This window comes from Citrus sinensis, chromosome 2, assembly GCF_022201045.2.
Source record: "Citrus sinensis cultivar Valencia sweet orange chromosome 2, DVS_A1.0, whole genome shotgun sequence".
NCBI lineage: Eukaryota > Viridiplantae > Streptophyta > Magnoliopsida > Sapindales > Rutaceae > Citrus > Citrus sinensis.
In genome coordinates, this window is record NC_068557.1 from 6,517,499 (window position 1) to 6,588,736 (window position 71,238).

The window sequence follows — 71,238 nt, forward strand, 5'->3', positions numbered from 1 at the left end:
GCTCATTGGAATGACTGCCAGAAAAACTATTCTACTATCAAAAAAGAAATCCTTTCCATTGTTTTATGCATTACAAAATTTCAAAGTGATTTATTAAATCAAAAATTTTTACTTAGAATTGACTGCAAAGCTGCAAAACATGTTTTAGAAAAAGATGTTCAAAACATTGCATCAAAACAGATTTTTGCACGATGGCAAGCTATTTTAAGTGTTTTTGATTTTGATATTGAGTTTATTAAAGGTGATAAAAATTCTGTTCCTGATTTTCTAACCAGAGAATTTCTTCAAAACAGATAATGCCGCCAAAGAAGAATAAAGGTAAAGCAGTTCTCAAAGACACTGGTTCCCAAGAACCTTCCAAAGAACCCCTTTCAACCCCTTCCAAAGAAAAATTACTTTCTTCAGCCTTACCCATTAAATCTTGGATTGAAATGGTTGAAGAACATGGAGCCCAATACAAATCGGTCTCTTCTGACGACCAAGTAAAGCAATGGATGAGTTCCATTACAAAATCTCCTGAGCTCATGCTCGCCCTCCAAAACCTTTCTCAAAGCCAAATTTCTCCTAAAAAAGAAATTGAAATTACAAAACCCTCTTCCCAAAATGTTGTTGTCTCTGCTGAAAGCTCATCTTCTCAAATTGTGCTTTCTCAGCCAACACCTTCAAAGAAAACCTCCGATTGGTTTGATAAAACCCATTTTCAAAACATTCTTTCTCTAGAAGATGGATTTTACCATTCTGATCCTTTTCAAAGCATTTCAAAGTTTTTTCCCAAAGGCTGGTTTTTCAAACCATGGGATTTGACAAAACCCCAGTCTTATTATCAAAGCATTTTGGAAATAACTGAATCTGTTAAATTCAAACATTTCTTTCTTGACAAAGCCCATCCAGAACCGGCTTATTCAACGGCCACAATCCTCAAAGTATTGAGCCCAAATCAGTGGGGTGACCTACTCCACAATTGTAAAACCTTCCCTCTAAATTTTGAAACCCGTTTACCACATTGTCGGACTTTTTCCTACTGGGATTACCAACAAGCATGGTATAACACCTTCTTTATCCAAAACCCTAAAAAATCCCACTCTTGGTTATTTTTCTTCAACACAAAGATAACCGTTCAAAGCCTTCCAAATTGGTTTCAACATTGGTGGAATCATTTTGGCCCAATTCCACAAATCTTATCACCAAACGCTACAAATTGCCTAAACCTCTTCAAAGCCCATTATTTACCCTCTGTCTCAGAAAAAAAGATTTCCCCCCTTTCTTTGCTTTTGTGCAAATTTCTTTCTTCCTTGGGTTTGTTCGTGGAACCTACGTTTCCACAACCAAGATTCCCAAGTCATCCTTCAAAGAACCTTTAAAGTCAAATGGTGGTCAAAATTTGATGAACAGTCCAAATTGACTGTCAACATGATCAAAGATTGGCTCTCCTCTAAAAACCTCCTACAACCAACCTTGGAAGCCTCTAAAGCCCAACAGACCTTCCTAACCCAAAAATCCAAAGCCCAGTCTCTTTTGGCAAGCGCCAAAACGGAAGATGAGTATTTCAAAGCCATGGAACAGCTCCTCGCCTCTCGATCAAAGTCCTCAGCTGCAGATTCCTCTGAAGATGAAGATGAAGATGTTGATGATGATGAAGAGCCTTTCATTTCTCTCGGAGACGATAATGAAGATGACTGTTTCGGCATTTTCTCTCCAATAAAGCATTGTAAATAATTATTTGATTATTTACTTAAAAAAAAAAAAAAAAAAAAAAAAAAGAAAAAAAAAGAAAAGAGATGTATTTTCGGGTGGTCCCCTGGACACAAGTGAGAGCGCACATGTCTCTTCACCCGTATTGTATTTTTCTACAAAGAGTCTACTATTCAAAGCTACGATCCAATTGTTACTGTGCACTTAAAATCCCGCTACAGTGAACAGTGCAACTTTCCAGAGTTTACTGTGCACTTAAAATCCCGCTACAGTGAACAGTTTAAAGATTTTGTATATAAACCGAGAGGAAGACTTAGACTCCTCAGGTTTTTCATTTTCTCTTCTTCTCTTCCTTCTCTCTAAACACTCTCTCTCTCTCTCTCTCTAAAGTCCGAAGAGTTCAAAGAAATTTTCTGCTTACACAATAGTTCTATCACAGAGCTTTGGGTGATCAGACTAGTTCTTTATCTTCAATCTTCCCGTCTTTCAATCTTCCCTTCTGGAAAGATTTGAAAATTTGTAAAGCCAGAAAGCAAAGATGTATGTTTAAATTCAGTCCTTTAAATTTTTAAAGTTTAATGTAATTTAAATTTTCGCAATTTACTTTAAAGCATTTACTTTTCTGCAATTTAATTTTATGCACATTTAAATTCCAGCAATTTATTTTCAAAGCACTTTTCTTTTCAAAGCATGCTTGCAGACTGATCTGTATCAGATCTGCCATATAAATTCTACATTCCTCTGAGGCAAAGAGACCGGATCTCGATCCTCAGTTGTAAATCTTCTCTTCTCCCTCCATTCCTTCAGAGCACCATTTCCGGGATCCGGATCTGGTACTGTGTATGTACCCAAACCTTTAAAAGAACCTAATCTAAATCTGATAATAGCCAAATAAAAAGAATCGACCACGTTTAAAGCAACTTAACTCTATTTGGTAAACTAAAACTGATTTGGTATATCGGCTGGAAACCCGAACGTGCGGGCTATTGATCTGTTCTAAGTCAGATCTGGGTCCAAAGGCTTCACTCTGTGTAGCATCGATCTGGTCTAACAACGCCACGTATCAATTAGTTATTAAAATTGACTAACCGCGTTCAAATTTGTTTGAACATTGTATGATCCAAAGCAAATCTACTTAATTTCAAAGCTGGTAACTTATTTTAAAATTTGGAAAAACCGATCCATTAATTGTTTAATTTAAAGTCTTAATACTGAGATCCAACGAAAGCACATCCATCCTTCGATCCTATTTCCTTCTGGTATCAGAGCCAAGGGGAGGATAGTGTAAAGCAGTTTATAGTTCTGTGTTTAAAGACTTGTGTTTTATTTTGAAGTTTTGTTGTGTGGTGAATCCTTACTGGTAGTAAGTCCCGCCATAGGATAAAGACATCCGTTTAGGGCTGTAAAACCATACCTGTAGCCATTCTGACAAGACCATAGATAGACCATAGGTTTCTATTCATGGATCCTATACACTGTAGAACATCATCCTTTTCTAGCTCTTCTTCCGGGAAGACTAGTGAGTCAAAGCATGTTGTGAGTTCAGAAGAATTCTTTATTGAGAACTTTGATAAAGCAATTGATTGTTGGGAACTTCCAAAAATTTCTAAAGAAAAGATTTACAAAACAAAAAAGCTTGATTTTTTAAAGAGTGATTATATTATAAAGACTGAAGAACGTGACATAACCCTTTCAAATCCTTTTGAAACAATTCAATTGTTTTCTGAGCATTCTTTAAAGAAATTAAAAGAAAAGAATTTCAATTATGTTCACATCGGTCTTATTCAGGTCGGAATAAAACCCTTAACCAAAGAAGGCTTAGACACTTCTATCCTTGCTGTCCTAAGAGATGGGCGATTCATCTCTTTTGATGATTCCTTGCTAAGTAGCATCGAATCCAGTCTGTGTAAAGGTCCAATTTCATTTGATTGTTATCCAAACATAACAATTTCACTTAAAGACAAAAATATTTTGAAAAGCATGATTTTACAAATCAAAACCCACAATTATAATATGATTGAGGGTTCCATCCCAGTTGCCTTAATTTTTAAAATCTCGTATAAGACAATGATCACTGCATTCAGTACACAACATAAATTCCAGTCAAAGAGAGATGAGACTCTTCTCTTGCAGACTGATTTGTCTAGAGCCAACACTGTAATTCCAAAACCTATTCAATGGAAAGATGTCCATCTTCCAGAAGAATGGATTCTTGAAGGAGCCGCTCCACCAGCGATTCCAAAACAACTTGAGCCTAATACAGAGTTGCAAAATGTGACTCAATATTCCGATGGCAAAGTCAAACTGTCTTTCAGAAGATCTACCTCATCCAGATTTTCTGACAAAGCTTCGTGCTCAAGCATTCCTTCATTAGAAAGGAAATTTACAAAAGTACCCTCTGTTATAAATCTTCCTTTTCAAAGTCAACCTAGGTTTTCAACTTCTGATATACCTAGCACTTCTATACGATCAGTCGATTACACCACTAGTGTTCCACATCCAATCTACACTAGTAGTCAACATATTCAAAGTCAGGAAGAGAAGGAACCTTCTCCTCCAACATCCCCTACATTTTCTGCAGTCACAGAAAATGTCATTAATGTCATCGAAAAAGAATTTGAATTGGATAAAACTCTTTTACATAATGATTTTTATTCTGATTTAAACAAAGAAAAAAGACTTTGGTTTTTCAAACACTTTTTAAACCAAAGAAAAGAAATCCAACAATTTTATTATGAATTTGTGAATCTTCATAAAGTTCATATATTGTTTTTTGATTGGTTCGAAATATATTCTTCTGATAACAACATCGCTTACCCCTTCAAAGAGTCAAACCCTATTACTATTAGGAAAAAGACCACTGAATGGAAACTCTCCGATAGTAATAGAACTGTCGATTCTGAGCATCCACCCCTCCGGAGTGTAACCGTTGACCACGGCGAACCTCCTATAGAAATTAGAGCTTCACCTTACAAAATCCCCAAACCAAATGATACTGATAGTAATTTAAGTAGTATTATCCAGCAGAATAATTTCTGCAGTACTAACTTAAATACTATAGGAAAACAGTTGACTAGAATAGAAAACCAATTTCAACAGTCAACCATATCTGTTTCTCCTAGTCAAAAGCCTATCCCTTCAAAATCAGATTCTGATAAAAAGCTTAAGGAACCTATTTTCAAACCTTTCCAGGTTTCGAAAACTAGCCAAAAGCTTGTCCATGAATCAAAATCGGATTTTGCAAAAGCCATCAGAGAACAACTAGATAGGATAGAAGCTGCTTCTTCCTCATCTAGCAAAGTTCAGATTGCCCTTGATACTCCTCAATCTAGCAAGATTGGAGTATTAGAAAAAGATGACCAAACTTCTATTGCCTCTTCTGACTTAGAAGCCTTTATTGATGAACCAATTTCTAAAGCCAATAAAATCCATTGGGAACTTGCTATCCCTACTTCTAAATCTCCACCTGATTTAACTATAGACAACAGGCCTAGTGCATTAAATCAAGCTCGTTATAATGCATCCTCTGTCTATGAGTGGAATATAGATGGAATGTCTGAATACAACATTCTAGGTGTATTGCAGCAAATGACCATGGCAGCCAATGCCTATAAAACCCAATCAGGAACTTCTGACAAAGCCATTGCAGAAATCCTAATTGCCGGTTTTACTGGTCAACTCAAAGGATGGTGGGATCATCTTCTCACTAAATTGCAGCAATTAGACATCTTTAATGCCATCCAAACTGATGAGAATGGTGCTCCCATTCTTGATGAGTTTAATAACCCTATTCAGGATGCAGTTGCTACCCTGATTTTAACCATTTCCCTTCACTTCATAGGTGACCCTTCTCACCTTAGAGACAAAAACGCCGAGTTACTACACAACTTAAGATGTAGGAAACTCAGTGATTTCCAAGAATACAAAACCACTTTCTTTACTAGACTCTTCCTTAGGGATGATGCAAATCATGTAACTTGGAAGGAAAAATTCCTTGCAGGTTTACCTACCCTATTGGGAGAAAAGGTTAGAAATTCCATCAAAGCTCTCTATGACAATCGTATTCCTTATGACGAGCTCACTTATGGTGAACTAGTCAGTTTTGTCAATAAAGAAGGTTTAAAGATCTGTCAAGATTTGAAATTACAGAAACGTCTGAAGCAGGAGCTTAGGAGATCTAAGCAAGAATTAGGCGGTTTTTGTAAACAATTCAATTATGACCCCTTTAAAGCTTCTACTTCCAAAGATTGTAATGGTAAGTGTTCTACAAAACCTTACAAGAAATATTACAAATCTAAAAGCCATAGGAAACCCTTTCACGAGTTTAGAAAACTTCCTTATAAGAAACCCTCGAGGCCTTATAAGAAACATAGTTTCTCTAAAAAGAAAGAGTTTAAAGCCAAACCTAAAACCTCATTCAACTTCAAAGATGCCACTTGTTTCAAATGTGGTATGAAAGGTCATACTGCAAAGTTTTGCAGAATGAACAAGAGACTCCAAGAGCTTGACCTCAATGAGGACATCCTTTCCAAAATAGCCCCCCTCCTTATAGAGTCCTCAGACTCTGAGTCTTCCATGTCGGGAGATAATGACCCCCTCCAAGTTGATGAGTTATTTGATTCAGACACCTCTGCATCTAGCAGCAGCAATTCTGATTCGGATTCCTATTTAAAGAAAATCAATGTTTTGACTAAAGACCAAGAAATTTTTCTTGAACTTGTAAAGCATATTTCAGATCCAAATCTTCAAAAAGAATATCTTGATAAACTTTTGAAAACCATGGATTCTGACAAAGCCGGAACCTCAACTGAGATTTCTAAGGTTCCAATTATTAAGAAGAATTCTTATGATCTTACTCAAATTTTGGATAAAAAGAAAACAAAAAAGGCAGTTCCTAATATCCAAGATCTTCAGAAAGAGATAAAAGAAATCAAATGTGAAATCAGAGATTTAAAAGAAAAACAAAAAAGTGATTCTGAGACTATCCAACTTCTTTTACAAAAACAATTGCAAGATAATTCAGACAATGAATCCAATCCTGATGATGGTGAGGATATTAAAGTAGAAAACATAGAGTCTGTGCCCAATGATTTTCTATTTGTTTTAAAGCAAATCACCACAAGAAAGTATTTGATTAAAGTCACTCTCATCTTTTCTGATGATTTTGCTATGGACGCCATTGCCCTTTTTGACACTGGCGCTGATTTAAATTGCATCAGGGAAGATATCGTCCCCAAAAGATTTCATGAAAAAACAAAAGAAAGACTTTCTGCCGCTAATAATTCAAAATTGAATGTTAGTTCCAAAGTTGAAGCCTCGATTTATAATAATAAAATTGAATTTAAAACTTCTTTTGTTCTTACAAATGATATACACCATGCTATCATTTTAGGAACCCCTTTTATAAATCTTATAACCCCGTATGCTGTCAATTATGATGGTATATATTTCAAAGCAAAATCCAAAGACCTTGTTTTCTCGTTTATTGAAAAACCCAAAACAAGGAATTTGAATATTGTCAAAGCTTGTTCTGTTTACCAAAACAAGATTAATGCCATTCTTAAGTCCAAACAGGATGATTTATTTTGCTTACAAAAAGATTTAAATTTCCAAAGAATTGAGAATCAACTTCAAAATGATTCTATACAAAGAAAAATTCTTGATTTCAAAAGCCTCATTGAAAAAGAAATATGTGCTGATTTACCATCTGCTTTTTGGAAAAGGAAACAACATTTGGTAGATCTGCCTTATGAAAATTCTTTTGATGAAAAACAAATACCCACCAAAGCACGTCCAATCCAAATGAACATGGAATTGGAACAACATTGTAAAGATGAGATTAATGATCTTGAAAATAAAGGACTTATTGTAAAATCAAGATCACCTTGGTCTTGTGCCGCTTTTTATGTCAACAAAAATTCTGAAATTGAAAGAGGCGTTCCTAGACTTGTGATAAATTATAAGCCCTTAAATAAAGCCTTAAAATGGATTAGGTACCCCATACCTAATAAAAAGGATTTGCTCCAAAAATTGTGTTCTGCTCTTATTTTTTCAAAATTTGACATGAAGTCTGGTTTTTGGCAAATTCAAATTCATCCAAAAGACCGTTATAAAACTGCTTTTACTGTTCCATTTGGACAGTACGAATGGACTGTTATGCCCTTTGGTTTGAAGAATGCACCCTCGGAATTTCAAAGAATCATGAATGACATTTATAACCCCTACTCCGAGTTTTGTATTGTTTATATTGATGATGTGTTGATTTTTTCTCAAAGTATTGATCAACACTTCAAACATTTAAAGACTTTTCATCTTGTTACAAAAAAGGCTGGCCTGGCTCTTTCAAGTACAAAGATTTCATTATTTCAAACAAAAGTCAGGTTCCTTGGTCACCATATTTCCAAAGGCACTATTACCCCTATTGAGAGATCACTTTTGTTTGCGGATAAATTCCCAGACAAAATTCTTGACAAAACCCAATTACAAAGATTTCTTGGTAGTTTAAATTATGTTCTTGATTTCTGCCCTAATATCAATAGGATGTCTAAACCTTTGCATGATAGGTTAAAAAAGAATCCTGTTGCATGGACAGAAGAGCATACCAAAGTGGTTAGATTAATAAAGCAATCTGTAAAAAACATTCCTTGTTTATTTCTTGCAAATCCTGCATTACCTAAAATTGTTGAAACCGATGCATCTGACATAGGTTATGGAGGAATTTTGAAACAAAGGGATAATGATAAAGAACAGATAGTTCAATATGTTTCTGCTCATTGGAATGACTGCCAGAAAAACTATTCTACTATCAAAAAAGAAATCCTTTCCATTGTTTTATGCATTACAAAATTTCAAAGTGATTTATTAAATCAAAAATTTTTACTTAGAATTGACTGCAAAGCTGCAAAACATGTTTTAGAAAAAGATGTTCAAAACATTGCATCAAAACAGATTTTTGCACGATGGCAAGCTATTTTAAGTGTTTTTGATTTTGATATTGAGTTTATTAAAGGTGATAAAAATTCTGTTCCTGATTTTCTAACCAGAGAATTTCTTCAAAACAGATAATGCCGCCAAAGAAGAATAAAGGTAAAGCAGTTCTCAAAGACACTGGTTCCCAAGAACCTTCCAAAGAACCCCTTTCAACCCCTTCCAAAGAAAAATTATTTTCTTCAGCCTTACCCATTAAATCTTGGATTGAAATGGTTGAAGAACATGGAGCCCAATACAAATCGGTCTCTTCTGACGACCAAGTAAAGCAATGGATGAGTTCCATTACAAAATCTCCTGAGCTCATGCTCGCCCTCCAAAACCTTTCTCAAAGCCAAATTTCTCCTAAAAAAGAAATTGAAATTACAAAACCCTCTTCCCAAAATGTTGTTGTCTCTGCTGAAAGCTCATCTTCTCAAATTGTGCTTTCTCAGCCAACACCTTCAAAGAAAACCTCCGATTGGTTTGATAAAACCCATTTTCAAAACATTCTTTCTCTAGAAGATGGATTTTACCATTCTGATCCTTTTCAAAGCATTTCAAAGTTTTTTCCCAAAGGCTGGTTTTTCAAACCATGGGATTTGACAAAACCCCAGTCTTATTATCAAAGCATTTTGGAAATAACTGAATCTGTTAAATTCAAACATTTCTTTCTTGACAAAGCCCATCCAGAACCGGCTTATTCAACGGCCACAATCCTCAAAGTATTGAGCCCAAATCAGTGGGGTGACCTACTCCACAATTGTAAAACCTTCCCTCTAAATTTTGAAACCCGTTTACCACATTGTCGGACTTTTTCCTACTGGGATTACCAACAAGCATGGTATAACACCTTCTTTATCCAAAACCCTAAAAAATCCCACTCTTGGTTATTTTTCTTCAACACAAAGATAACCGTTCAAAGCCTTCCAAATTGGTTTCAACATTGGTGGAATCATTTTGGCCCAATTCCACAAATCTTATCACCAAACGCTACAAATTGCCTAAACCTCTTCAAAGCCCATTATTTACCCTCTGTCTCAGAAAAAAAGATTTCCCCCCTTTCTTTGCTTTTGTGCAAATTTCTTTCTTCCTTGGGTTTGTTCGTGGAACCTACGTTTCCACAACCAAGATTCCCAAGTCATCCTTCAAAGAACCTTTAAAGTCAAATGGTGGTCAAAATTTGATGAACAGTCCAAATTGACTGTCAACATGATCAAAGATTGGCTCTCCTCTAAAAACCTCCTACAACCAACCTTGGAAGCCTCTAAAGCCCAACAGACCTTCCTAACCCAAAAATCCAAAGCCCAGTCTCTTTTGGCAAGCGCCAAAACGGAAGATGAGTATTTCAAAGCCATGGAACAGCTCCTCGCCTCTCGATCAAAGTCCTCAGCTGCAGATTCCTCTGAAGATGAAGATGAAGATGTTGATGATGATGAAGAGCCTTTCATTTCTCTCGGAGACGATAATGAAGATGACTGTTTCGGCATTTTCTCTCCAATAAAGCATTGTAAATAATTATTTGATTATTTACTTAAAAAAAAAAAAAAAAAAAAAAAAAAAAAGAAAAGAAAAGAGATGTATTTTCGGGTGGTCCCCTGGACACAAGTGAGAGCGCACATGTCTCTTCACCCGTATTGTATTTTTCTACAAAGAGTCTACTATTCAAAGCTACGATCCAATTGTTACTGTGCACTTAAAATCCCGCTACAGTGAACAGTGCAACTTTCCAGAGTTTACTGTGCACTTAAAATCCCGCTACAGTGAACAGTTTAAAGATTTTGTATATAAACCGAGAGGAAGACTTAGACTCCTCAGGTTTTTCATTTTCTCTTCTTCTCTTCCTTCTCTCTAAACACTCTCTCTCTCTCTCTCTCTAAAGTCCGAAGAGTTCAAAGAAATTTTCTGCTTACACAATAGTTCTATCACAGAGCTTTGGGTGATCAGACTAGTTCTTTATCTTCAATCTTCCCGTCTTTCAATCTTCCCTTCTGGAAAGATTTGAAAATTTGTAAAGCCAGAAAGCAAAGATGTATGTTTAAATTCAGTCCTTTAAATTTTTAAAGTTTAATGTAATTTAAATTTTCGCAATTTACTTTAAAGCATTTACTTTTCTGCAATTTAATTTTATGCACATTTAAATTCCAGCAATTTATTTTCAAAGCACTTTTCTTTTCAAAGCATGCTTGCAGACTGATCTGTATCAGATCTGCCATATAAATTCTACATTCCTCTGAGGCAAAGAGACCGGATCTCGATCCTCAGTTGTAAATCTTCTCTTCTCCCTCCATTCCTTCAGAGCACCATTTCCGGGATCCGGATCTGGTACTGTGTATGTACCCAAACCTTTAAAAGAACCTAATCTAAATCTGATAATAGCCAAATAAAAAGAATCGACCACGTTTAAAGCAACTTAACTCTATTTGGTAAACTAAAACTGATTTGGTATATCGGCTGGAAACCCGAACGTGCGGGCTATTGATCTGTTCTAAGTCAGATCTGGGTCCAAAGGCTTCACTCTGTGTAGCATCGATCTGGTCTAACAACGCCACGTATCAATTAGTTATTAAAATTGACTAACCGCGTTCAAATTTGTTTGAACATTGTATGATCCAAAGCAAATCTACTTAATTTCAAAGCTGGTAACTTATTTTAAAATTTGGAAAAACCGATCCATTAATTGTTTAATTTAAAGTCTTAATACTGAGATCCAACGAAAGCACATCCATCCTTCGATCCTATTTCCTTCTGGTATATATATATATATATATATATAAAAGTATATAATGATAAGATACATGCATGTAACTTAGAGAATCCTATATATATATATACACTATTCTTGTTAACTAAGAGGAAATGCTTTTGGGAGAGCAGCAAAAGTACTATATGAGGCCTTTTATTAAAAGCAAAAGTATAGTCATTGATTTGAATATTACTCAAAAGTCACAAATTGGATCAAATAGATATATTTTGAACAGAAATAAAACATGAACTTGTTAAGAGATTGTTAGCAAAATTTAATTTTTGTTGGAAACACGCGGGTGCTTGGGCTAAAGCAAAAATTTATATTAAGAAATACAAGTACTCTACGAAGTCTCTTGTAACAAGAAAATAAAAATAAATAAAGTGAGTATATTAGTCGTTGGATTTGAATGTTATTCATAAGTCAGACATTAGATGAAATGGTTCATTTGAATAGAAATGAAAAAAAAAATGTTCAATTTTATTAAGAAAATTTAACTTTGTTGGAAATAAGCGTGTGTTTAGGTTGAAGCAAAACTTCTCATGTTTTACACGTGCACATTACAGCATAAAATATTAGAATAAAACACAAAGGAAAACAAGATTAATCATTGAGTCAAATTTCTCCTGTTAATTATCACCGTCGGATATACACTCCTCAGTTATTAATCCTACGGCTGGTACCATTCTATTAGTCTCGCTCACCTCATCCTAACCGTCTGATTCGTTGTCCACTGAACGGTGATTGTTCTTCGCTTCCAAATCCGCCGTTTGAACCCGGACTCTTTTCTCTCCTTTGCTATAAAAGCCCCTAAAATAAATTAAGCGAAACAAGCACTTCATCATTTTTCTGCTTCGCAGATCGCTAATCGCGAATTTAATAACTAGTAGAGGTAACTTTAATGCCCAAATATCGTTCTTAATTTTTTTTTCCCGAATTTAACTCTTTTTTTTTTGCGGTTCCTTTATTCCTTGGATCTTTCTCCATTTTTCTGCTTTAAATTTTAATATCGCATTTTAATCAGGACTAATTCTAGGGTTTCTGTTCTGGTTTTTCTAGGGATTCAGATTCTAACTCTTTAGTTTTTCAATTTTAGGGCATCGATTTATTTTATGGCATTTGAATGCCAACGCGTCACTCGAGTTTCGAAGGATTTGACTAACTCTGTTGAAGATAGTTTACTTTCACAAATTGAATCTGAGTTAAACAATTTGAATTTTGAGATTGAAGCTACAAAATCCACTTTGGAATCTAAACAATTGCCGTGTAATGATGTTTTATCGAATCTTCATCGGTCAACAATAACTGACCTTCCCCCGGCGTTGATAAGTGAGATCCTCAATTGCCTTGATCCTAAAGAGCTAGGTATAGTTTCGTGTGTATCCCCAATTCTCCATAGGTTAGCATCTGACCACCATGCTTGGAAGGAATTTTATTGTGAGAGATGGGGGCTTCCGATAGCGTCTGCCCCGTTGGGTGCTGGGTTTTCGGATGACAAGTCTTGGAAGGAACTGTTTGTGGAGAGAGAGTTTAGGAGTAAGACTTTCCTTGGTCGGTATAGCATTGATGTTCTGTATGGCCACACAGAAGCTGTTCTCACAGTTTTCGTTTTGGCTTCAGCAAAGCTTTTGTTTACCTCTGGGTACGACTCAATTGTTCGAATGTGGCATTTGGAGGATGGGTTTTCGATTGCATCTTCAAAGCCACTTGGTTGCACTATTAGAGCGGTTGCTGCGGATAAGAAGCTCTTGGTTGCTGGGGGTACCGATGGATTTATTCATTGTTGGAGAGCAGTTGAGGTCCTCCCACATTTGTTTGACATTAGTGGTTCGGAGAAACAGAACACTCAGTTTCGGCTTTGGGAGCATGAAGGACCAATAACATCCCTTGCATTGGATCTAACTAGAATTTATAGTGGTTCATGGGACATGACTGTGCGTGTATGGGATCGTGCTTTACTCAAGTGCCTAAAGGTCTTGCGACATAGTGACTGGGTTTATGGTCTTGCACCGCATGACACTACAGTTGCTAGTACGTCAGGTTCTGATGTGTATATTTGGGATACTATCGGTGGTTGTCTACTGACTGTTGTTAATGGTGCCCATGTTGGTAACACTAAGTCATTGGCAAGAAGCCATACTGGAGATTTTCTTTTCACAGGTGGGGAGGATGGAGCCATACACATGTATGAGATCATTAATGATTGTACTGAAGCTAATGTTTTGCTAGTTGCTACATGGATTCCTCATACAGGACCTGTTAATTCTCTTGCATTTGAGTTTCCTTGGCTTGTCTCAGCTGCTGGTGACGGAAAGCTTTCGCTGATTGATGTGAGAAAGTTGTTAAGGAGCGGCAGGCATACATCAGGGAAGAGGGTTTCAAGGGTTATTGAAGTGGAGCCACCTCAGAGAATGTTGCATGGGTTTGAGTGCAATTTATTATCAGTGGACATTGGTGCTGATCGTATAGTATGTGGTGGTGAGGAAGGCATTGTTAGGATTTGGAATTTTTCACAAGCATTTGAAATTGAGAGGAGGGCCCGTGCTCTTAGAGGAATACGATTGGAGAATAGGATGAGGAGGCGTAAACTTCAGACAGAGATGAGTAGTAAGGGTGGTCGGACTGATCAATGTTCAGTTGCAGCCAAGAAGAACCCAATGAATGGCAATAGGAGAAGTGTTTGGCACAATAAGCGTGGGATGAGTGGCAAGCTGAAGGCTTAGTAAGCTGATCGTAATAGCCACATGCTTCTAGCCATCACTAGGCTATTCGTCTTGGGTAATTTGTGTAGCAGATTATACATTGTATGTTTCAATATGCTTCTGGACACCACTAATGTGGTATTCTTTTACTTAGATGTTTGAATATTAGACGTAGTTTATTTCATAGTAGTTAACAGACAAGCTGATCATGATGCTCCTTGCTATGCCATTCAAAATGCTCTTCATTTCCCTTCGTATGCAAGAGGTTATATGTTTTTTTTTTCCCATGTTGTGGAGGTGCTTCTTAAAATAAATATATCTTTTTTTTTGGGGAAATCGTTTGATATTTGTAATTGGCATTCACTAATGTCTGCAATCATTTTATCAAGAGAATGTGCCATAGATAAATCATTGGCGAAGAAATGCATTCTAGTCATTCTGTGGTTTAACATTTATCTCATTTAATGATAATTTAGCTACACAGTTAATTTAGTCCCAACTAAGAGGTAAAGCTTCTGAGTTAATATTGGACATAAAACTTTTGATGGAGTTCGAGCGATTTGATTTTATTAGATACTGAACTTATATGTGTGTGATATAAGGTATAGACACAATTGGCTAATTCCAAGCCTATTTCTGAAGGACTAGAAAATTTAAGAATAGAGGCCGCAGATTGAATGCCATTTGTGGTCGTACTTCTTTGTTATCATCTTTGTTTTTTTTTTTTTTTTTTTTTTTCTCTTTGGGATCACCATCATCTTGATGCTTATTCGGTTATTTCTTATCTGTACTAGTACCTTGATTCTTGACTTGTCCCTTTCCCTCTCATTATGCCCTTGTGGGAAACTAGGGTTATTATTTATGTTGGTGAGCATAGAATTTCATGTTTTAGCACCAGCACCTCAAAGCTGAATGAAGACGTGGGAAAAATTACTTCCTTTACAGCTGATAAGGTGATCTAATTGCGGCTAAATTGAGTCTCTGGATATTGGATTTCTGGTATAGATGATTGGTGTTGATTTGTTGGACTATGCATATATAGTGTGCAATTTTCGCGCTCACAAATTGAGATTTTTTATTGGCTTTTGAACAGCTTTAGCTTACAATTTCTGAAAAGTCTGGAGGCATAACGAAATAAGTTTTCGTTTACATATTTTTTCAGTTCACCCTAGACCCTTTTCGGTGTTTTTGTCAATTAGATTGTAAACAGAGAAAACAAGAAAAGGGGAAAATAGTGGCTATTGACCCATGTATGTGATCCATCAGACATTGTTGAGCAAATTATTTGAAAAAAAATGTAACTAATTAAGATTTGAGAGCTTTCAATTCCATGAAGTCCAATTCTCTTAGAAGGTGGGTAGTGAATCGCCAATTTGGTGTTATTGTTCGTTAGAAGCGATAACAGAAAAGAGTTTGCAGCAAAAGACGTGAGAAAAAATAATGTTAATGCCCCAAGGGGCCCGTCGAAGTGAATTTGTGGCCAATTAGTTCGTTTTAAGTTGAGAGTTAAAAAATTGATTTGTGTTTTTTTGTTTTCATCTGTTATTTTTTAAAAGATAATATAAAATATAAGAAAAAGAAGAAAAGTGTTCATGAATTTGAGGAATCTATCATGGGTATGAACTCCTTAATTTACCTAAAAAAACATAGAAGTTAAAAGGAATAAATTAATAAAACCTAGTTCATGGTTTTGGTGAACAATTTTAATAAAAAATTTACAATGTAATAATTTTATTTGAGGACTTGTTACAAGGGAATTGCACTAGCGTGGTCAAGGCACATTTTCTTTTTATTTTTACTCATCATTTTTCATCCCAACCCGATCCGATTACAACCTCCGAATCCGAAAGCGCTTTGTCAAACAAACTTGTTCCCTTCCCTGACCGCTCCCGCTAACAAAAATAATCAAAACGCTGCACAGCAGGCACAGCTAATTTGTTAGTTCACTAAAATGAAAGCAAAAGAAACGTGGTAAGAGATTTTTCTGAAAAGCTGGAGAAAGATACAGGAAGAATGAAGAGAGAGACATCACTTGTTCTCGTTGCAAGTTTTTTGATGGTGAGTATGACTGCCAGCACTAGTGTAGCAGGAAACAATGTGACGTCGTTTAACGTGCTGGGTGATTCTTCAGTTGATTGTGGAGAAAACACGCTCTTTTACCCAATTCTTCATCACAATCTTTCTTTGATTCCCTGTTATAATGGGTCCGATTCCACTCTCCTTCCCCATCTTCTCGGTAACTTCTCTTTCTCTCTCTCTAGTGTTTACTCCGTTTCTTGATTCTTGTTTTTTTTTAAATGATTTTATTTTCTTCAATTTGTATGTATTAGTGGCGTCTTTGGTTTGTAATGGGTTATTGGCTTTCTTGAAAATCACTTTTTGATAAATAATAGTAGTAGTTCAATTGATTTCTAAAGCAGCCGTGCTTTCTGGGAAGCACATTTGTGAAATGCTGAGAAAAATTGGACTAAAAAATTCTCTTTGCATTTTCTTGTCTTGACTGGGGTTATTGGCTGTAATTTCGCTCTTTAAACGCGCCTACTATGAACTCGTTCTTCTAATAGGAAGCTAATTCAGGTTAGCTTCTTTGAACCCATATTTTTCATAGAGAAATCATAAACAGTCCAATTGAAGGGAATTGATTTTAGGTAAATCATCGGTGTGGTTGCAAACAACATTTAGATTTTAGACCCAAAAAAAAATTTGCTGCTTACATAGGCTCAGATCAGAAGACTAATGAACAATTACAGTCACATTTTTTATGGAGAGATTGTCTGAATTTTCGGGAAAGAAGCCTTTCACGAGAGGAGGAAAGCTGTTAAAGTGTTTTCATTTCATATTTGCTTAATTTGGTTGGTATAAGATTTATTGTGGCGCTCACTTGTTCCACTTAATGTGCATGGTTCATCACGAATGCTATTGTAGCTTTAAGATCAGGCCTTGACTGAAATACGGATACATTACCTGTTTCTTCTCCAATTATACTTCCAGCTTTATATGCTTTAGCTACTTTTAGAAGTATTATTGCTTAGTTCTACCTAATAAAATTGAAGCTGCTTAATTTTTTCTTATTTTCTTTATATTATGACAATAAGAGTCGGGGTAGTCTTAGTCTAAATGATTTAATTTTCTGTGAAGTGTGAACCTTAGTAATTTTGGAACAGTGGGAATTCATGATCTCATATTTCCCTCTTAACATTTTAATTTTGCTTGTCTTCATTACTATGAACTCTAGCTCAACCTGTTTTGTTTGTTGTTGTGCTAATTACTGTAATTGTATTATCAATGCAGCTAAAAAAAAGGGCTTACCATATCCTCCACCATTCTACAGCCAGAATGGATCAATAAACGGACTATTAAGTGGTTTGAATTATGGTTCAGCCCAAGCAACAATCATGAATCCTAGCAGCCAGAGCCATCAGTCTCTTAATCAACAGCTACGCCAAGTGTTTGAGACCTTTCAGCTTTTGCAGCTGGAACTCGGCGAGGGGAGTGCTAAAGATATCATTGAATCCTCCGTATTTTACCTTTCATTTGGCAAAGATGACTACCTTGACCTCTTTCTCCAAAGCTCCTCAGGTGTAATGGGCAAGTACAGTGGCCTAGAATTTGCTAGTATTTTGGTGGACCAGATGGTAAATGTTATGAGAGACCTGTACGATGCGAATGTGCATAGGATCATATGCATGGGAATACTGCCTTTGGGATGCACACCACGTATTGTTTGGGAGTGGCGTAATTCTACTGCTGGAGATGATGAGGGAAAGGGCTGTGTGGCCGAAGTCAATGAGCTGATTTTGCAATACAATACAATGCTAGAAGAGCGCATTATCAACCTGAACTCAGAGTTACCTAATGCTCATATAATCTTCTGTGATATATACCAAGGAATTATGCAGATGATGAACAATCCCCAATATTATGGTATGAACTCCTTTCTACACTTGTTTATTGAAGGAATTTAATTTAAAGGTGCTACAAGTCATATGGAAGCCCTAACACAAATAATGCCTGTCTGACTTACCTTCTGTCTTCTAAATTTTGATTGACTCAGAGAAATTCTGCTGCTAAATAAAATCTGGTTAGCTTAAATTAGGTTGATGAATTCATAATTCCACAACTGCTTCCTTCCATGTTTGTCCCTCAAGTTGTGCTTAAAATAAATAATTCTAGTCTAAGAATGTTAGCAAGTAAACTGTACAATATTAACTTCAGTGAGCAGACTGTGTGGATGACAGACTTGTCTGATAGCTGGCAGTTAGAAAGAACCATGGAGGTGGTACAATCTCACAGGTTCTAGTTAGTATTTGAAAAGTGAACCTAATGCTTTCGTGGTAATCATGGATCACTTTGTTCCAAGGATCACGGCATTATGTTTGATAAATTTTGCAAAAAAAATACAGACACATGATTTTATATACCCTTGGAATTTTCAGATACAGTCCTCTAACTGTCAAGAATAGAGCTTCGAGACTCATTACCTGGATATAGCCACACACGCTTGGTTCCATCTCGCTTAGTTTTCTGCATTAATTTGGAATCTGGATACATAAGCTGATTGCCACTCTTTGGCAAATAGTCCATATCAAATGACCATCAGAACAGATGAGTTAACAGCATGGTACTCTGTTTGTTTAGATTTTATGTGCTAAAATTCAAGTTTCTTTTATTCTTGATACATGAGATCGGTGTATAGGAGGAAATCAGGAACTCATCTGATGAGAAGTAAGCAGAGGAGTCGAGGAATGCTATCCCTAACTTTCTGAAATGAGTAATTGTTGATAATATAATTTTGTTGGTCATGAATGCAGGATTTGAGGATCCAAAGACTGCCTGCTGTGGTCTTGGTTTGTATGGTGCAATGATCGGATGCCTTTCTGTAGAGATGGCTTGCGAGCGAGATTCTGATTATATCTGGTGGGATCTCTACAACCCTACAAAAGCTGTCAACGCCTTGCTTGCCGATTCAGCCTGGTCAGGCCGACCTCTGTTTGATATTTGTCGCCCCATCTCCGTCCGGGCCCTTGTCTTCACAACACCGTCACATTCCGACTGAGAGCAGGCACGTTGCAGATGTATGCTTTAACAGCAAAATCTAAAATAGCTTTTAATTGGTGCAGCAACAATTTTACTACATGTTGTCTGTCATACTGTAAATTGAAAATGCTCAAATGTAAATTTGCATAGACATGCATCAATGTTAATGCAGTTGTCTTTTGACAAATTGTTGGGACAAAAAACAAAAAAAAAGGTTCTTGAAAGAGTCTTGATAGGAAAAAACAAATCAAAAGTGCCCATCAGATTAAAATAATAATATCACTTTTCATCAGATTAAAATATTAATTTCACTTTGCTCCACTCACTCTCTTTACTCTGTAGTCTATACTAAGGTAGTGTTTACTTTTTAAAGTGGGAGTATGGAGTGTGAATTTCTTCCACTCCAGTGTTTACTTACCTTAAAAAAGGGAGGAGTGGGAGTGGGAATCCGTGGGTCCCACCTAATTTTGGAGTGGGGAGTGGGATTCCCACTCCCATGGAGAGAGGTGGGAGTGAGAATCCACTCCCCCCTCTTCCTATTTTATCCTTATAATTAAAATAAATAAATAATATTTAATAAAATAAATAAATAAATAATATCATATTTAATAAAATAAATAATATCATATTTATTAAAAATAATAATTATATCATATTTATTTTATTAAATTTAATAAAATAAAAATAAATAAATATTATATTTAAATTAATAATATTAAACATTAATTTTAATAAATATTATTTATTTATTTAATTAATAATAATAAATATTTTATTCTAAAAAATATTAATTTTGTACTATATTATCAATAATAATATTTTATTTGTGTTGCTATTATTAATAATTTTTATTCACATAATTTAAATTAAAATAATAAAAAATTATGATTTACATAATTAAGAATATTAGTAATTATTATTAATTTATAAATATAATAAAATATTTATTTTATTTTCCAAATATATTTTTTATTAATTTTTTAATTACAAATTATAATTCTGTACATAAGGATAAAATTATAATTTAAAATAATTTACTCTCAATCTAAGATAAAGTAAACAAATAATTAGAATTCTGATTGACAATTCATACTTTTATTTAGTCTAAATAAACACCCTACTCTCACTCTCACTCCACACTCCTAATCCAAAGATTTCAACTCCTCAAAATTCCCACTCCAGTAAAAAAAGTAAGGCGAGCAACTGCAACAAATACAAATACACTAATACAGTCTCAAGGCTCAACTCACTTGTTCTTTGCATTTCAATGGCGCATTCACTACCTCACTCCCACGCCGCCACCTTCTTCTCTCCTCTCTTGACCAGAAAATCACACAAGCCTCGTCGTGCCTGTCTCGCCATCACAGCCAACGCGCCTCTCCCAGGCCGCAAGCTGCGCGCCGCCGTGATAGGCGGAGGCCCAGCTGGATCCTCCGCGGCGGAGGCTCTGGCGGCGGGCGGAGTTGAGACTTTCCTCTTCGAGCGCAGCCCTTCGACCGCCAAGCCATGCGGCGGGGCCATCCCTCTGTGCATGCTAGAAGAGTTCTCGATCCCCCTCCACCTCATCGACCGCCACGTCACCAGGATGAAGATCATCTCCCCCTCTAACCTCACCGTCGATTTCGGTGCAAAGACTCTCAAACCCGACGAGTACATCCCCATGCTCCGCCGCGAAGTGCTGGATTCCTTCCTCCGCTCGCGCGCCCAGTCACGCGGCGCCCACCTCCTCCACGCTCTCGTCACGGCCGTCGACCTCCCGTCTTCTTCCTCCCCCACCGCTCCCTACGTCGTACACCACACGATCGACAACTCCAAGCGCACTCTGGCCGTCGACGTCATCGTCGGCGCCGACGGGGCGCACAGCCGCGTGGCCAAATCCATAAAAGCCGGAGGTTACACGTGCGCCATCGCTTTCCAGGAGAGAATCAAACTGCCGGACGATAAAATGGAATACTACAAAGACCTCGCTGAGATGTACGTGGGGAACGACGTGTCGCCCGACTTTTACGCGTGGGTGTTCCCCAAATGCGACCACGTGGCAGTGGGCACGGGCACGGTGCGCGCGAAGCAGGATATCAAACTCTATCAAAGAGGGATCAGGGAAAGAGTCAGGCAAAAGATCAAGGGTGGGAGGGTGATGAAAGTGGAGGCCCACCCGATACCGGAACACCCACGTGGCGTGCGGGTGTCGGGACGCGTGGCGCTCGTAGGAGACGCGGCTGGCTACGTGACAAAATGTTCGGGCGAAGGAATCTATTTTGCTGCAAAATCAGGGAGGATTTGTGGGGAGGCAATAGTGAAGGCTTCGGAAGGAGGAGATACAATGATAAGCGAGAGTGATTTGAAGAGGGAATATTTGAGAAAATGGGATGACGAGTATTTGATGACGTACAGGTTTCTGGATCTGTTGCAGAGAGTATTTTATGGAAGCAATGTGGGGAGGGAAGCATTGGTGGAGTTGTGCGGGGATGAATACGTGCAGAGAATGACGTTTGATAGTTATTTGTATAAGAAGTTGGCTGAAGGCAGTAGATTTCAAGATGTCAAAATGGTTATGAAAACTATTGGGAGTTTTATGAGGTGCAATATTGTTGGAAGGGAAATGGAGGCCTTCAAATTTAAGGTGTAACGTGGGGCAATTGGCTTATGCCAAGTCACAATGGCCCATGGTTGATTTTCTTTTTCCTTTCGGCTTTTGAATCCAGTATTTTGCGGTGGTTGTTGATTTGTATTTGCATTTTGCAATGGAAGTCAAGTAACTTAACAGAGGTTTTCATTTGTAATAAAAATAATCCATTTTAAAGGTAGATCTTGGGGACGTAAGTTGCCCCCTTTGGATGCACTGCCCATCATCATTGAAATTCCAGTTCTCCGATAAGACCATTAGTTTCGAGACGGCTGGAAAATAGTGAACAAATTCGTCGCACATGGGGTCAAAGTTTCGGATATTGCCGGACGAACTCTTGAGACCGCGATTTACTCAAATCTAGCATCACATTTCAGCCATGAGCGGCCAATCATGCTACACGCGCAACGTGTGATGAAGGTTGTAGCTATCACCTCCGTGCACCCGAAGCATATTTGCTCCGTTGGATGGATCATTGGATTGCGATTTTTTCGATGCTGGCATTGTTTCATAAGCTTGAATCTCGTTGGTGGCGGAAAGTGGCTCTCCACCGGAGATGGTTTGGTTTAAGTCTTATTTTTCTTTATTTAATAAAATTCCAATAAATATTTCGTAATTAATAAATTAATTAAAGTTAAAATATTGACACAAGTTTATTTTGGGGTAAAAAAATAATTAGAGAGGGTAAAAGTGAGACATATAGTAACTTATAATTGGATTATCAAATAATCAACTTTTGGAAATTATAATTTCCTACCTTTAAGAATCAATAATAAAATTGATTATTCGATAATCACATTGTGTAATAATCACTTATGAAACCAAATTTAATTTAAATGCTAACTTTTCAAATAAATGATTATTAAATGGCGCCTAAACAAGAAGAAAAATTTTGAAAGGAGATTATAAGTTTAAATAAGCATTTTTTGCTATTAGATAGGATATACCAAACATGCATTTACGCCATTTCAGAATTGCGGTGTTTGATGAGATAAATTGTTTCTATTATGTAGAAAAATACATTGCTAACTAAAAATAAATAAATTGAAGTTTGGTAAATTATGTTGTTGTGGTTGTTGGGAGTTTAAAAAATAGAGTATATATGTTTGGTAAATTTAAGGTAAAAATGTTGTTTATATAATGACTAAAATAAATATAATTTTAAATTATCTTTTATTTATATATTAGGATTTATGAAAAAATAAGAAATTATTATTATTTTGTTAAAATATTAAAATCACAATAGAAATTTAAAAAACATGTGATGACTTATTTAATCATCTGTTTATAAAAAGTACTCCTTTACTTATTTTAACAATATCTTTAAAAAAGAGTGAAGCTATAAAATAAGTATTTTTTAAAAATTTTATTAAACACTAATTTTTTAATCAAAATTTATAAAATAAATTATTTATGATATTTGAACCGCAATTTTAAAAGGAACAGTAGTCAAATTGATTTGTTAAGGGAATTTGCTTAATTTTTTTATTATTAAAAAAAAAAGCAAGCAAGTAAAAATTGGTTGCAATTACAAAAATAACCTGTAGTACATTACTGGAGATATCATCAAGCTGGTGCAGCGACGGTCATGCTTCGTAGGCTTTAAACGACATGAGTATATAAACCCTAAGACAATCCCTCCAATAAATTAAACCCAAAGTCACAGCAATCACTAGAAACAACTAGTCACTGCGCAGTACACACTTGGGATCTCGTCAGTGTTATTGAACTTGAGTAAGGGGTAAAAAAAAAAAAAATCAAACCCTAGCGTTCTCTCATAAACTTCATTTCGATTTCAATCTCAACAATGGCAGCCATGATGGTAAGTACAAATTTACACACGCTAAAATGCTCTCACTCTTTACGATTACTCGTGTATGTGTATGTTTCAGTGACTGACTATTTCGAAAAATGTGTGTTAACAAAAACGAAACGAGCAGCAGCCGCAGATCATTTTATTGAAAGAAGGAACCGACACGTCGCAAGGAAAGGCTCAGTTGGTGAGCAACATAAACGCGTGCACGGCGGTGGCTGATGTGGTGAGGTCGACGCTGGGCCCCAGAGGGATGGACAAGTTGATACACGACGACAAGGGCACCGTTACCATCTCTAACGACGGCGCCACCATCATGAAGCTTCTCGACATCGTCCATCCCGCCGCCAAGATTCTCGTTGACATCGCCAAGTCTCAGGACTCTGAAGTCGGCGACGGTACCACCACTGTGGTTCTGCTTGCGGCCGAGTTCTTGAGGGAGGCCAAGCCTTTTATTGAGGATGGAGTTCACCCTCAGAATTTGATTAGGAGTTTTCGCAACGCCAGCTATAAGGTATGCCATAAGCCATTGTTCCAACTTGTTTCGATTTTCCTTTCGGTTTCATTTTTATTTTTTATTTTTTGAAATTTTATTGATTTTTTTTTTTTTACTTTGGTTTTATGGTTGTAGGCGATTCAGAAGATCAAGGAATTGGCTAAAAGCATAGAGGGTCAAAGTTTAGAAGAGAAGAAAAGACTATTGTCAAAATGTGCTGCCACTACGCTTTCTTCTAAACTTATTGGTGGTGAAAAAGAGTTTTTTGCTTCAATGGTTGTAGATGCTGTTGGTGCAATTGGCGATGGTGATAGGTTGAATATGATTGGAATCAAGAAGGTATTGGATTTTTGGTTTCTTTGTCTATATTTGCATATGTCCCTCATTTGTTGTATTTCTTCAATAACCTATGTGCTCTGCATGTTAAAACAAACCTACATGTTAAAATAAACCACATAGGGTGAATGTAACAGCATCTCGGATTGTATCTAAAGGAACCTTATGGATGGCCATTATGTTTCCAGGTAGTAAATATTAAGATAATTTTGTCAGTTACATGAGACCTGTTTCTAAGTTGCAGGCTAAACTGTTGCTTGTAGTGTTTCTTCTTATTTTAAAAGTTCATATAAGTTTTATGTTCTGGCATGATGATATCTGCAGCACAGAGGGTTGGGGATAAGAAATATAGATTGTCAATTTCTTGATAAGCTTTATGGCATTGTTTCTTCTTATTATCCCCCCTCGCCATTAATATCTTTCAATGTTGCCGATTATGATAAGCTTGCTACATTTTATTTTTCTGTTATTATTTTGCTTGTCTTCACCCGAACTTCAATAGGAAATGAGTTAACACTTTGGGCCCCATTATTTTCAATTTTTTGGATGAGAAACAAATACTTGATTTAAAGTTGACCATTTCTTATGTTGTAAGGCATTATGTTTTTCTTTTGTTTTAAGTTTTTATAGCCTTATTCTCTTTAATATTCTTGTTTGTAAGATTGTTATTGGCCGGAAATAATGTTTTGAATCTAGTCTGACAGGAAATTGGTTGTTTCTACAGGTTCCAGGTGGTACCATGCGGGATTCCTTTCTAGTAAATGGTGTTGCTTTTAAGAAGACATTTTCGTATGCAGGCTTTGAACAGCAACCAAAGAAGTTTTTAAACCCAAAGATACTCTTATTGAACATTGAGTTGGAACTGAAATCTGAGAAAGAAAATGCTGAGATAAGGTAATTTTGTTTTGTTTGCTCTATATGCATACACCTTCCAGAAGAGCAATTATCTTGTCCTGTTGACAATTATCTTGCCATTAATATCTTTCTATCCCAACCTGGTGCAGACTTTCAGATCCATCACAGTATCAATCAATTGTTGATGCAGAATGGAATATCATTTATGAAAAGTTGGATAAATGTGTACAGAGTGGGGCCAAAGTTGTTCTTTCACGGCTTGCTATTGGTGATCTAGCCACGCAGGTTTTTGAGTTTCCTTCCTAGTTTCAAACTTCACCTGCAACTCTAATTGTTTGTTTATTTATGTTCAATTAAAAAAATGTGGAAAAAGGATTTGGATATTTGTATTCACACAAATGAAGACGAATATGCAAATATTCCTGAGTGTTAGTAGGGTTTTGACCCATTTTAGCCAGACAACTGTTGTAGTCTTAGGTGGGGTGTATGTCCCATAACATTAGCTGTGTTGGTCTGTTTCAACATGATGCTTGTAGATGAAATGGGCATTGGTGGGAAAATAACCCCCCCTCCATTGACAAGAAATTGGCTGGAAAATGATCTGAACATGTTTATGAAGATTCATTATTTTATATCTTTAATATATGTATATTACTTTCTGTAAATATGGACTTTGTAGAACGGTTTATGTAAATATTTCACTAAATATTATGGTTTGTTTGTCACAGTATTTTGCAGACCGAGATATTTTCTGCGCTGGTCGTGTGGCTGAAGAAGATCTGCTACGTGTTGCTGCTGCAACTGGTGGAACTGTGCAGACATCTGTTAACAATGTTGTTGATGAGGTGATGTTATCATATCCATTTACATACATTTGGCGAAATTATTATTTTTTTTTTCTGAATTGAAAGTTGGACATTTTTGTCCTCTAGGTTCTTGGTACTTGTGAACATTTTGAGGAAAGGCAAGTTGGAAATGAGAGGTTTAATATCTTTAGTGGATGCCCATCAGGGAGGACAGCTACTATAGTACTTCGTGGTGGAGCTGACCAGGTACTTCAACTTTTAAATAGTGTGAGACTTATTTGTATCATCAATCATGTTGACAATCGACTTTTGTTGGTCCACCATAGTTCATTGAAGAAGCCGAGAGGAGTTTACATGATGCAATTATGATTGTTAGAAGAGCTACGAAGAATTCCACTGTAGTTGCTGGTGGTGGTGCTATAGATGTAAGGTTTTATCATATATGATTTATCATGGTACAGTGTATCAGATGAAGGGTTTTATCAGATATGATTTATCATGGTACAGTGTATCTTCTTAGTGTATTCCGGCCTTGAGGAGTTGTTTTTGGTTGCAGATGGAGATAAGTAAATACTTGAGGCAGGAATCCCGCGCAATAGCCGGGAAGTCTCAGTTTTTTATCAACTCTTATGCAAAAGCTCTCGAGGTGGGTGGTGATGGATTTCACGTTTCAGGTTTTATGTAGATTGTATTGTTTGCTTGGCCATCCGTAGGAGCTATATAGTGCTTTGTGGTTGAAACTTTGGTGGTTTTTTTTTTTTTAAATGAGACTTCTTAAATGTTGTCTTGAATAAACTTTGGCTAAAACATTAATAACATTAATCAAATGTTGACTCAGACCGGGCCAAAGGGGGGAAGGGGAGGAAGAAAGAAAGAGAGAACAAACTTAACAATTGAGTTCATAAATTTTGTTCTTCTTAGGATTTGATGTTCATTTTCTTATGTATTTAAACATTTAGAGTCTAAATGGTCATGAGTACCTGAGTATCTTTGCAAGCCAGAAACTTAGCAAAGCAATAGCGTTCTTCGATCAATAGAAACTCCTCCACTGCTCGTACTGGAAACATCAGAGGTGCTGGAGCTTGCAAAAGTCTTTAAGTATGCAATAATTTATCTCTCTTTAGTTTGGAGAATTAATGTCTCATAACAAAGTTCTTCTTGGTGCTTTGGGTTGCACTAACACCTCCTACTGTATGGCCTCGTAGTTCATAATACGAGTAAGAAAATTCTAGTTTCTTTGGGAATCTTGATTGATTTAACTGAAGAATAATGTTTGTAAGCATCTTTGTCATGATGCTGTTATCTGGTTCTTTTTTTTTTTAAGTGTTTCAGGGAAAAAAGTTAACATCTATTAGGTTCTTTAGGTCCTCCATCATTTCTTGTTATACGTGAAAAAAATCAGTTTCTTCTACATATGGGATAACATTAGAAGTGTCAATATCTTGGGAACTGCTAAGGCAAATGCTAGTTAAAAAATATCAGAATATATCTTTTTCTTTTCTCCTTTGTGGGATGATGATTTGCTGGTGCTTTTCTCAAAGAGTAATAGTACATCTGATCGATAGTTTTTATGAGATATTTTTCCTCATGATGCAGGTTATCCCACGCCAGTTGTGTGACAATGCTGGATTTGATGCTACTGATGTGCTGAATAAATTAAGACAGAAACATGCGCTTCCAACTGGTTAGTCTTTTCTATATTTGTATTTAGAGTCACGACAATCAATTTATTAATTGGTGTAACCAATCGATGCAAAGTGTCTAAATGTGGATACAGTGCCAACTTTTCCCTGGTTCGGTGGTTATCGATAGCCAATTGTTTTGCTGGCCATATATTCTGGTTCTTAAATGTTTAGTAAGTCTTTGTCGATGTACGGTTCCATGGAATTTTTTTTTATTTTTTTTTGGGGTACTGGGGTACGTAGCTTGCTCATGTTTTTGTAATATTAATTTTTAAATTACACCTTTCAAAAAACAAGACAATCTAAATTACAATTAGTCTCCAAGTCCTATCAACCGGTTGGTGAGGGGAAAAAATCTTAAAACTGTGTATGCTTTTTAACAGGTGAGGGTGCCCCTTATGGAGTGGATATCAACACTGGTGGAATTGCAGATTCATTTGCTAACTTTGTCTGGGAGCCAGCAGTTGTCAAGGTAACTGTCTATCTTCAATTTCTTGATAACAGGGAATATCATATTTGTTTTGATATTTACGGTGTTGCTTAATGTTGCAGATCAATGCTATAAATGCTGCTACTGAGGCAGCATGCCTTATCTTGAGTGTGGATGAGACAGTAAAGAACCCTAAGGTAGTCTGCAAACAGATCTTTTTGTTGAAAGTGTTTTTCATGCCAAATTTGGTAAACATTCTTATATGTCAAGATTGTGGTTTGATGGGGACTTGTTAGAGATCAGGAATAAGGGAGAGAAGAGCAAGATGAGCGATAGATATAATGAAGCACTCTGAAGGCAGAACCATTGTAAGAAGAATATACACAACTAGAAGATAGAATTAGAAGAAATAGAGACAAGAAGATTAGTCTAGCAAAATTAGTATAACTCTGTAACTAAACACAAATCCCAACGAAATCAACTCTCTATAATTCTACTGAGACAGAGATATGTATTTGACTACTTTCTTGTAAACACCAGGATTCTAAGGGCGTAAAACTTGGGAATTTTGATCTACCTTGTCCAAAATCTTGTAAAGACCTTATTAAAGCCTCTAACTTGTCATGTAACCAATGATTTGCAATTGCCTAGATAAAGCCGTTTCAGAAAAATAAGATACAATAGCCATAGATAAAGCCAATTCATAAAAATAAGATGCAATGACCATCGATAAAAGCTTAATCGGACTTGAATACAACTGCGTAATTGCAAGACCAGTGACAAAATGACTAACTAATAAGGACCTACACTAGGATGCCAAATAAGTGTCCCCATGATGATGTTCCATGCCATAACCATGTTTTAATTAAGATTTTTTTGAAACCATAACATATTGCATTGCATTGTCGTGATATGTGTTCTCAGTGCTTGAAACAATTTGTTCTAGATATTAGCAGTTGCTTAATTTGCTTATTCAGCATCTATTTAGCTCTTTTGGTTGAAGAATCAGCTAATATGAATATGAATAACTGGCGATTACAGTTTTGCCTTGTTAATGTTCTGCGTGTCTGATGGCTTGCTGTTGTTTGATGATGCAGTCTGAAAGTGCACAAGGTGAAGCTGCCGCGAGTGCCATGGGCGGCAGAGGGCGTGGTCGTGGGAGGGGCATGCGCAGGCGATGAGCTTACGATATTTCAAGTCTTGAATGTCTTTTTTGATGGTGAATTGGGGGTGCTGATTCGATTAGATTTTCCTCATCTTTTGTAGTCTCTCTATGTTGTGTTTCCAAGTGTAATTGAAAATTTAACAGACTGGTGGTTACCCTCAGCCAGTTATGCCATTTGCGTTTGTTGTTGTTTGGTGAAGGCAACGAGCCAACGAGACTATAGTTTTGTCCCATTGTGGAATTATGGCCGTGGTTTTTATTATGTTAAATGGGTTTTCTTCTACTCTTTTGACCTTTGGTTTCTTCTTGCCCTTGCTGCCAAAAAAATGGAACCCTCTTTTGTTTTTAGAACCTTGATGGCATATCTGACACTGACTATTTATTTTATTCAATCGATATTTTGTTAGAATTACGGCAGTGGCTCATATTTGTTTTGTTTTCCAACTATTTAGATAAAGAATTTTCTTCGTTTGCTCTTATTAAACAGTTAATCTCAGTTCATCGAGAAGGCAGCTTTTTGTGCAGATAAGTCCGTATTTTATAATCTTTCCTTTTTTAAAAAATAATTTATTTCCTCATTGCAAATAGGTCGAGTGTATTCTACTTGTCCATGTTCGATTCTTTCGTAAATTTATAGGATTATTTCAATATTTTCAAATAGGTCGATTATTAAAATGCTAAATTTTATTAACAAACTATAACCCCAGCGTAATTAAAGATAAAGAGCACGAATTCTGTTAGGGGACTGTTGGGGGGCGCCTGTCGCACCACTGTTGCTAAGAATTCTGTCAGGGGGATTATGAGTTGGTTAATTTTTTATTTTTTTTGTTGATGCGAGATTCTGGTTGCCTTCTCTTCCAAGACCAGGAATTCTGCTCGATCAACTCTGCCACGACCAGGACTCTCCTCGTAAGGTTTCTTCTCCAAAAGTTCCTGCGTACACAAAGCAGGTCAGAGTACGCCGGTTGTTTTTTCGGCGTAAACTCTCCGACGCTCAAGTCAGATATGAAGGTTCTGGGAATATTCGCCACGAATCTTATGGCTTCTCCTTAGTTTCAGTTCTTAGAGCTCTCTTTTTTTAGTTCTCATAGTAAAAATTCTAATCCTTTTACTTTCGTTGGCTACCTTTTTATAGGCTTCCTCTGAATCCCGGTCTTCCGTAGTCCACGCCCATTATTCTCCCCACCCTGGGATGTGGATGCCCCATTATCGTCATTGTGGGTGGATGGAGATGGACTTCGTGCCTTGATTCTCGGATAGGAATGGACGTCTTGCCAACTGCCGTTGACTGGGTCTCCTCACCTCGACCCCTAGCAGGAATGGCCTTATGCCTCTAACAGGAAATCCGGCCTCGTGAATGGCATATTCGTGGACGAGCAGAATATTCCTGCTCCTTTTCCTCAGCTACCAAGCTCTTACAGGACACACCTGTTCGCAGAACTCTGCCACCAAATATTTGCTCATCACGTCTGGTCTCGTCGAAATATTTCTCTCAAACATTTTTCATATATTAAAATTAGAGTAATGATACAACCACAAACTCTTGTACAAACTTATTTTGTACAAACTGATGTGGCATGATAAGATTGGTTGAATTAAATATCACTTGGCCCACATGATTTGTTTTTATTAATTTATATTTTCATTCAACCAATGAATTAATGCCACGTCAGTTTGTACAAAATAAATTTGTACAAGAGTTTGTGGCTGTATCATTACTCTTAAAATTAATGTAGCTCTTCATAGATTACGTGTTGATGATGATGATAATTTGATCATAATTAAGTGATCAGTATTCAATCACATTGAAGAATTTGTTTCTAAGTTATGGACATTTTTTTTTAATGGGCCTATTTAATTAACAATCCAAGAATCTTTATGTTTAGGCAGTACTCAAAACTTTCTAAACATTTTGGTGCGAAGCCTAGGGGCAGCAATAGTTGGCTTGGTCCATTCTATGTATGTTAAAAAAAAAAAAAAAAAAACCGCGTATGCTTCGTCCCCAAGGAATTAGTATAATTTTTCTTTTTGATTTATTAGTTTAAAGACTAATCCTATACAAGAAAGGAAAATCTAATATTAATGTATAGACGCATATCACAGCGAATTGATAACCATGTTTATATAATGCTTTAACAAAGGTTCTCTCCTCTTCTCCATGGAGTTCTCTTTCAAGAAATTGAAATTGGTAATTCGCTTCTCTCTTCTTAAAATTTTTATGCGTATATATATATATATATCTGTATAGTGCTTTAATTAGTAGCAATTCTTGATTAAATTGATAGCTTTTAGCTATTTAATTTATATTATTTCATTACATGTAGTTTCACAGCAAAAGATTTAATAAGAGAATGAAGTGGTGCGGTCACTGTCTTAGACTTTGCATGGTGACCCGTTGTGGTGGATTCATGTAAGTAATTATTATTATTATTATTTTTAAGTAGTTATAAATTAGGTTAGTCTTTTTAATTTACATGACTGTTGTTGCTCTCTGTAGATGCTGTTCAATTTGTGGGAAGATACTAGCAGATTGGAGCACCGAGCAGAAAAAATACAAGATGATGATGAGGCGTAGAAGACATAAAAAGAATCAGAAATAGATAGATACTTACGTTGCAGAATCAAGTTGACATTTAGGATAGACGTGTTCTTCCAACAAGCAACATAACGATTGTATATAGTGTCCTCATTTTAGTTTAAACCAATTAGGGTTACCCAGATCTATTCTCTAAGCATGGCAATGAATTATTTTATAATCACCTTTATTATTGTTGACATGAATCAATAATTTTTCATTTTAAACATTACATTTCTCTTTCACTGTGTCAAGAATAAGTTGAGTATAACAGCAGACTACCGAAACTGCATTGGCTTACTATGACAAATTAGGGACCTCAAAGGCTACACCTAGGGTGTTGACCTCTAAATCTCTAATCTGATACAGCGTCGTACTCAGAGCTCGAATTACATGGACAAAATGTGCGTCAAGCTAATGCTAGCTGTAAATAAGGTGACGTCGAGAATGGGAGGAAGTTCATCAAAAGCTCCAAATTGGAACTGCATTTCGCGTGTATATCCAAGATCCTTGAGATGGGCAGCCATAGCTTTGTTCATGGGTGGTGGTCCACACCGTAATATCTGCACCAGATAGTAGATTGGTGCTCATGGTTATTAGTAGGGGTGTTCAGAATCTGATCCGATCCGTTCAATCTGTCTGATCCGCAAAAATCCGATCCGTATAAATCCGATCCGTGGATTGGTGGATTGGATTGGATTGAAATTTTAAAAATCCGCAGTCGGTGGATTGGATATGGATTTACTTCTGTGAATCCGCAAAAATCCGTGAATCCGCAAAAAAATATATTTATTTATTTATTTTAAAAAATATTATAAATATAATATTACATAATTATATAAACACTATAATTTAATTTAGTCATTATTTAATAAAATTATAAAATAAAAAATATTAAATTAATAATTAAAAAAATTAAAGTAAAGTAAAGTTATTAAGTAAAGTAACATAACAATCATTATCTAATAAAAAAAATATGAAATCGGTCAAAAATTATTGAAATAAAGTCAAAAGTTAAAGCTTTTGTCAAAAAAAAAAATAACAATGACATAAAGTAGATAACGCCAAAAGCAACTAGCATTAGCAATTTAGCATAACCCAAAATCGCAAATCAGTGGTCACTCTGCAAACGAAAAAAAAACCCTAAGCTGCTTCCTGCTTCCCTGCCATCACAGTCACACGCACAATATCGACGAGTATTATTAAATCTTATCACGGTGTGTCTATCTCCTTCTTCAGGTACAGTACTCGTAAATATTCTCCTAATTTATTATTTTGATTTTATCTTCGATAACATTTATTCTGATTTTTTTTAATTATTATTATGTATCTTCTTTTTTATCAATGGTGACTTGAGATAATGATTTTGATATTCTTTTATTAATAATAAGGTTGTTGGGGATTGAGGAAGAGAATTATTTGTTGATTATATGTCCTAATTCGGTTGCTTTTGCTTTTTATTCTGTGGTAAAATTGAATCTGTTAATTTCTTGTTTGATGGGCTATTTTTTTAAAAAATGAAGATTAAAGAATTTTTGTTGGGGGTGTTTGAATCATGTTGCTTCTGTGGATCTAACAATCATATTACTTTTTCTGGATGTAACACGCGAATTTCATGATTTTTCTTTTTGGTGGTGTAGATGACTTCTCAATTTGATAAAGGAAAACGCGTAGCTGTAGATTCAACCCCCCCAAGTTCTAAATCATCCAGTAATGCTGAAGGTACGCCCAATAAATCCACTACTTCAGAAGCTTGGGAGCATTTTATCCAATTAAGTTCTGATCCACTGCATCCTAGATCCAAATGTCGATATTGTGGAAAAGAATATAAATGTGGTTTTCATAAAGGAACATCTAATTTATTGGGTCATATAAGAGAGAGGTGTCTAAAATATCCCGGTCGAGCTCGAGTGGACAAAAAACAAAAAATTTTGTCTTACCAACCAGTGAAAATTGGAGAGCCATGTAGCCTTGTATCAACGACATATAATGTTGAGGCTTGTAGGGAAGCAATTGCTAAGTTTGTTATAAAAGATGAGATGTCATTTAGAGTTGTAGAGGGTGAAGGGTTTAGGGAAATGTTGGGAGTTTTTGAAAATAGATTTAAAGTACCATCTCGCACTACTATTGCTCGTGATATTTTGCAACTTTACAAAAAAACAAAGAAAGATTTGACTGATTTTTTTGTTAGTAGTCATCAAAGAGTTTGCCTCACTACAGACACATGGACTTCAGCTCAAAATCTTTGTTATATGTGTCTTACAGCTCACTTTATTGATGATAATTGGACATTGCACAAAAAAATATTGAATTTTTGTCAAGTTGCTGACCATAAAGGTGAAACAATTGGTAGGCAAATTGAAACATGCCTATTAGATTGGGGTATTGAGAGAGTTTTTACAGTAACGGTTGATAATGCTTCTTCTAATGATGGTGTTGTCTTTTATTTGTCAAAAGTTGTGAACAATTGGAATAGTGCAATTTTAGGGGGTCAAAATATGCATTTGAGGTGTAGTGCACATATATTAAATCTCATTGTTGCAGAAGGGTTAAAAGAGTATCATCATTCGATTTCTAAAATTCGCAATGTTGTAAGATTTATTAGATCTTCGCCTTCTAGGACACAAAAGTTTAAGGCATATGCAGAGCGAGAGAAAATTTCTTCAAATAAGTTGTTGTGTTTAGATGTCGTAACTAGATGGAATTCCATTTTTTTCATGTTAGAGGCTGCTGAAAAGTATGAAAAAGTATTTGATCGGTTAGAGCTTCATGATGCACAATACATACGTGAGTTTTGTTTGAGCGAGCCAAAAACGTGTCCTTCGTCAATTGATTGGGAATATGCTCGTTATTTCATTAAATTCTTGAAGGTTTTTCATGATGCCACTTTGACATTTTCGGGTTCTTTATATGTGACCTCCAATAATTTTTTGCGCCAATTATGTTTGATTCATACACAATTGCAAGCTTGGAGGGATAGTAAGGATTTATTTTTGAAGATAATGGCTGAAAATATGAAAAAGAAGTATGATAAGTATTGGGGAAATTATGAAACAATCAACCCTTACTTGTTTGTTTCTATTTTGCTTGAGCCTCGACATAAAGAACGGTTTTTGAGATATTGTTTTGTAGTGTTGTTTGGTGAATTTAAAGCTAATGAGTTGGTTGTTAAAGTGCGGAATAATTTACATAGTTTATATGAGGAATACAAATTGCTTTATGGTGGTGATGTGGAAGTAATGGATGCTGTCAATGATGAAAAAGATTTAGAGGTTGATACTGAGGTTGATGCTAGGCAAATGTTTGATTTGGGTTATATGAGGATTTTAAAAGACAACATTTTTGTAGAGTGCAAAACAGAAGTGGATATTTACTTGTTAGAATCATGTGAGAACCCAGAAAATGAGAGTTTTAATGTTTTAGATTGGTGGAAGATTAATTCTTCCAAATATCCAATTTTGTCTTATGTTGCTCGAGATATTTTGGCCATGCCTGTTTCTACTGTGGCATCTGAGTCAGCATTTAGCACTGGTGGGCGTGTTCTTGATCCACATCGGTGCTCACTATCTACAAGGACGGTGGAGGCATTAATTTGCACACAAAATTGGCTACGTTCAACTCCGATAAATTTTGATGAAGCAATAGATGAGATTGAACATATTGAGACAGGTAAAATGTAACAATTTACCTTTAATTTTATTTTTTTATTATTATTTGACTTTATGTTGTTATTCTATTTTAAAAATTGACATTTTTCTTATCTTATACGTATAGAGATTTTGGGAGCTGACAAGAACATATTTGATGAAGCTTGATGGCATTTGATGTGATATAAGGGTAAATATTTATTAATTTATTTATTAAATAATTTTTTTTATTTAATAATTTTTTATTTGTTATTTATATCAATTATGTTTATTTTGTTTAGGCTAAAATACGAAACACAAATTGGAGGTGGAAGTTTTTCCTTTTGGTGTGTTTTATTTTGAGTCTTTCAATGTATTATTGTGGCTTTATTTGAGCAATTAATTTTGATATTATATTAATATATTATTGTAATTTTATTTGAACAATTAATTTTGGTATGTTATGTTTTAAAACTTTAAACGTATTATTATAGTTTTATTTAAACAATTAATCACGATGTGTTATATTTTGAAATTTTAAATGTATTATTAAAACAAACAATTAATTTGTTTAAATTTTATTTAATTTTAAATTTAATTGGTAGTAAAATTATTTTATATTAGATTTTTTTTTTTAATTTCATTAGTTTATAGATTGAAGAGAACTAAAATTTTTAATTCGCAAATCAATTCGTAAAATGATGGATTTGGATATGGATTGAGTCAAATCCGCATCCGATCCGCAGACATATGGATTGGATATGGATTGAGTCAAATCCGCATCCGATCCGCAGATGTATGGATTGGATATGGATTGAATTTTATCAATCCGTGGATTGGATTGGATTGAAAAATTATAATCCGTAAAATCATGGATCGGATATGGATTGATGTCCAATCCGTAAAATCCAATCCGCGAACACCCCTAGTTATTAAAATCAAATAACTAGGTTGAAGGTGAAGAAAGTGATGGGATTGAGGGGATTGGTGATTAAAAATTTACCTGGATGTCAGAGGCTGGAGCTGGGGCAGTGGGTTAGAATCATTTCCTTGGAAATGAACCCTACACCGCCATCCCATTCTTGTGGTGGCTGAAGTTGATATTATAAGACTAGCAGGAGAGCAAAGGAGCAATGTAAGCCTGACTTACAAAAGTACTTTACAGCTACAAGCATACCTTAAAGATATAATAGACCCATGCATACCTTAAAGATATAATAACCTTTAAAGTACCCATTAGTTTTCTTTACTGTTCATGCATCATTCAGACATCATATAATATTAAATAACCTCTTCTATATGGAATAGATACTCTTCTATATCACTAGAATGTAGGGGTGTTCGCGGATCGGATTTTACGGATTGGACATCAATCCATATCCGATCCATGATTTTGCGGATTATAATTTTTCAATTCAATCTAATCCACGGATTGATAAAATTCAATCCATATCCAATCCATACATCTGCGGATCGGATGCGGATTTGACTCAATCCATATCCAAATCCATCATTTTACGAATTGATTTGCGAATTAAAAATTTTAGTTCTCTTCAATCTATAAACTAATGAAATTAAAAAAAAAATCTAATATAAAATAATTTTACTACCAATTAAATTTAAAATTAAATAAAATTTAAACAAATTAATTGTTTGTTTTAATAATACATTTAAAATTTCAAAATATAACACATCGTGATTAATTGTTTAAATAAAACTATAATAATACGTTTAAAGTTTTAAAACATAACATACCAAAATTAATTGTTCAAATAAAATTACAATAATATATTAATATAATATCAAAATTAATTGCTCAAATAAAGCCACAATAATACATTGAAAGACTCAAAATAAAACACACCAAAAGGAAAAACTTCCACCTCCAATTTGTGTTTCGTATTTTAGCCTAAACAAAATAAACATAATTGATATAAATAACAAATAAAAAATTATTAAATAAAAAAAATTATTTAATAAATAAATTAATAAATATTTACCCTTATATCACATCAAATGCCATCAAGCTTCATCAAATATGTTCTTGTCAGCTCCCAAAATCTCTATACGTATAAGATAAGAAAAATGTCAATTTTTAAAATAGAATAACAACATAAAGTCAAATAATAATAAAAAAATAAAATTAAAGGTAAATTGTTACATTTTACCTGTCTCAATATGTTCAATCTCATCTATTGCTTCATCAAAATTTATCGGAGTTGAACGTAGCCAATTTTGTGTGCAAATTAATGCCTCCACCGTCCTTGTAGATAGTGAGCACCGATGTGGATCAAGAACACGCCCACCAGTGCTAAATGCTGACTCAGATGCCACAGTAGAAACAGGCATGGCCAAAATATCTCGAGCAACATAAGACAAAATTGGATATTTGGAAGAATTAATCTTCCACCAATCTAAAACATTAAAACTCTCATTTTCTGGGTTCTCACATGATTCTAACAAGTAAATATCCACTTCTGTTTTGCACTCTACAAAAATGTTGTCTTTTAAAATCCTCATATAACCCAAATCAAACATTTGCCTAGCATCAACCTCAGTATCAACCTCTAAATCTTTTTCATCATTGACAGCATCCATTACTTCCACATCACCACCATAAAGCAATTTGTATTCCTCATATAAACTATGTAAATTATTCCGCACTTTAACAACCAACTCATTAGCTTTAAATTCACCAAACAACACTACAAAACAATATCTCAAAAACCGTTCTTTATGTCGAGGCTCAAGCAAAATAGAAACAAACAAGTAAGGGTTGATTGTTTCATAATTTCCCCAATACTTATCATACTTCTTTTTCATATTTTCAGCCATTATCTTCAAAAATAAATCCTTACTATCCCTCCAAGCTTGCAATTGTGTATGAATCAAACATAATTGGCGCAAAAAATTATTGGAGGTCACATATAAAGAACCCGAAAATGTCAAAGTGGCATCATGAAAAACCTTCAAGAATTTAATGAAATAACGAGCATATTCCCAATCAATTGACGAAGGACACGTTTTTGGCTCGCTCAAACAAAACTCACGTATGTATTGTGCATCATGAAGCTCTAACCGATCAAATACTTTTTCATACTTTTCAGCAGCCTCTAACATGAAAAAAATGGAATTCCATCTAGTTACGACATCTAAACACAACAACTTATTTGAAGAAATTTTCTCTCGCTCTGCATATGCCTTAAACTTTTGTGTCCTAGAAGGCGAAGATCTAATAAATCTTACAACATTGCGAATTTTAGAAATCGAATGATGATACTCTTTTAACCCTTCTGCAACAATGAGATTTAATATATGTGCACTACACCTCAAATGCATATTTTGACCCCCTAAAATTGCACTATTCCAATTGTTCACAACTTTTGACAAATAAAAGACAACACCATCATTAGAAGAAGCATTATCAACCGTTACTGTAAAAACTCTCTCAATACCCCAATCTAATAGGCATGTTTCAATTTGCCTACCAATTGTTTCACCTTTATGGTCAGCAACTTGACAAAAATTCAATATTTTTTTGTGCAATGTCCAATTATCATCAATAAAGTGAGCTGTAAGACACATATAACAAAGATTTTGAGCTGAAGTCCATGTGTCTGTAGTGAGGCAAACTCTTTGATGACTACTAACAAAAAAATCAGTCAAATCTTTCTTTGTTTTTTTGTAAAGTTGCAAAATATCACGAGCAATAGTAGTGCGAGATGGTACTTTAAATCTATTTTCAAAAACTCCCAACATTTCCCTAAACCCTTCACCCTCTACAACTCTAAATGACATCTCATCTTTTATAACAAACTTAGCAATTGCTTCCCTACAAGCCTCAACATTATATGTCGTTGATACAAGGCTACATGGCTCTCCAATTTTCACTGGTTGGTAAGACAAAATTTTTTGTTTTTTGTCCACTCGAGCTCGACCGGGATATTTTAGACACCTCTCTCTTATATGACCCAATAAATTAGATGTTCCTTTATGAAAACCACATTTATATTCTTTTCCACAATATCGACATTTGGATCTAGGATGCAGTGGATCAGAACTTAATTGGATAAAATGCTCCCAAGCTTCTGAAGTAGTGGATTTATTGGGCGTACCTTCAGCATTACTGGATGATTTAGAACTTGGGGGGGTTGAATCTACAGCTACGCGTTTTCCTTTATCAAATTGAGAAGTCATCTACACCACCAAAAAGAAAAATCATGAAATTCGCGTGTTACATCCAGAAAAAGTAATATGATTGTTAGATCCACAGAAGCAACATGATTCAAACACCCCCAACAACAATTCTTTAATCTTCATTTTTTAAAAAAATAGCCCATCAAACAAGAAATTAACAGATTCAATTTTACCACAGAATAAAAAGCAAAAGCAACCGAATTAGGACATATAATCAACAAATAATTCTCTTCCTCAATCCCCAACAACCTTATTATTAATAAAAGAATATCAAAATCATTATCTCAAGTCACCATTGATAAAAAAGAAGATACATAATAATAATTAAAAAAAATCAGAATAAATGTTATCGAAGATAAAATCAAAATAATAAATTAGGAGAATATTTACGAGTACTGTACCTGAAGAAGGAGATAGACACACCGTGATAAGATTTAATAATACTCGTCGATATTGTGCGTGTGACTGTGATGGCAGGGAAACAGGAAGCAGCTTAGGGTTTTTTTTTCGTTTGCAGAGTGACCACTGATTTGCGATTTTGGGTTATGCTAAATTGCTAATGCTAGTTGCTTTTGGCGATATCTACTTTATGTCATTGTTATTTTTTTTTTTTGACAAAAGCTTTAACTTTTGACTTTATTTCAATAATTTTTGACCGATTTCATATTTTTTATTTTTTTTATTAGATAATGATTGTTATGTTACTTTACTTAATAACTTTACTTTACTTTAATTTTTTTAATTATTAATTTAATATTTTTTGTTTTATAATTTTATTAAATAATGACTAAATTAAATTATAGTGTTTATATAATTATGTAATATTATATTTATAATATTTTTTAAAATAAATAAATAAATATATTTTTTTGCGGATTCACAGAAGTAAATCCATATCCAATCCACCGACTGCGGATTTTTAAAATTTCAATCCAATCCAATCCACCAATCCACAGATCGGATTTATACGGATCGGATTTTTGCGGATCAGACGGATTGAACGGATCGGATCGGATTCTGAACACCCCTACTAGAATGTATCCTAACAGCCGTTAGTTTTACTCATACAGCTTTATACTTGTAACATACAATAAGTTTTTCATTCTGCTCTTATAAGCAGTACAGAAAAGCAGTTTTAGGGAAAAAAAATTAACATTATTTCCATAATATCAGTAGAAACTTCAAGGAAGGCAAAAGCACTTATATAAAGATCCCAAAAATAAATGAATAAATTCAAACAATATTCAGCTTCTTATCCTTAAATCTAAAAGGAAAAAGCTCTGAATTAAGTAAAAAAAATTCACTCGTGCAATTTAAAAGAAGAAAGGAAAAAGCAAAAGAAACAGATAAAACTAGAGAGCGAAGAAGCAAATGAAATGAATGTACCTGATTCAAACATAGTAGATTTTAAAGTGGTCAGAAAAAAATGGTGGCAAGATTATCAAGCTCTTCCTGCAAAGATACAGTTCAAAAAAACGTTAAATCACTCATGCCATCAACTCAAGTACTCCCAATCCCATACCATGCATTGCTGTAAATTCCAAGTTTGTATCATCTTCAAATATGTCTCAAATATCATTAATATAATTCTCAGGAACTGTTACATCATATAAAATTAGCAAGATGTTCTCCAGTTAAGCAATACACAATCCTTGAGATACATTTACTTGTCCATAGAGAAAAAATGGCTTTGCATATACTCAGTGTTCTAAAAATCTCCAAGAGGATCAGATTTAAGTACCAAAAAGCTAAAAGGATCCTTAGCTGTTAAAAATTTAAATAAATAAAACCGAAAGACAATTTGTTCATCTAGAAACTCATGAAAGACAGAAATCTCGATACCTTAAATCCTTCTGATAGTTTAGCTTATTGGACAAAAGTAAAGGACAAATGAAAATATTGTTAAAATAGTTGAAGTTCTCATTTTCTAATTAACTACTGTTTCAAGAGACAAAAAATATTACAAGGAATGGACATGAATAAAAGGCAAAAGTAATCGAAGTTCAGGTATATAAATGAAAGTTCACATTTTAGTTTTTGGTAGTTCAAGTGATTAAAAAATGGATTGATTATCATAAAAAATCTTAACAGCCTTTTTTATTTTTTACTTTTTTTTTCCCAGCTAAAAAGAAAGAGACAACATAGCAGCCAGAAATATGCGGCAGAATATTCTTGTCTTCTGATGTTGTATCCTTTAAAGAGACAGAAAGGTGTGCTGATTAGAGACTGAGAGTGAGGAATGTTTACCATCAAAAGAATATCATAGAATGTTACATTGGCATAGATAAGATATACATTGGTTTTGTCATTTGGATTTTCTAGTATGGCTCTGGCAACCTAAGAAAACAAAAGAGAGAGGATAATACAAAAAATGATAATATGAGCAACAGAAAAATGAAAAAGCCATGTGCAGAGCTATCCAGATGTTCCACTTCCAAAATACATACTTGGAACATAGGAGCAATGCCAGTGTCTCCAGTAAGCGTCCCAAAAGCTTCAACTTGGCCAGGTTGATACTTGAAGCGTCCCTGTTATCATCATAAGTGGAATTTATACATATCACTCAATGACATCAAGAACAATCTAGGACAAGATTATGATGTCTAGGTTTCATCAATGAAGAATCTACTGTGTTTCACATTAAAGTAAATAACTTTTAGAAGCAAAGAATCAAATCTCCTACTGTCAAGGGATTGGGCTAATGCATTTTCAAGAGAGTAGCCCCAAAACAAAACTGTAAAAGTAATGCAACTCAAATTAGACATTATTTTGACCTGGGGTCCGGTCCCTTCATGGGCAAGTAATCACCTTCCTGCAACTCATGGAAGTGGTGGGACATTCTTCCTTGCAGATACATCTATTAGAAAGAAAAGCCAAAATCATTGTATCGGCATAAAAATCAAAAGACAATAAATTATTTCTTGGAAGAATGGACAATGAACTCCAGAATGCATAAACCACCTTTATAACAAGTTCAAAATATCCAATATCTGAATCCAAAGTTGCCGGAGTATGTGGTTTGATAACCTCTTCACCAAGATCACCTCTTCCTCTGTTTGAGAAAATTTATGTAATGAACATCATTACCAGGATAGACAAGAACTAAATAATTATTACCAAAGATAAACAAGAACTGAATAAGTATTAAATAAAACCAATCATGAGAGACAAACCTGCAACTAGTATGTTGTCCAATTGGAAGGCCCAAGACTGAAGTTGGAGTAGGGAGAGCAAATGCGAACTTCGATTAATGATTTTGAATTCGTTACACTTTTCAGGGTCCAAGTAGCCTGTCAAGGCAAACATATTTCTCATGATTTTTCAATTCTAAAAGATTCAAATCATAAAGAGTATTGCATCCACTTACGAGCAAGTGTACATTTAAAATGATTTAGGCAACAAATCTAAGTGGATTCAGTATCCCTGCCTCCCTATTAGTAGAATGACTCACAACAGCAAAGACCAAAAAAGCAATTAAACGGATAGCCTAAAATAAAAATATGGCAAAAGATTGTTAATTTAGGTCAATTTAAGGAATATTTCGAAATGCTTGACTGGCACCACACATGTTAATGAAAAGGCACACGCGTCACTGTTTACAGCAAATAAAGTACTGAATATGAATGCATTCACGCATTATCATTAAATCATCCAAGAAAAAGAAACACAAATTAATTAGTGTATAAAATAAATAATTAAATAAGATTTTGAAATTGAAAACTTACCCTTTGGGTTTCTTGGTGACATAGAAATAGTAAGCGGTGCGAGCTCCAATGGCAACAAGAGCAACGGCAATGATCAGCCTCATCATCTCCACTCCGTGAGACTGTGAAATGTCCATTTTGGATCTCTCACTTCTCCAAATTTACGATTGCCACCACCAACCTCTTGTAACGGAATCGGAGTTTCTCTTTCTCAGACCCTATTAATTACTAAATTCAGGGCTTGCTTTGCTCTTTCCAACCAACTTTCCCTTTTTCCCTCCCTTCCGGTCAAAACTCAAAACTCTCTACTTTCAGTATCAGGGTGATTACAACTAGTCTTTGTCGTAGGAGATTAGAATTTTTGTTTTTAATTTGTAAAATGGTGGTAATTAAAATTTAAAATGCCCACTGTTCCAAATAATAGTAATAATAAGACATTAAATTAATAACTTAATAATAAATTAATTATTAGGAAAAGGGCAAAATTAAATAGTTGAGAGTTATAGTCTTATCCACCTATATTGTTGAGTCCTCTCCTCTTGCATATATTGTTGAAGTTGATTTTTTTTCTAAATATTTAGAAGTTTATTATGCCTATTTCAAACATAAAGATTAGATAACTTTATTACCTAACTAATGTAAGAGGTTCTAATAAATTTATAATTATAAATATCAATAATCGATCCAACCTATGATGGCAAAAATAATTAAATTTTGATTAAAATTTTAGACCAATTTAAATCTAAATAGATTTGAGAGGGATAAACAAACTAAATACCATATATATATATATATAAAGACGCATACATATATATATAAAGTCCTTCTCTCATGTGATGCTCTCATTTTTTTTTTCCTTCTTGAGACACATTATTAAGTCATGTAATTTAATGAAATTAGTGTATATATACTATTAAACTATATGAGTTTATACTAAATTAAGCACTAATCTTATTAAAGTATATGACTTGATAGAGTGAACATATAAAAAAAAATGAGGACGTCTACACTTAAAAATTTCTATTAGAGAAATAAATTTAACAACTAGAGCATTTGACATTTTAAATCTATTCAAATTTTAGGCCAATTTATTCAAATTTTAGACCAATTTATATTCGTTTATATATGTTAGACCGAAATCAACGGTACTACTAGATTTTGCATCAGAAGTCGTTGTTACTTGAATTTGTTATCGTTAAGATCATGAACTTCATATATAGATTTTCAATATGTACAATTCATATTAAAAGATACTTGTTACACTAGAGTATTTATTATGCAAATGAGATGACAAAATTTTCATTGAAGAAAAACAAAAATTCTTGGATCCAAAATACATTTTATTTCGTTGACTGACATAATTAGAAACATACTCGGCAAATACCAAAATTATCATTTTATAATAAAATAATTCCAGGATTGGAATTTTAACTCTTTGCAGAACTCAAAGGAGGACTGTCACCCTTTTCTTCAGATTCTTCTGTTTTGCTCGGAGCTTCAACAGTGTCAATCTTCGAGACACGGAACATAGCCAGATGGGTATCCCCTGGAGAAACAGAGAACCCAATTAACCATTAATTTCGGAACTTTAGAAGCTCATATATAGGTCAATCTATTGAACAACTTGTAAGGAAAATCATAGAATTGAAAGAAATTAACTAATATTCATACACAATTATTATATTGATTCTTTCATGGCATCTGAACTCATGTTCGTTAACATACGCTTAACTGCTAAGTGTGATAAGGTTTAGAGGTGAGAGTAAAGGGGTTCCAATTTGAAACTTAAAAGATATTCAGTGTTTGACAATTCAATGCTGCTAATGGAATAGTACTAGAATTGATTAGATTGCCTAGCAATATTGTTACTTTAAAGGCTGACTAATGACTAATACCATGAAGTATGACAATCAAATGCTCAAAACAAGAAGAGTGATGGTTAAGATCTGAATAAATTCCATCTTTCAAATCAATTATATGAAAAATAATCGTAAGTCAGAATCATTGCTATAACTTGCTGCGGTTTATGGGTTGGAGCAAGATCTAGTAGTCCAAAAACACGGATAAATCTATTAATCACTATAAATCTACAATCATTAATTCATCATATCCCAGATCAAAAGAGAATTTTTACCAAAACCTGACATGGCATCAGTAATGATGCTATTGATGCAAGAGAAATTAATACAAAAATACTATACCCATTCATAACTGAACAGAAGAAAGCAAGTAAAACAAAGAAAACAGTTCAAGTATAATGCAAACTGTGAAGGAAAATTAAAGCCAAGAGTTTACTGTTTGATATAGATTGGACAAGATCCTACTTCTATGTATACCTATTCACAGCGAGTTCGTATCCTGATTGCATTCATTTTTCAAACTCCTTAATCTAAGCAGTTTACTGCATTCCTTTTCCTGAAGACCAAGCATCCATTTGCATTGCCTTGTTCCCTCTAACATTAAACTATCGTGAAATTTAGTTTGGTATGAACTACTTACAGTTACTGACTCATTATCGTCAATCCTCTAAACATAAGAGAAACCACTTAACTTTAGGATAACTACTGAATTTACCTTCCTAATTTAGCTCAACAAGTAAATTTATTCAAAAGCTCTATCCTTGCCTGCTAAGGTACTTCAATTCTGCCTAAAACTACAAGTTAAAGAGAAATTATCATGAAAACCATGTCATAGCTGTAATTGTTTAAAATGGTACATAAGCAGTTAGAGATCTGGGCTTTTTCTGATTACAAGAAAGGAAATGGACAAAATCTATGATACGGAAGAAGCTAGGAGCTTATAAATGATGTGATATTAGTGAACTTTTCATTAATCATTTAGGAAAATTTCCTGCCAAAATCTGTGAATTCAATCATCTACTCTTTAATGAAATTCATCGCTCGTTTATCATTTTGAAATATCAAATTCTTTGCATGCTGCAACTGACATTAGTATCTGTGCTAAAAGTTTCTCCAGGAAAGTCAGAAAGATGATGTTAGGCTCACAGCCCTTAAGAGCTCAAAACATGAAAACACAATCTATCACATGATTATTTAAAAAGTACTACTGTCTATTTTCTTTTAATTGCAAGGTCTAGATTACGAGCACTAATGTCCAACAGCTTTCAGCTACCACCATAGCTAGAGGATAAAATTACTACATTGAAAGCTTTTTATTTAAAAAAACACTTAACAAAGAATGTCAAAGGTAATTAAAAGGACTTGTAATACGTCTCCTACAGTAACGGACTGCAATGAGCTTTTAGGTTCAAAATTGCGGTTCAAGAATGCAGCAACATGAAGTGAATAATAATCCATCCGTGCAAGAAAAACAACACTTTGAAAAAAAAATTAAATGTGTTCAAATTAAATCCAAGAAATATTACCAAACGTAATACGACTCCCAGGGGATGCAACAGCAACAACTCCAGATCTTAGCCGCTTTTCATCAATAAATGTACCATTTGTACTGTCCAAATCGGTAACCAACAGACTGTCGCCTTTCTTCTGAATACGAGCATGTAGACCAGATACTGTGAATTTGGGAAGATATGGTTTTGTACAAAATTCATTAATAAGGTGATATATATCAAACATAATTATAATTGCAAATATATTAAATCAGCATTTAACCCAACTATTGCACTATCCTGGAACATGTGGCTCATGCTCATAGGTTCAAGTCAGCATACAAAAGACATTGTCAAGTACCTGTTGCGACTGGAATCACCATGTCTGCTCTCTCAGGAAGACGGCCAACTGTCACCTCAGTCTAGATAATGTTCAAACAAACAGTTCCAATTGATTAACTTGGTGATGAAAATTAGACAACGCAATTGATTATTTATTACAATGGGATACATATAAGCAGGCAAAAATTACTTACAGAAGCAATTTCAAATGCATCTGGCATTGGAACTTTAAAACCAATATGACTTGTGTCTCCATCACCTAGGATTTGATGATGATACGAATGAAAATGGTCTGTTATTAATTCCTTAAGAAACGGCATGCTTTAGATTGATCATAACAACACAACAACATTAATTATAACAGTTAATTCTTTGTATCAATGAAAATGACAACGCTGAACCCTAAGTTCACACATGGCCCCGCTGACATTTTTGTTTCTTAATTGCATGCAAGAGCTAATAACTAAAAAAGGAACCAAAACAAAAGGCTGTACAAACAAAATTTCAAGCTGATCAATGGGATATATATATATTACCAACAGGTTGAAGAAGCCATCTTTCTGCTGCAACATCAGTTGAAGTGGTGGTGGTGGTGGTGCTGCTGTCGGCTTCAGAAGCACGAATGGCTCCAAGATTTCTATGTTTCTTTGCTTTAATTCTAAGGCCTTGTAACTGCGTAAGAAGGGTCCTAGAGGAATGGAATGGGACTGAATTAGAAGAAACAAGAAGCGAAGCTTTAGAACGAAAGATGGATGGTGGTGGTGGTGGTGGTGGTGATAATGAAGTAGTTGAGCAGCTTAGAAGCTTGGTTTGAGAAAAAAATGACTGGCGAGTTATTTCCATTTCGGAAACTTTGTGATCTGTGAAAGGATTTTGATCAGTAGTTTGGTTTTGTTGGATAAAAAGAAGCACATGCAATTGGCGTGCGCACGTGGCAGCCATTTAATGCTTAAAAACTCGAAAAGATACGGATATTGGATAAGAAAATCTTCCTAGTTAAAACTTCATGGGCACTGTAATTAGAAGTTAATGTGGGAATTACGAGGTGTTTAAAATATACTGATTTATTTATAAATATATATTTTTATTAATAAAATATTTATGATATTTTTCTAAATATTTTAATTGTATAAATATTTTGAATAAAATCTATTTAATCATGTATTTATGTGATCATTATATAGATTCACGAACGATATAAATATAAATTATCTTATGATTACATAAATTGAGTTTGTAGTTGATAAATAGAGTTGATTGTCCTATTTATGTATAGATTATAGTAAATTTATTGAATGATTTATCTTAATTATATTTTACTGATTTAGTTTGACTACATTTAATTGAATCATATATAATATTTAATTAACCTTGAAATGACTGACAAACTTGTTAAATGTCATAGGCAATTATTTTATTGCAATTTCAATATTGAGTTAATTATAATTTTATAATCATGATTGTTATTCCATTTAAATTATCAATGGACGCGACATATATCTCTAGTCAAGATTACTTAGTATTTTGTTGAGAGTAATTATAAGCAGTAAAACTTATAGATTAACAATATAGAATATACACAAAACATCGTTTGACGGGTTTTTGGTACTTTATCATAGAAATCTCTTATCAATCAACATAATCGATATGTTGAAAAATGATCGATAGAAAAAACTAATAAGTATCAAGGAAAAAGATGTAATTAAATTGATTGGACAGTTAAAATGTCAATTAACTAACGATGTGATATAAAAGATTATTCTATAAGGAAATCAATGTGATATGAATTAATATTCTCATCCTGGATAGCATATAATTATGGAGTAAAATTTCAATCTTTTAGGGGAGTAGATTTCAAATTAAATAATCAGGATAATTTAATTACAAACTTAATTATTGTAGCTATTATTGTATGTATCCAAATGATCTCATGTTAGCTCACTTAATTGATTGCATCACTACTTGATTGATAAACAAGATAACTAGATATTTTGGTTAAAAGTTCAAATATATGTAGGAGACTCTATTTAATATGCAGTCTTGTGTCATTTTACAAGATAAGCCCCTATAACAAGGGCAAGCGATGCACCAACTTTTGGTTTTATCTTATCTTTTAATTTAAATCAAATATTTTTGATTTAATAGAATTAAAAGACGAGGAGAGATAAATAGTGACTTATCTATCTTTTAATTTAAGTCAAATATTTTTTATTTAATAGGATTAAAAAGGAGATAAAATAAGAAGCTTAGGGTTTCCACCAAAAAAGTAGATAAAAACTTATTTTTCCACAAAAGAATAAAGAAGTCACAATATATAAAACAAAGAAAAAGAAATTTTTTTCTCTAACTTTGTGAGAAAAAATTTTCTATTACCAGTTGCTTTCAATAATAATAAATACACTCACACATCAAGTACAAATTAAAATTGAGTCATAACTTAAAAAATTATTAGTGATAAAATCGTGATTTAATAAGCTTCATAACCTAAAAAATTATTAGTGACCAATCGTGATCTAATAAGATTAGTGGTGACAAATCATAATATGTGAGCCTAAATTACTACTAAGAAAAAATAAAGATATGATTTTTAAATTATGGTAATTTTATGCACTATGAGAATTGCAATTCAGTAATTTTCGCTGCAAAACGATTTTTCACCAGCAGTTAAATCCACTAAATTTCATGCAATTAAAACAAGATGATTAAGGGTTGATTATATTCAAAACCTGCTAACACATCCACGCACTCAGGAGAGAAAAACAGGCAGACTTGAGTAATACACATACACAGCACATATGACCACAAAACTCCATTTCTCAACTTCAGAGAATTACAGTATTCGTCCGCATTGGTCAAACAGCATACTACAGCCGTGTTTCTTACTAAGCCCTAGTAGAAACAGTTGAACACAGCTTAGTAAAAATTTACAGCCCAAAATCTATCAACACTTAGTTTACAGCTCTTATGCTAGTGTTTTCCACTGTAGGCCATCCCACCATGGGTGACGACAGAATGTTCTGTTAGCAGTTGATACCTTTCTTCACCGGCCCCCATACCCACTCCCCCAACAACCCCAAATGAAACATCATCACCAGCTTCATATACAAGGCCAACCATCATCAGATCTCATGTTCTTTGCCTGACCCTCCTGCCATTCGTATCACCACCATCTGAAAGTTGGGCCCATACACTCCGAGATTTTCCTCCACTGCTGCAATCCTCCTCACAACCTGCCACCGTCTTGAGAAGCTCCGACTGCAGTGATGGGCAATTCTCTTTGAGGTACTCAAAGCCATCTGATCGCATAACAGCTGCAGAAAGTGAATGCAAATTAGAGACCAACGTTATGCACATTAAAGATCACATTTACATTATCTAACATGGAAAAAATTTCTAAATCTACCTCAATTTTGTGGTTTTTAACTGCTTGATCTTATGGCACGCATGCAATAAATATTATGTCTTGACTCTTACTTCATAATTACTTCCATAAATAAACACAATAAGAATCCTACCCTCATGATAAAGCATTTATAATTAGAAAAGAAAGAGAAATCAGACACAAATATCTCCTCAGTCATAAACAACCCCCTAATAACTGAATCTATCTAAACTCAAATTGTTAATGATAACGGCACCAGGGTTTCGCAAAATCAGCCCTCTAACCAGTTCATAAAACCTTGCACTAAAAAAGCAGCTGATGTCTGATTGTAAACTTCAGGCATAACCTGTATGTATATGCATATCCCATCTGCTGACACTTCACACAAAGATCACTGCAAGAGCTCATCTCCTTTCACCAACAGACACATCGTAAGAAAAATCCAATCCCCCTTGTTCACCCTCCCTTGGGCAGGACTGAAAAAATATATTATTGGATAAACAAGGCCATAAAATGCCCTAAACACTAAGAAATCATACTTGATATGTAAAGGTAGCCCAAAAAGTTGAAATGATGCTTAATATTCTCTTTTGGTTCTGGCAATGACAACCGTGCTGACTACACAAAGCGCAATCAGAGAAACTTCTGTAAAACATCAGTGCAATTCATGCACTCCGCGTACACAAAATGTACAAATCAAATATTGCTAAGCTGATTTCAGAAGTCTGTGCCTGTTAAAATGATAAAAGCAGAATGCTCATCATCAACCCCCTAAATCTTGTAGCAGGCAAAAATTTTCTACATTAGCAGAGAAACAACATATGACATATACTCATATAGAGAGCTTGCACAAGGAGCTTGCATTAGGTGAAAGAAAATTCAAGAAAAAATCTTAAACCAAAAGGATACACAAACTGAACAGAAGCTGAAGAAATTAAGTAATTCCTTCCATAATCCTTCTCTTATTTAACCCTTGTGATGAAAAATGACATTTTAGTCCTTTTTGATACTTCTAATATTTCCCAAACATTTGACTACTGTCTCCTCCTGAATTGAAGTCATCATAACAAGTCTGTCCTCTTAAAACCGCAGAATGTTGACAACTTCTTTTTATTTTTTCCTTTAGGTAAGGTAATGCTGCTCACTTTACTAGACAGATTTTAAATCTTGCTTTCATATCCACAATAATTAAGAGAATCTACAGGAGCTTACGCTGACCATCCAGCCTCTCAATATGTGAGTGTCCACTGGCGTAAAAGATCAAGACCTATAGAAATAGAAAGGCCTAAAGCCTACATTTGAAACTTTTCAATTCACTATCCATAAGCTTGCCTTCATTATCAACAAAATCTACTGACATTTAGAGAAATCACAGAACCACAGGCTAAGAGGTGAGTGTGGTCATTAGCTGCAAGTATCAAACTCTCTAGAAACAGGCATCTAAAAACCAAAATTGGTATATTCACACTTTTCATTAATTTTGTAGCCAAAACTACCTGTAAAAGTTTATTAATTTCTTCTGATAATTCTCCCTAACCATGAAGGGTGTACTTTTCATACACATGCTGAACCAACCCATGATAACAAATTGCATTTGAGTACCAATTGCTTAGATGCACTACCAAGCCTCAAGATGTCTGGTAGAAAAGTTTAGTCTCTCAGTAACTAATAAACTGCAGTGAAGTAACATAATATCACAGCAAAGCTTTTTGTAGCATCCAGATTAACAGACTTCCTGTGTAGCTAAATAAATCTTCAACAATAACATATGTTGCAGTATTCCTATCAGCAAATTGATACAGAAACATTTCCTAAAGCTGATCAGAATCTCAATTGTTCCACAAACACACAAAACTCAAAAAAGGACTACATCAGCCACCAATCAATCCAAAATAAAGAAACTTAGAGCTTTCCAAAAGGTCTAAAGAAGCGCTGTATAGTAAGCTGAAACATACCCTCGGCCTTGAAATCTTGGCAGCTTAGCTCATTCCTTTGTATCTATCATCTAAAAAGATTCTGGCTATTGAATAAACAAATGATTGTAGGTCATAATAGCATTACTTCACAAATAACCCAATCTGTAATCCAGTGTATGGCAAGGTAATTTCAGCCGACCAAGCATGATCAATTAAATCATCTATGTAGGGTCTTACAAAGTGTAGTCAATGTAGAAATAATTCTCAACCAAGAATTAACAACTCAAGGAAATGGCGTGTCCATCAAGCTATGAGCTCATACACAGAAATCACCATTTTTTAACCTCCACATATGCAAATCTTATTATAATTCTCCAAATAAGATCACCCATCCAGAATACAAGCTTTCACCAACTAAGTCATAGCCACTCAAGTGAATAATTAGGGGAAAAAAAATAAAAAAGTGAATTTCATATCAACAAATTTCCAGCACATAGGGTTGGTGCTGAAGTTTTTTTGTTCTGTATACTCCTCAAAGCATTCACCTCAGCAGGCATGTGAAAAACTTAAAACTATACATAAGCTCAAAATATCTCTTAAATTCACATTAAAATTCATGCACAGTTGGACCAAAGGAGGGTTGGCTCACAGTAAATGCATCAATAAAATAATATGCTGCAGAGAATTAATTACACACTCAATTAAATCATCATGCCTTTGCTTTCACATAAAGTACACAAGGAAACTGAAACAAACCTGCAAGATTTTCAGCAGCAAATCTCAAGCAAACAGCTTTTAATTCTGTAGCATGATGTTCATCGGCCAAGGATAAAATTTTGGCGACAGAGTTCACAGAAATGTCCTTGCATAGATGAGACCCGCACATCAATCTGAGCCTCTCTAGACCATACCTGTCTGCTGCTGCTAACAACTTGGCGGTTAATGTGTCAGAGACCGATGACATACAAGACGAGCTAGGTGTTGCCACATCCACATCCACATCCTCAGTAAGAGTATCTCTGTATATAAAGTGCAGCATGGCCTACAGAAAGGATAGAAAGAAAAACGGTAATAAGAGTAATATACTGTCACTACATAAACAAATGCTCATTTACTCTCACACAAAACAAAAGCAACATTGATAAATAAGAAATATGCTCACCTTAAAAACCTTAGGCTCTAGATCGCTAATGATGATTTCTTGCTTATCTTCCTCTAATTCATCAAAGAATTTAGAACGAAATATTGGAGATCGTGCAGCCAATACCAACTTATGAGCAGGAAATTTTTCCCCAGCTACATCAAAAGTGATGTCAGAGCTTTCTGCATTGTCTAGTAGCATGCCAAAATGTGCTCCTATATCAGACTCTGGGACCTGAATTGAGTGGAACCGTGAACAGTCTATAGCCGATACCACAACTCCAACAGTGCAATTGATTTTCAAGCAATCATCTTTGAGGTAATCTGATGTTTCAAGCATAGCTCGTCTGAAAAAACGCTTGTATCCCCTAAAGTAAAGCAAATTGAACAAATCATTGACTTGGTATGAATGCCCAAAGAGCTGCAAATGAATAATCAGATAACAAATATTCAACTTCAATTTACACTCATTTATAGTACGTCTAACCAGTCACAAAATAGGAGATTTTACAGCATGAGAATTGTGATACAGTATTGTATCTGCCATAGAAAGTTGCATAAAGTAATCAAACATTCCGGCAAATGCACCCAGCCGATCAGAAAGAAACAAGGACTGCCATATAAGGATTTCCAAATATTTTCTCCAAATGCATTTGAGCAAGAAAAATAATAGCATGTCATAAGTGAAAACAAAACAAGAAGCAAGATAGAAAATTTCCACCAATTTCAAAAAAAAAAAAAAGAATCCTAATTTCTTGGTCTACCAAAAACAGAGAAGCAAGAAATCATCAAAAGATAGATTAAATACACAAGAAAAAGAAACAATTTTTAATACCACATGCTTCCACGATACTTGAGCGTGTAAGGACCGCTCTCGAGCGATCGATCAAAATGGCTATGCACTTTGTGCTTCCCTTTACCACTCTGATCCAACAGCGTCAGCTCAAACAATGCTCTTACATCCGTTCCTTCACTCGCTAATGCAATAAAAACCGACACGTACGCTGAATTATCCTCCGGATTTTTACCGTCGGGATAAAAATATATGGCCCACTGGTAGCCGCCCACGGTGAAATTGTCGCTGGCAATGTGCTTCCCGATTCCCATACCTTTGGCTAACGAGTACCCTTGAATCACGAACTTGTGCGATCCGTTCACGGTTTCCGTCACTGACCGGGAGCTCGTTGGCGAAACCAGCGGGCTCGGGCTGCTATTCGTCATTACTGATTCATTGAAATGTTAAGAATTTTTATGATTATTCAATAATTTCAAGTAATTTATTAGTGGAAGTTCAGAAGATTTTAGTTAGGTTTTTTTTTCCCCTTCCCTCTTTTTCGTTCGTGATGATGAATGAGATGACAGATGAAAAAAAGAAATGAGGTGTGGAAATGGAATGATGTTGTAAGAAGAAGCTTTTACGGAGTTTTGAAGTGGAATACTAAAAGGCTGCCACGTTGGAGTCTAGAGGGTTCGGATGTAAATTCACATATAAGCAGAATGTACGTCAATGGTTAGGGACTTAGGGTAATGGTGCATGCTGGAGTAAGAAAAGATTAACTCCTGACATCCGCAGTTAATCAAAACGGTTAAGGTTAATTAAATTGTAATTAAACTGGCGGGAGTTACAAATAATGTTTTATGAACCCATAATTTTGGGGCGAATGGCTTTTTCGCAAGAAAAAATTATTATTCAATTAATTAAAAAACATTGAAAAAATTTGTAATCAAATAAAAAAAATATTTATTTTTGTTGTTTTTGACCGAATGGTTTATAATTATTTAGTTAGCCGCCCAATATTGAATCTTGAAGGAAATAAATGTTAAAAAATTGATCTAGACTTTTGTTTAATTTTTTAAAATAAATATAAAAAATAAAAATATTTTTTTATTTTTTTAATTTCAAATTTTAATTTTGAATTAAAACTTTTCTTTTCCATTTTTTCTCTCAAATTTTCTCTTCCTTAATCATTTCTTGGATAAACAAAATTAATCAACCAATTCATATAAATTAATTTCAAAAAAACGAACCCATATGCAATTATGCATAGACAAATAAGTCGGGAATGTCAATCCGTGTCGTTGTGACATACAATAAAATATTTACAAATTAATAATTTCATAACTATACAAAATCTATTAATTTAAAGAGATTTAACTAATTGATAATTATTAATTTGTAGAGTATATATACAATTCAATGACCATACATTTTAATGAATTAGAAATTTAATGTATTTTACCAATCTAATTAATTAAAAATAAATTAATCCACTGAATATAAATTAAAGTAAAAAAAAATTAAAAATCTTAGAATTTCATAATTCAACCTCGAAACCATTAGAAACAATAAGTAAAATTAGAGATAAGATCTAATTATATTTAAACTTCAAGAAACAAATGAGTAACAATAGAATTATATTTTAATTAAAAAATCATAATAATTATATTTGTAGTTTCAGTAAATTATTAATTTTATATATGAAGTGAGTAGTATAAAGGTTTTTTTAAAAGGTATTATCTTATTAATTTATTGTAATTATTAATTTAGCCCTTTGGCCCAAGTGAAAATTAGGAATGCCAATGGACACCACTCGTTGCGGTTTGCCATTATCAAATGCCACCCATAAAAAATTAAATTATCAAACCCACTTGCAATCTGCAGTGAGTTTTTATTTTTTTAGAAAAACTTGCTTGCTGCAGGTTTTTACAATTATCAAATCTACCCGCAAGCTGCAGTGGATTTTTTATGGATTTTCTCATTTAAAATCATGAGTATAAAAAGAAAATATTTTTAATAATGCATAAAAACTTAAATTATATAATCCAAACTATAAATTTATAATAATAGCCTAAAAAATATGCAAACAATACTCAATTCTAGATTTTATCAATGTAAATAAGAAGTTAAAATTTCAATATTAAAACAAATACATAAAATATATTAATATAATACAAAATATTTCTATTTTAAGCAAATCATCATTACTATATCAATGACTTGCTCCATCTTTTAATCATATATACAAATATTATTAATACTTTTAACAAGTAAATTTTATAGAATATCATTAACAATTAATTAAACAAATAAAAACCCACCTTTAGTAAGCAATCATTAGATTCAAGTCATTAGGGCAAAACAAATAAAATCAATCAGATTAAAATAAAAATATCAATAATATTAACTTTGAAAATTATAAAATTTGTACTTATTAAAAACTCATTGTATATATGTTGCCACGAGATAGTTTAGGTTTAGAAATTAGCAACTTCAATTTAGATATTTTTATGATTAAAAATTTTTAGTGTAATTTTTATGATTAAAACTCAAATGTAAATAATTAAACTAAAGAATGCTGATTAGGTTGGCAGACCCAGCGGATTTTTTAGGTACCAAACCCAACTGCAACTTGCAGTGAATTTAAGTTTGAAATACAAAACTGCTCGCAATTCGTAAAATTACTTGCAACAATTGAGTTTTTGAGTAAGAGGCTAATTTTGTCATCCCTAGTCAGGATCACGAAAAATTATTATATGACAGAGGTTATTAATTTATAAAATATTAAATTATAGAAGTTTTGAGGTACTTAGGTTCACAAATTTTATGTACATCTGTGTAAAGTAAAGCCATTTAAACCTACTAAAATACTCTCAACACTCATTTACTCACTACACCATTTCAAAAGTTTAAATTTTACTGTATGCATCTAATTAAATACCGATAATGCCCTTATAAACTAAATTCAAAGAAATTTGTGAACTTTTTTTTTCCTCTCGCCTTTTCTCGCTAGTCTTTGCACGATTTCATTATATCACTCTTCCTAATCACAATTTAACTTAGATATTAATAGCTTGGGCTTTCTTTTAACAAACTAAGATCCCGTCATTTATATCAATTGAATATTCTTATAAAAAAAATTGAATATTTGCTATTCAGCAGACTTGCTACAATGCTACTTGTAGCAAGAACACTATAAGTTTATTAATACGAATAGAATAAAATGAAGAAAGAAAAATTCAAATGCTGTTAACACATATAGAGAAATTGTTTTAGCAATTATCATCTATCTAAAATTTATAGCATACTAATTTTTGTGGCTGGAATCTTATAATGATGATTAATAGTGAATCAAATCCGGGTTTTAGGGTAGAAAAGTTAATGATTCCGAGTAGGGGTGTTCGTGGATTAGATTTTACAAATTGGACATCAATCCATATCCGATCCACGATTTTGCGGGTTATAAATTTTCAATCCAATCCAATCCACGAATTGATGAATTTTAATTCAAATCCAATTCATACGTCTACGGATCGGATGCGGATTTGACCAAATCCATATCCAATCCACCATTTTGTGAATTAGTTTACGGACTAAAATTTTTTAACTTTATCAAATGCACAAACTAACTAAATAAAAAAATTAATATAAAAATAATTCTACTACCGATCAAATTTAAAATTAAATAAGATTTAAATAAAGCTGGAAAATACATTTAAAGTTTCAAAATATAATATATCAAAAAGAAAAAAAAAACTCATTTGTTTATATCAGTATATGGAAATTAACTATTTATGAAGTTATAGTTGTTTATTTAATTATTTTTAATTTTATATTATTATCAAATAAGATATAATATAGTGTTAATGTAACTATATTTTAACTTATTTATTTATTGGTAAGTACTAATTCCTCTCTACGCACATTGTGTCTCTTATTTGCTTTATTTCTTTCTCTTTCTATATGGTTGTACTCTTAATCAATAAATTATTTAACATTTTTTTAGTAATAAAAAACATCTTAATGATTTTTTTGGTAATAAAAAAATTATTGACAAGTGGATGTAGAGGGTATTGTAGTGGGTTCAAATAATCCCACTCATTTTTTTATTTAATTGTCAATTTTGATCCCATTCTGAATCAGATTGAAATCTAATTGATTGGATCCAGTTGGGTAAGATATTTTACCCACCCTTAATTTCACCTCTCCGTTCCCAATTGAGATTGCTATTGATAGGTTCAAAAGAAATGTTTAAAATATAAAAATTAATTTAAGTGTTGAGTAAATTTTTTAATAAATCACTTTTGATAAAATTATCTCATCTTATAGCAAATTTTGAAAAATAATAAAGGAATAGATTTTCAAAATCTAATTTTAGGAGTTAGTTTTATATTTAATATAATTTCATATATATCATAAAAATCCAAAATAATCCTTAGGTTGTAAAATATTAAATTTTAATAGATTATTATTATTATTATTATCAATAAATTTAATAAAAAATTATTTTATTTATAAATTATTATATCTACATTTTTGTGTATATAAATTTTATTTAACATTATGTCCATTTTAGTCATTTGTATTTTTATAACAATTAAAAACTCATAATACTTTTAAAAATATATTTTATTAAATATTTAATTAATTATTTTTACAATTAATTATTTTTACAGTATAATTAACATTAATTATTTTAAAAGTTATAACTAATAATTAATAGTTATAACATTACTAAATGTACCCTCAATTAAACATGAAAAGGTATATTATTAAATAAATACCAAAAACGAAGTGTACGTTAATATTTAAGTTAAAATTAAGAGGTAGATAATAATTGAGTTACCAAATGTTTTGATATGTTCTACCGCACCCACAAATGTTTCAATAATTTTCACTCCACACCCATTTCCGATAATTTGATCTTTATTTTTAAACAAACTGTTTGAAATTTAAATAAATATAAAAAATACCTCTTATTTTGAATTAGAGAAGAATTAAATGACATAAAATGGTAATTTAATAATTGATATTTACATTAAAAATTCTTAATTTAAGGTAATTACACAATAATTCTATCAATTAACTTATTAAATAAATTTAATTTATCATCATCTAATAATATTTAAGGAATAAACTTCTAAATTTACCCTTACTGTTAGTATAAATGATCAAATTAACGAATTTAGGTACGAAATAAAAATTATTGAAACATCTGAGAATGCGGTGGAAAATGTTGAAACATCTAGGGGCAGGGCGGAATTAACCCATTATAATTTTACCAGAATAAAGGTCATAAAAAAATATTATCCCATAACGAAATGCTTCCCTCACCGCTTCATGTGTCATCCCGTTGGCTTTCTGGCTTTGCAGTTTGCACTCTTCATCTGTCTATGTTCGATCAGAGTCCGTTTTGACTATTCAAAATGGGTGGAAATGGAAATGGTGATTGCTGCGGCAGCCAAGAAAAGATTATATCAGCGGAAGAGGCTCTTCAAAAGGTTCTGAGCGTTGCTCAACGCCTGTCGCCAGTGACAGTGCCGCTTTATGAAGCCCTGGGCAAGGTTTTGGCCGAGGATATTCGTGCTCCTGACCCTTTGCCTCCATATCCAGCTTCTGTCAAGGTTTATTTTCATAACACGAAAAGCTCTTTTCTTTTCACTTTTCACTTGACATGATTAATTGGTTGGTTGTATTTTGATTGATTTCAATTTTGTTTTTGAATATATTCGTTTATATATATATATATATGGATATCTGTTCTGATGCTCTCTCTCTCTCTATATTTATATATATAGTGGAAAAGTGTGAATTGGTGTCTATAGAGTGGGAATGATGTCTGATTGCTAGACTGCATTTTTGCATCATGCCACTCTAGTATTAATGCTCTTTATGTTTTGGATGTATTATCAATCTTGAATTTCAATGAAATTTGATTTTTTCTTTTTTGACTAAATGGACGTTCTTTGTGTACAAAATAGAATTCTTTGCATGTAAGTTGTGAAACCACCAAGGCTTAGGAATTTGTAATTTACGATGGGCAGTTGAATGATGTTCATAGAGTAAAAATTGGCTGTTGCAGGACGGCTATGCTGTAGTTGCTTCAGATGGGCCTGGAGAATATCCTGTTATAACTGAATCTAGAGCTGGAAATGATGGAATTGGTGTGATAGTGACCCCTGGGACTGTGGCTTATGTGACAACTGGAGGTTTATAAATTTATTTTGGGTTAATATGTATATCTGATAGTTTTATCTATCAAGCTGATCTCCGGTTGGTTGTTTTGTGAATGATAAAATTCAAGTATGTTTGTGCATCATCCAGAATTTGAACTGTGCAGTTGAAAATACAAACCAAGACATGGCAACTGTATGTCGTCCATCCCTTTGTCCCTCCTTGAATGAGCAACAGCCTCGTCAATAACCATTTTAGCAGTCACCTCAACTCGCTTTCTTATCTATTGGTCATAGAGTTATTTAAAAGAAAAAACTTGACATTAAAAAATGTATCCTCGGCTGAGAAAAAAATGGTCTCATTAGTATTCTGAATTAGCCTTCTAAAATATCAATTTTCTGTTTTTCTTTTGCTGCTTTCTATGGGGTTGTTTAGGTCAAGCGGTGTTGGTTTTTCCCTCTGAGCTACAACTTTTTCCATTGTAGGATCTGCATTTGCTGAGGTTGGATTGGACTAGGGTATGATAGGTTTGGATGGCCTGGGTTCAAAAGCTTTTCGAGGGGACCTTTGAGCATAAAATGATAATTGCTCTTTCTTGTGTGCTTTTTCTTTTCGGTTTTTCATGATTGATCAATCAATTCACAAATCATGATTGAATATGCTGATGCAATTTGTGAGTCAATTGGATGCTGATTGGGCCTTCTATATAGTCCTAATATTCCTTCAACTGTTAAAAGGCATATGACCTAGAAAACAAAGTTTGGGATTTTTTTTAAAAACTTTTTTGCTAGGTCATAGGTATTTAAATAACCTAAGCTTTTGAAACAAGATCACAACTTTAGTTATATTATTTTTGTCTGGAACTAAGGTGTTGTTCGATTATAATTTAAATTGCAAAAGAATTTTTGTTAATGCCATTCAAATTGGTTTAAGCTCTAGATCTATGTGTGAATTTTTTTACCTTCTCTCTGGTCTTTCCTCCTTCCTCAGGACCAATACCGGATGGTGCTGATGCAGTTGTGCAAGTTGAGGACACTGAAGAAGTCAATCATACTGCAGCAGAATCCAAGCGAGTAAAAATATTGGTACAAACCAACAAAGGTGTTGATATTCGTCCAGTGGTAGGGTTCTCTCTCTCCCTTCTCTCTCCTTTTTACAGTCACACATACAATCAAGAGGCCTTGGTTTTTGTGTAAATTAGTACACAACTTTTAGCCCATTGGATTACACTTTATATGGCTTGGTTGTATCTTATATGTGCATTAAATTACAGATGTTGGATTCAATCCCAACTGTCAAAACTGCATTGATCCAAGGGTTTAGAAGTTGTGTAATATTTTGTTTAAAAGATGTGATGCCGTGAATCCCGTGTTTGTGTCTATTCTATATATGTATAATGACTTCATCAAAGTTAGGCTCATGGCAATATTGAGATCAATTTCTACCAAAATGAATCTATAAATTATATTTAAGATCTGACTTCATCATACTTGCAGGATTTTATATTTGCACAAAGATAATTGTCACACCTAAAACATAGTTGTCTTTTGTAGTTATGCTAGTTAAGGTTTTTTGGCACTTCATCAAAGTCAAGCTCCTAGAAATATTGAGATCTCTTGCCCATCAAATTTATTTATATAATTAAATTCAAGATTTTTCTAATTTTTCTATAATCAGCATATCATACTTGCAACATGTTTGGTTTGAAGAAAGATAATTTTTTGCACCTAAAACATAGAAGTTGAGGTAGGACAAAATTCTTTCAATGGTTTACTAAGGATTTTGATTGCACTCACTGGACAAAATATTGAGGAAATCCTGACAAAGTCTTGAAAAAGAGTCTAGAAGAACTTCTGTACAACCATTCATACTCTTTAGACATTTCTTTTACAGGATTTGGTATTCTTTGCCTTTAGATCGATTGGAATCTCATTTTAAGATCATTAGTCTACCTAGTTCCTGAAATTGGGTCTATTTTAAGGATTTTTGATTAGAAACTTCCCTCACTTTAGCCCAGAATATGCATAGAAAGACAATTAATTTAATATTTTTAACTGATTTGGCAGTAGAAACACATAGACGGGGGTGCTCATCTACTAGAGTTGAGATAGTACACCATACATTAAAATGTTATTTGGGGTCTTCTTCCTAGATGCATAAGAAACCTCAAATGTACGTCTGGATTTACTGGAGAAAAACTACTTCTATGGGGCATGAAATTAAAGGACCTGAATTTTATTATTTCTTTGTTAGTAGTCTATCTTCTAAGTGGTGCTTAAATATTACAGGGTTTTGCATCACTGTGCCTGTTTCCTCCGCTAGTTAATGACCCAGCCCCTTAGTTTTATTGCTCAAGGATTTTTCTTTTGACTCTTAAGGCCTACAAAATGCTTCTGACAAAAATCTCTGATGCAAGAATATGCTGTATAGTGACCATCTTCTACGGTAAAACAAAATGACTACTGGATTGGATAATTCATCTGGATGTTTAGTCTACTGAATGATCAAATAACACTGTTTCTCAGATTTTTTATTTACCATGTATAATTATGATTTATTGAGGATTCATATTTTCCATTCAAGTATGCTTTTGTACTTAGTATTTTAAAATACTAATATGAGTATCTGTTTTAAAGGGATATGACATTGAAAAAGATGCTATAATACTGAAATCTGGAGAAAGAATAGGTGCTTCAGAAATTGGGCTACTTGCTACTTCAGGCATAATGATGGTGAAGGTAAATTACTGTACTTGTCAAAGTTGTACTTGATTTATTGGTAACAAACTAAGGCTAATGCAGTCTTGCAGGTATATCGCACACCAACTATTGCAGTGCTTTCTACAGGAGACGAACTTGTGGAGCCAACAACCCAGTGTCTAGACCGTGGCCAGGTACTCTATCTCTATTAGATAATTTAAAGTGTATGACATAGGATGCAGTTCAGAATCTCAGGATTCATTACTAAACTTGAAATCACATTCCTCCTGTTCAAAGGATTTAAGCCCAGACTAAGATTTTTCAGTTTTGGGAATATTGATCTTTAGAAGTGCGTGCTACTTGAGACTGGTGTATGCGATAGATAATCAAAAAGATCAAAATCTGAAATTTAAGCTATACAAATCATTCTTTGTTGGGATCTGTAGTTGAATGAAATAGTGAAATTATTGTTTCTTTTTATCTTTTTCTTTTTAATAAATTGGAAAAGCTATATATATATATATATATATATATATATTTATATGGAAAAGCTGAAAAATTGGAACCATTGAAGTAATTATTCAACCTAAAAGATGGTATATTGCATCTTCCTTTACCAAGAGAGTTTAATTTTTGCTTGCAGATGGAATCTTTTACCCTATCTTCTTCCCTAAAATATCTTCCTTCCCAACTTTTCTTGAGGAATCCCTCCATTTGTCTTCTACATTGAGGGGGAACGAGCTTTGTGACAACTTCTGATAACTCTTCTGTTGGGCCAAATAAGAAAGTAAAAAGAAAAATATGTTTCTCTTACTGAATACAGTTCATGAAACTTGTGGTTAGTGAACATCAATATTTCAGAACAAACTAGTTTTGTACAGGATTCATGACCACTTCATTAAGTTACATGTTTGCCATGGGTTGTACAAATCTATAGATAGGACTTATCTGAACTTAAGTTGCATTTTTACCGTGTTTCATATTTCCTAAGAAGGAATGACAATCATGCTTGCCGAGATATCACCATCTGATAGGTGTATTATAACGTTGGAAGTGCACCAAGGTTTCTTATTGTGTCCCTTTTGGTTTATGCCAAAAATATCCTCATTAGCTTATATTTGACACTAAAGTTGGTTAATCCTTTCTGCAGATTAGGGATTCAAACCGTGCAATGTTACTGGCAGCTGCAATGCAACAGCACTGCAAATTTATTGATCTTGGTATTGTTAGAGATGATGAAGAAGAACTCGAAAAGACCTTGGATAATGCTTTTTCTGCTGGAATTGATATTCTTCTAACTTCTGGAGGTGTTTCCATGGGCGACAAGGATTTTGTTAAGCCATTGCTTCAAAAGAAGGGGATTATATATTTCAACAAGGTAAATTATTTGCTTTTTATACTCTCTTACTTGATCTTCGGAGAGGTATTGGTTTTCTTGATTCTTGAGAACCAACTTATTTATTGGTGGCTGGAACTGGTAATCTTCTATGAAAATACGCAGAGCTCAAGTATTTGATTCAATGTTTCAAATTTTTGTGGTTATAAAGTAATTATCTTATCATGGATTACCTCTTCAGGTTTGCATGAAACCTGGGAAGCCTTTGACATTTGCTGAGATCAATACAAAACCAACTGATGATGTGATGGTGAATAAAATTCTTGCATTTGGATTGCCTGGAAACCCAGTGAGCTGTATTGTCTGTTTCCATCTCTACATTGTCCCTGCCATTCGTCGTCTTTCTGGATGGGCAAACCCTCATCTCTTGAGGTTGTTGTAACTTCTGGAGCATGCCACTCCTCATCCTCACTCAATACTTGCTTAAATTTTTATTCATTCATTAATAAATAAAATTTACAGCTAAGTGTTTTCCGGACTGAACACTGTCCTTTTGCTTTACTATATAAAGAGTGCTGGCTCGTATTTGCCAGCCTCTGAAGACAGATCGAGTACGACCAGAATTTCATCGTGCCATTCTTAGATGGAAGGCCAATGATGGATCAGGCAGTTCTGGGTAAGTTTTGTTCACGGATGTTTCCTTCCATGTCATGATATCTAAGTTTGAGAATTCCTCTGTGATTTTGGATGTGGACTTAAGGGTCATTTTTAAGTCTCCTTCATTCGTTAACTTAATAAATCATATGTTGTCTTATGGGTTTCAGATTTGTTGCTGAGAGCACTGGTCATCAGATGAGCAGTCGACTCTTAAGTATGAAGTCCGCTAATGCCTTGTTGGAGTTGCCAGCAACTGGCAGTGTAATTTCTGCTGGGACTTTGGTGTCTGCCATTGTGATTTCTGATATAAGCAGTACTGATAATAGCAAAATTGACACGTCATTGGTTTTGGGTTCTACTCTGCAAGGAAGCAAACCCAAGGAAGTAACTACAGATTGCTCTGGGTATACTGAGTTCAGTGTAGCTATTCTTACCGTGAGTGATACTGTTGCATCAGGCGCTGGGCCTGATCGAAGGTATTATCCTTAATGGTTCTTTAAATGCTTGCTTCTGGTACTGGATCTGAAGCTTCTTTGCTGGTAATTCAAAAATTAGTTTAAGAATAATCTTTTAATGTAAATCTATTTCAGAAGACTACCCAGACCTTTCCAGTTTCCATGACTTGATAATTTTAGATTACTAGCCTTTTGGAAAGGGTTTGTGCTATGAGTTGATTTAAGATTAAGGGCAATCAGGGTTATAATGATATAACAATATGTTATGGTTAATAGCTGTTGCGTATTTTGTCCATTATTTATTAATACAAATACTTTCTCCCTCCCCCTCCCCCTCCCCCCCCCCCCCCCCCCCGCCCCCCCCAACACCAAAATAATAATAATAATAAGAGGGAGAAATAGAAAGGAGTGAGATAATATTTGGAACTGAATGAGAAACTGGAAGGGGAGAAAAAATGAAGTTCTTTGGGGAAAGCATATTTCTTATTCCAATAATCATCAAAGCCTGCTTGAAAATGAAAAACTAAAACCGATTTATCAAATCTTAAACAAACAGGAAGTCAAAATCTTAGGAAATTAATCCCTTACAAAATATAAAAATATAACTCAATTAAACTTCATGTTTACTTTCTGGTTGTCAGCTAGATTTCTTGGGTTGAAAACAAGAGGTTTGAGGTTGGAACCTGCTCGCGTGTGGGAAGGTGATTTGGTTGTCATTAGGCTAAATAGGCCAAAAAAGAAAAAAAAAAGGAAAATTTCATCTTTATTTTGCATCGTTCTCCCTCACTTAGAAAAAATTGACTCTTGGCGTGTAGGAATGGTTAACTTTTGGCTGCTTGCAAGAAACCAAAAAGTACCAAAGTTGATCTTGTGCGGATGTAGAAAACATATCAACAATAGGTTTGCAACAAGATGCACTAGTGCTAATAATGCATGGAGACTCGACGCGTAGGAACTTGGAGAGGTGTCTGAACAAAAAATAAAAACCTTAATCTTGTGAACATCATGGTTCGGTAATAATGTTACCACATTAACTTCTGGATTAGAGGTTAAATTGGAAGAGGATTTAAGTAAATGTACATATGATCGAATGTAAGGGACAATTAAATTGTAGGTCATTGAAGATATTGTTTGCAACTGTTGACATCAAGATCAACTTTTTAATTTAGGAAGCAATGGTGTTGTATTCTCAATAGCTGCATATAACTAGGTTTATATCAATTCTTTCATTAAGCTTTCTCAGGCCATTCTCAAATTCTGGGAAAACTTTGTCCCCATAGTTTGTCACAGTTTTAAGCTTTGGTGCACGAGGTGTGTGGATGAATTTGGGAGGTGTTTCATGAATAGATAGGCTAGGTTTTCATTTTCTTCTGCAATATTGTAAAACCTCTCATTCTATTCATTAAATTGCAAGTCAAGAGTAAAATGAGTGTTTATGTAGATCCAGCTAACAAGATTCCTAAAACCAGAGTATATAGGAATCTTGACGACAAATATATATTTAAGAATCATCTAAAGACCATTGAAATGACCTAATAACTCATTATAGACCCAAATAAGACCCAATGAATTCAGAAACAGTCCATTCCGTCAAATCTGTGAATTAATTTAAGACCATTGACTCAGCTGTAATGGATACGTATCCCACACGAAAAGTTGCTTTTGTCATTGTATTCTTTCCAAGTATTTTTTAGTGAGTAGTCTCTATTGGTCTTATATAGCTTACTTGTATCCTAGGTATACAAGTATTTACTGTGGAACTTCCTCTAGTGAATTGTTTCTGGATTTTTTGTAGAAGCTATTTCATTTTTGTTGTTGAGAATGATTACCTGATTATGCAAAAATTTATCCTTGCATTTTCTTGCAACCATATCCGAAAAGAAGATGATCTCATGCTTGGTGAATTTTCTATTTTTAATTTGAATTCTAATACTTCCATGAAAAGAAATCAGATATGCTAATTCGTAAATAGATGGCATCCAGATACACCTTTTGAAACAAGTGTTTTAAAGAGGTCACTTTGTGGATGCTAAAGTGATTGAGCAGAGCTGATGTTCCACTGTATCAGAGTTATATATGGAAATGGTGAATGTTCTGCTACATATATAACCAACAAATAGATTAATGGTGTCTTCAACTCATAGTGCAAAGCATCTTCTATAAAATTTCTTTTAGCAGGGATATGGATGGTCCGTATTTAATTTAATAGCATCTGGATACGCCTCTTTGAATCATTGTTTCAGAAGGGTCACTTACTTGATGCCAAAGCAAAATTGCAAAGTTGATATTGCTCCTTGTCAAAGTGAAACGTGGAATGTACTAAAATCTTTGCAACATCGTTTTACCTTAGCAGTCATCTTTGGCGAAGTCCTGTTTTCTTTGAATTTCGGCAAAACCTTTACGCTTTATTCATAAATCTCTCTCTTTTTATTTATTTATTTATAACTCATTTGAACACTAATGATTTGGACAAGGGCAATGGTTGTGATGCATCATGTGAATAGACCTTATGGTGTATGAATATTTTAAATTCCTTTCAATTCTTTTTCCAGGTTAGACTCACATTTTCGAGTGGTATTAACATATTGGAAGTTTGGTCTTAAGCAAGCAATGATATATTTATATTGTTTAAATCATTGGAAAGATATCAAATCCTTCTTTTGCCTCTTTATTTGTGCATTTCAGTTTTTAATGTTAATATTTTATTGAACACATTGCACTTTTCAGTGGGCCTAGGGCAGTCTCTGTTGTGAATTCCTCTTCAGAGAAGTTAGGTGGAGCAAAGGTGGTTGCAACGGATGTCGTTCCAGATGATGTGGGAAAAATCAAAGAAGTTCTCCGTAGATGGTCTGATATTGACAAAATGGATCTTATCCTTACCCTTGGTGAGCATCTTGCCTTGGATTTGTTATCTTGAATTTTTTGGGACAATATTAAAGCTCTGATTTTCTTTCTTTCTTTCTTTATTTGTTTATCCTGACCTTTTTCCGCCTTTTTCCTTCTCTTTTCTGAATATATTTTCTTGAACAAGGTGGGACTGGCTTCACCCCAAGAGATGTAACCCCTGAAGCTACAAAAGAATTGATTGAGAGGGAAACACCTGGTCTTCTGTATGTCATGATGCAAGAGAGTTTGAAGGTACCACCAGATATGATAGGACTTACTAATTCAAATATTGGATTATATATAGCATTTAACTTTTCTATATCTGACTCTCTGTTTTAGAGTGATAAGATTATTTTGTAAGAAATATATTTGACTTGGGTGGAAACTGTGACTTAGATACTGAAGTCATTTTGGTGGAAGTCTGTGGACATTCAAAACCAAATTATTTAGTTCAATTATTCCATGGTTCAAGCACTGGTTTTGTGCCAATGTTCTAGCTTTATGCTTGAACTTCAACTGTCTAGGTCTGTCTATGGTTTCGTCTTACATGTCACATTTAATGTTTGCTCAAAGGTCAAACTTATATGCATTTTCAGTTTCATTGTGAAGTTTCTGAGTTCTGGTGTACTCATTTTGAGAGAGAGAGAAAATGAAAAAAAAAAATACAAATGTGAATCTATTTGTAGATCTGCTCCTGCCTTTTACAATAATATTTCTTTTTGTATGCATTTAGGAAGGATGTTGTATTGTTTTGGTTGAAATCTGAGCATGGTGCTAATTTTGAATCTTGATTAGCTGAATAAATGTTTTCAGAAGATTGTTTTCAATAGTTAATTCAAACTTCTAGAAGCAGTAGTGAGGTGTCTGAGAAGTATGGTGATCCTATTTTCTTTACTCCCATTTTAATCAAAGAGAGATTGAGCAAGATTATTTTTAATTAAATGATTTTGAAACATGTTATTCCAATTAGTAAATACATCATAGCTCTTGAGGTTTCTCAATTTGACATGAAATGCTAAAATATTTATGTATTGGACACTCACTGAAGCGTTTCATTACAGTGAGTAAACTTGAACAACTTTTCTATTTGTATAATGAAAACTCCTCAAGACGAACCACTGTAGGAGCTAAGCAAATGAGTAATAACCTACAAACATGGCTGCATTTTAGTTTGTCCCTGACCCATAACTATTGGACACTGTGAAACTTCCTTTTTACCCCTCTTGCTGTTTGTGGAAAACCGTTATCTTCGCCTTCACTCATGCTGCCATGAAATCATTTCATCAATGCAACGATGACCAATATCATTTGAAGAAACCCAATAATTAATCCTATTGTGAGATACACCCAGGGTTTCTTCTTTTGTTATGGGGTCTTTCTCAATCTTCTCAGTTGCAGAGAAATGGAACTGCAATTATTTTTTTATTTTTTCAATTCTTTTTGTGTTTTGTATTATTGCTTTGCTGTGCTTTTTTCGCTGGACATGACGAATGTGTTCATGTTAGTTCATGAGTGGCCTAGAAATTTTGGCGTTCAAGTAGTTAATGTTCTGTGTTTTGTTTCTTTGTGGGCATCTACTCTTTGTATATATTTCTCTGTCTTATTAATGACAATTTTTCTTTGCTTTCTTACACCCCCCACAAAAAAAAAAAGTGAATGAGTTTCTTTGTGATTCCGAATTCTCCATAGACATAATTACCTTGTGCTATATGTAATCACATGCCAGACTAGTATTATGGGTACTCAGACCAAGAACTGAATAGCTATTGTTGTTGAAATTTTGGCCTGGAATCTTGTTAGGGTTCCAGGTCGTTAATAAGGTTTCGTGGATGTTCTGGGTCAAGGGTGGAGCTACTGGGTTCGGCAGGCAAAATGTCCCCCTCCGACCCAATGATAATCTTTCAAATAATACCATGTCTTATTCATGTACTGTCTCTGTTATTAACTTGGTTAATGACTTTTTTCTTCCACGAAATGAAAATCTAAACAGTGAGACTGGAAAAATATTCTTTTCATTTGTTCCCCTTTAAACTTTTTTTTTTCACTTTTGTCCCATTTTACAATATTCTCTCTCTTAACTAATGGTATGTTTTTTCTCTCTCTTCCTCAAAAGGAGAGAATTATTTTGACTCTTTGAGTCTCAACAAGTAATTTGGTTTTGGCATGGCTGTTCTGTCTTTATTTACAAGGACATTGAAGTAAAATTCAGAATTTTACTTCATTTAGTTATATATGGTTTCTTTTGTCATTTGCTTTTACATGGATATATCGGCATTGAGTTTTCAACATCAATGATCAATTACAAAAATGATTGAAATATAGAAGACTGGACCATTAGATTTTTTTTTTGGTTATTTTGAATTGTAATATTTAGTCATATTCTACTGTTTATGAATGTTTCTTTGTAACTTTTCTTGACATACAACCGCACGCTGTCACATTTATTTGTATGCATGGATATGCTGAATGATTTATGAAAGATTTATTGCATTTTTATAAATCCCTAAAAGCTACTAGGCTATCTTGAATAATTGACCATAAATTATAATGGCTGAGCTTTCATTTCACTGGATGTTTTGGCTCAAAGTGATATATCAGATGCTGCTCCTGCATCTTTAACTCCTTTTGACTTCTGTCCTCTCTCTCCCCACCTTGTCTATTATCAATGTT

The 71,238-nt window shown here is 34.1% G+C and overlaps 7 protein-coding genes across 9 annotated transcripts in view; 5 read left to right on the forward strand and 2 right to left on the reverse strand.

Annotated features, from left to right (window-relative positions):
• The first annotated feature begins 12,131 nt into the window (after nt 1-12,131).
• On the forward strand, nt 12,132-14,393 carry LOC102628695 (F-box/WD-40 repeat-containing protein At5g21040). The gene is made up of 2 exons (XM_006470128.4): nt 12,132-12,296; nt 12,501-14,393. Exon 2 carries the CDS (start codon nt 12,517-12,519, stop codon nt 14,125-14,127), a length of 1,611 nt encoding a protein of 536 aa, XP_006470191.2. The 5' UTR covers nt 12,132-12,296; nt 12,501-12,516; the 3' UTR covers nt 14,128-14,393.
• A 1,473-nt stretch (nt 14,394-15,866) lies between these two features.
• On the forward strand, nt 15,867-19,449 carry LOC102628394 (GDSL esterase/lipase At5g37690-like). The gene is made up of 3 exons (XM_006470127.4): nt 15,867-16,342; nt 17,398-18,030; nt 18,918-19,449. Exons 1-3 carry the CDS (start codon nt 16,120-16,122, stop codon nt 19,160-19,162), a joined length of 1,101 nt encoding a protein of 366 aa, XP_006470190.2. The 5' UTR covers nt 15,867-16,119; the 3' UTR covers nt 19,163-19,449.
• An 862-nt stretch (nt 19,450-20,311) lies between these two features.
• Nucleotides 20,312-21,950, forward strand: LOC102606922 (geranylgeranyl diphosphate reductase, chloroplastic-like). Its single transcript, XM_006470402.4, has one exon. It carries the CDS (start codon nt 20,411-20,413, stop codon nt 21,770-21,772), a length of 1,362 nt encoding a protein of 453 aa, XP_006470465.3. The 5' UTR covers nt 20,312-20,410; the 3' UTR covers nt 21,773-21,950.
• Nucleotides 21,951-23,360: 1,410 nt separating this feature from the next.
• LOC102627908 (T-complex protein 1 subunit eta) lies at nt 23,361-29,635 on the forward strand. 2 transcript variants are annotated; one of them, XM_006470125.3, is made up of 13 exons: nt 23,361-23,591; nt 23,710-24,096; nt 24,214-24,417; nt 25,139-25,308; nt 25,419-25,554; nt 25,998-26,114; nt 26,202-26,321; nt 26,402-26,500; nt 26,632-26,721; nt 27,672-27,759; nt 28,141-28,229; nt 28,310-28,384; nt 29,285-29,635. In XM_006470125.3, the coding sequence occupies exons 1-13, from the start codon at nt 23,577-23,579 to the stop codon at nt 29,366-29,368; spliced, it is 1,674 nt and encodes a 557-aa protein (XP_006470188.2). In that variant the 5' UTR covers nt 23,361-23,576; the 3' UTR covers nt 29,369-29,635. The 2 variants fall into 2 exon arrangements, with proteins under 2 accessions (XP_006470188.2, XP_024950966.2); XM_025095198.2 differs by lacking the exon at nt 29,285-29,635 and adding an exon at nt 28,484-28,754.
• Nucleotides 29,636-44,724: 15,089 nt separating this feature from the next.
• Nucleotides 44,725-48,031, reverse strand: LOC102627328 (uncharacterized). Its single transcript, XM_006470124.4, has 5 exons — nt 47,682-48,031; nt 47,340-47,404; nt 47,165-47,225; nt 46,840-46,986; nt 44,725-45,000 (listed from the first exon to the last, which is right to left on the reverse strand). Exons 1-5 carry the CDS (start codon nt 47,986-47,988, stop codon nt 44,882-44,884), a joined length of 699 nt encoding a protein of 232 aa, XP_006470187.2. The 5' UTR covers nt 47,989-48,031; the 3' UTR covers nt 44,725-44,881.
• A 1,908-nt stretch (nt 48,032-49,939) lies between these two features.
• LOC102627038 (BTB/POZ and MATH domain-containing protein 4) lies at nt 49,940-54,978 on the reverse strand. Its single transcript, XM_006470123.4, has 4 exons — nt 54,419-54,978; nt 53,606-53,951; nt 53,200-53,485; nt 49,940-50,456 (listed from the first exon to the last, which is right to left on the reverse strand). The coding sequence occupies exons 1-4, from the start codon at nt 54,802-54,804 to the stop codon at nt 50,272-50,274; spliced, it is 1,203 nt and encodes a 400-aa protein (XP_006470186.2). The 5' UTR covers nt 54,805-54,978; the 3' UTR covers nt 49,940-50,271.
• Nucleotides 54,979-59,666: 4,688 nt separating this feature from the next.
• The window catches only part of LOC102616746 (molybdopterin biosynthesis protein CNX1), a 13,467-nt gene continuing 1,895 nt past the window's right edge, over nt 59,667-71,238 (forward strand). Inside the window, exons 1-11 of one of the 2 annotated variants that reach the window (XM_006470092.4) lie at nt 59,667-59,985; nt 60,444-60,570; nt 61,526-61,656; nt 63,172-63,273; nt 63,345-63,428; nt 64,385-64,612; nt 64,812-65,002; nt 65,142-65,246; nt 65,395-65,703; nt 68,410-68,567; nt 68,714-68,820. In XM_006470092.4, coding sequence (XP_006470155.2) covers nt 59,788-59,985; nt 60,444-60,570; nt 61,526-61,656; nt 63,172-63,273; nt 63,345-63,428; nt 64,385-64,612; nt 64,812-65,002; nt 65,142-65,246; nt 65,395-65,703; nt 68,410-68,567; nt 68,714-68,820 — 1,740 coding nt within the window. In that variant the 5' untranslated portion in view covers nt 59,667-59,787. The remainder of the gene's footprint in view (nt 59,986-60,443; nt 60,571-61,525; nt 61,657-63,171; nt 63,274-63,344; nt 63,429-64,384; nt 64,613-64,811; nt 65,003-65,141; nt 65,247-65,394; nt 65,704-68,409; nt 68,568-68,713; nt 68,821-71,238) is intronic. The other variant, XM_025094271.2, reaches the window with a different exon arrangement.

Coding starts and splice junctions, on each gene's coding strand:
- LOC102627038 (XM_006470123.4), bottom strand. CDS start 54,804: ATGACGAATAGCAGCCCGAGCCCGCTGGTTTCGCCAACGAGCTCCCGG. Junction 53,486..53,605: donor TAGAGCCTAAGGTTTTTAAG/GTGAGCATATTT, acceptor TCCTTTCTGTAG/GCCATGCTGCACTTTATATA. Junction 50,457..53,199: donor TGCTGCTGAAAATCTTGCAG/GTTTGTTTCAGT, acceptor CACTTTCTGCAG/CTGTTATGCGATCAGATGGC.
- LOC102628695 (XM_006470128.4), top strand. CDS start 12,517: ATGGCATTTGAATGCCAACGCGTCACTCGAGTTTCGAAGGATTTGACT.
- LOC102606922 (XM_006470402.4), top strand. CDS start 20,411: ATGGCGCATTCACTACCTCACTCCCACGCCGCCACCTTCTTCTCTCCT.
- LOC102627328 (XM_006470124.4), bottom strand. CDS start 47,988: ATGGAAATAACTCGCCAGTCATTTTTTTCTCAAACCAAGCTTCTAAGC. Junction 47,405..47,681: donor ATGGCTTCTTCAACCTGTTG/GTAATATATATA, acceptor ATCAAATCCTAG/GTGATGGAGACACAAGTCAT. Junction 46,987..47,164: donor GGTGATTCCAGTCGCAACAG/GTACTTGACAAT, acceptor CCAAATTCACAG/TATCTGGTCTACATGCTCGT.
- LOC102628394 (XM_006470127.4), top strand. CDS start 16,120: ATGAAGAGAGAGACATCACTTGTTCTCGTTGCAAGTTTTTTGATGGTG. Junction 16,343..17,397: donor TCTCCTTCCCCATCTTCTCG/GTAACTTCTCTT, acceptor TTATCAATGCAG/CTAAAAAAAAGGGCTTACCA. Junction 18,031..18,917: donor GAACAATCCCCAATATTATG/GTATGAACTCCT, acceptor TCATGAATGCAG/GATTTGAGGATCCAAAGACT.
- LOC102627908 (XM_006470125.3), top strand. Junction 24,097..24,213: donor TTCGCAACGCCAGCTATAAG/GTATGCCATAAG, acceptor TTATGGTTGTAG/GCGATTCAGAAGATCAAGGA. Junction 28,385..29,284: donor AGACAGTAAAGAACCCTAAG/GTAGTCTGCAAA, acceptor TTGATGATGCAG/TCTGAAAGTGCACAAGGTGA.